The sequence below is a fragment of the Mustela putorius genome, unplaced genomic scaffold (assembly GCF_011764305.1).
Source record: "Mustela putorius furo isolate JIRA1106 unplaced genomic scaffold, ASM1176430v1.1 tig00000421_pilon_pilon_pilon, whole genome shotgun sequence".
NCBI classification, from domain to species: domain Eukaryota; kingdom Metazoa; phylum Chordata; class Mammalia; order Carnivora; family Mustelidae; genus Mustela; species Mustela putorius.
The window spans coordinates 15,258,466-15,330,554 of record NW_025421375.1 but is presented as its reverse complement, the minus strand read 5'-3'; the positions used below and the strand labels follow the sequence as shown (position 1 = coordinate 15,330,554).

Sequence of the window (72,089 nt, the reverse complement as noted above, 5' to 3'; positions counted from 1 at the left end):
TGCTTGAGATCCCTAAGTTCCAGCCCTAGGGTTCAGTACATCTGGGGCAGGATACAGGAAAGCTGTTTCTCAAAATTCCCCCAGGTAATCTGAGATCATCTAGTTTGGGAACTATTACTTTGCCCTCAATTTTAGCAGCTGCCTCTTATATTTTATAACAAATATAAAATTTTCTTCTGATATGAATCACAAGTACATTCTGAGAAAATTTGTATCTACAGAGAACCAGATGTAGCAATCTTTTGCAAGAAAATTTTAAAACACTATATAAACAGAAGAACTAAGACAATGCAAGTTGATGCTGAAAAGTGAGTGGTTGTACCCTCATGAAGCAATTGTTTTCATGGTATTTGTAGTCATTCACTGGTAAACTGGTAATGGTCTCATTCACTGGTCTCAGGGTAAACAGAGACTAGCTGATAACAGCTGTCATCACTAAATAAAATATGGAAGATCTTCAAGTAACAAAAAAGTGCCTGAGTACTTAATCAGCATTATTGAGAAAATGTTTCTTTTTTTTTTTTTTTTTTTAATGGAATAGGACCGCGGTTCTATTTTGTTGGTTTTCGGAACTGAGGCCATGATTAAGAGGGACGGCCGGGGGCATTCGTATTGCGCCACTAGAGGTGAAATTCTTGGACCGGCGCAAGACGGACCAGAGGGAAAGCATTTGCCAAGAATGTTTTCATTAATCAAGAACGAAAGTCGGAGGTTCGAAGACGATCAGATACCGTCGTAGTTCCGACCATAAACGATGCCGACTGGCGATGCGGCGGCGTTATTCCCATGACCCGCCGGGCAGCTCCCTCGGCCCCGGGATTCGGCGAGCGCTGCTCCGAGAAAATGTTTCTAATAGACCTCAACGAAAAGCATAAAATAAGCTACTGTTTCCCGCAGAAATTCAAAGATTTCTTTGCCTCTGGAGTTTATATTAATAGAATAAAAAAACTGAAAAGCACTACTGTTGAAAACTAAGTGTAAAAAATTAAAATTAGGTGTAAAAATGTAAGAGTAGAAGTTATCACTGTCTTTTAAGGATGTCTGAAGCACAGATAGATTTTATAGTCTATCCTTACTCACAGTAACTATTAAAATGAGATATAAAATGTTTGTTGCCAAGAATGAACACCTTCCAAACTTAATACAAAAACCACATTTGTTTTTTTGTTTTTGTTTTTTTTTAAATGTCCTAGATATCTGTATTCACTACAGTATATTTTTTTTAATTTTTTATTTTTTATAAACATATATTTTTATCCCCAGGGGTACAGGTCTGTGAATCACCAGGTTTACACACTTCACAGCATACACCAAATCACATACCCTCCCCAATGTCCATAATCCCTCCCCCTTCTCCCAAACCCCCTCCCCCCGGCAACCCTCAGTTTGTTTTGTGAGATTAAGAGTCACTTATGGTTTGTCTCCCTCCCAATCCCATCTTGTTTCATTTATTCTTCTTCTACCCACTTAAGCCTCCATGTTGCATCACCACTTCCTCATATCAGGGAGATCATATGATAGTTGTCTTTCTCTGCTTGACTTATTTCGCTAATACTACAGTATATTTTTGATGTGTTTTGGCTGCTTTCTTGGCCCACCCTTATCAAGAGCCTCAAGGTTAGTGTTCCCATGCTTCAGGAAGCTGGGTTATACACTGGTAAGTCTTATATAGGTGAATAAAGCTGTCCCATAACATTCTAGAAGATACAGCTTTGGTTCTCCTTGAAATAGTGTACAAGATATTATATAGGCAATCTATAAACCAAATCAGCCAGAGTGCTTTTCCAGATATCACCACTGGAGGCCAGGGTGTGGTTAAATACCTGTAGTTGTAGATTCAATTTTCCTTGGAGGAACACCATTTCCACAATCGCTCATGGGTGTCATGACATGAACTTGAAAGGAAGGGTAAACTATCTGTGTCCGTATGGACTTTCATGCATTCTTGAAAAGTTCAGACCCCCTGTGACAGATGGAGAATACATAAACCTTTTGTATTGGGCATTCTGGTGATCTTACATTTGGCTCAAATTCTATTTCAGGAGAGGTAAGGTAATAGTTTTAAAATCACTTCAATAATTTCATCTATCCAGCAATTTGTATTAAAACCTCTCTATTTTGAAGAGCTGGAATTATTTTGCTTTTGCTATCAGACAATAAAGAGGCTAATCGAGTAATACTCTGAATGAAATCAAACAGATATCCAAAAAGTACTGAACATTCTGACTTGTTGCAAGGGTCTTCCTGAAGCTCTCCTTGTATTGAATCACACTCTGAGCTAGGGTGATTTTCTTGTGTCTCTTCTAGATCCTTATCACCTTGACTACAAAAAACATGTACAATGTTTCTATCTCCACATCTTCATCTTTAAAAGCAAGAAATTCCTGGGGCACCTCATTGGATCCATTGGTTAAATTCGGACTCTTGATTTCAACTCAGGTCATGGTCTCAGGGTCATGAGATCGAGCCCCAGGCTGGGCTCTGCACTCTTTGGTGTGTCTGCTTGAGAGTCTTTCTCTCTCTCTGCCTCTCTCCCCACCTACCTGCCCCTCCCCAAGCATGTGTTCTCTCTTTCTCTCTCAAATAAATAAGTCTATATTTAAAAACAAAATAAACAACCCGAGCAATTCTTGACAGTTTAATAAGCTAGCTCTATCAAATTAAGCTGACGGTGTTCTCAGGTGCTCTGGGCAACTGGTTTATGACTGGGCTTAACCATGTGGGGTATAATCAGAAACAGTTTTATTTTTCTACCACCATTGCCTGCAAACACACCCTGTACTACCTAGTTTACTGACTTCTGGGAGGCATCTCCATTGGATCTCCTGCTATTGTGTTACCAAATCCAGGACACTATCTAAAATTCCACCTAGAATTGGACTGTGCTCTTCCCTAGCCACTTTGCTCAGGCCTCCCTGAGAGTTTACAGACTTGCCTGGGGGAAAGAGAGGCATAAATTTGATTTTCTTTTTTATTCAACTAACTTCTCTACTCCATCCTCCGCTCCTCTTCTGCCTCTGACAGGTTCAGTGTTAGGGGCATGGGAGGAAGAACTTGCAGGAAGAAGGGTAAAGTGCTCTGTGCATCGAGTGGTTTCATTTGTTTGTTTGTGAGGCTTTTTTAATTTTTTAATTTCAGTATATTAGTAATTTCAGTTATATTAGTTTCAGGTGTACAGTGTAGTGATTTAACAATTCTATATATTATTCAGTCCCCATCACCTATTTCACCCATCTCCGACCCACCTCCTCTCTGGTAACCACCAGATTGTTCTCTATATTTAAGAGTCTGGCAGGGTAGTCTCTTTATTCCCTTATTCATTGGTTTCTTGAGTTCTGAGAAGTGCAAATCAAAACAACCATGTGATATCACCTCACACCTGCTGGAATGCCTAAACTTAAAAACACAAGAAACAAGTGTTGGCAAGGATGTGGAGAAAAAGGAAAGCTTGTTCACTGTTCATGGGAATACAGAATGGTGCAGCTACTCTGAAAAACTGTATACAGATTGTTAGCTTCTTTGTAAGGCGATTCTTGGCACCCTCCATCATGGACACCATCTAAAAGTTGACTTTCTATTTCAAAGCCCATTTGTGTATTCTTTAGAATGTCCTCCTTCTCTGCTCTTCTGCAGGGACCATCACACTGTCCTCTTTTGATGGAACCCTTCTTCATTTCTTGTCTTTAGTAGAACACCTCTAGCATCTTTCTGCTAAAGCTCTCACCTCATTGGCCAGTCATCTTGGATGAGTTACTGTTAAGATTTCTGGGGCTCCAGATAATACTTAGTCCTTGCTAACTTGTCTTTCCTTATTCTGCCAAAATCAGACAACCCTGCCTTCAAAATTATGGCATGCAAGAGATAGCCACCAACTTCTTGGATGGCTTAAAACTCGAATTGTTGGGGGTTAAGAACTCCCTTGCATTAATCTGCAATAGCAGCATGGTAAGGACTGAGATTTGCTGCCAACAGGCCTTCAGTCCAGAAATAGAATGCCTACCCTCTTCTTGCAGGCAGCCTGAGTTTGTGAAGTAATTCTCTTGGGTTGCCTCCACTCAGCTTTAGATGGGGGAAGAGAGAGGAGTTTTTCCCTCCCCTACCCGGAAGGAAGGGAAAAATCCCACAACTTCTTACTCTTAGGAGTTTCCTCCATAGAAATTTTCCTGTGACTCTTCAGTCTACTCTGAATTTTGTTTGAAGTACTGATAGTGCCTAAACTGGTTGTAACAGGCTTCAGAATGCAGATGTGCAGGCTGCATCTGGGTCTTGATTTCAGCTCAGGTGATGATCTCAGGGTCATGAGATTGAGCCCTATATCAGGCTCTGCACTAGTATGGACTCTGCCTGCCCATCTCCTTCTGTTCCTCCTCGTCTGTCTGTCTGTCTCTGTCTCTCCCTCTCTTAAATAAATAAATCGTTTTATAAAAATGCAGACATTCATGTTACACTAAGTATCATTTAACTACATGAATTACAGTAAGAACTCCAGGCTAAATGCTGAAACAACAGAACTTAAAGACATAAAAGTGGAATTAGCAACCCTTTTTTCCGATTCGTTCTGTTGCTCACTTAATAGTATAGCAGCCAAGCCGACAGCTTAATATTCTTTTTTTCTATTATGCCCACTTTTCTACTGGCAGAGAAAAAATACGGATAGAGGAGAGAGAAGGACTAAAAGGAATTGGGTACTAAATATGTAACTGTTTCTATTATCCTACCTCCTGAGATCCAGGACTCCCAGCTTATGAAAGGTTAACAACGCTCTATGATGGCAACATAGAGCATGCGTGAGTTCCTTTTATCTAAAAATAGGGCTTTCTGAAGAATATAGAATTACATTCTTATTTTAATATTTAAGCCTATACTCAGTGAGATTCTAAAAGCCTGAAGACTTTTTCATCACAGGAAATAAATCAAGAGCCTATATTTAATACCACACAAAGCAGAAATAATTCTACACACACACGCACACACACACACACACACACACACACGAAAAGAAAGGAGAAAAAGCACTCCTACAGATTTAGTACATTGAACAGATACCCATGGCTTTTATCTTTAATGAGAGCCATTGAAAAGGTGGGAACCATGATTTGATAAGCTTTGTTTTAAATCCACGTCAGATAGAAGACATTGAAAGCAAATGCATACTCTTATCAAATACAGCAACTGAATTTGAGCTTATCCACTCAGTACTAGAGGCACTGAAACTCACAGATTATATATAATTCCATTTTGATTATATGCACAGGTAAAACCAATTCTAAATTGTTTTCCATTTCTACACATAAAATAGACTTTCTTTTAAGTGGGACTCATTCCAATGTTGAAATAATGTAAAAAAAAAAAAAAAAAAAACGAAAGAAAGAAAAAGAAAAAAGAAAAGAAAGAAAGAAAAAAAGAAAACAGACCAAAATATATAAAGCAGTATTTTGTCTGAATAGAGGAACTAAAGGCAATTTAACAAATTATTACTAATAAGAAACTGAAATTAAAATAGAAATTTATTTTTTAAACCAGATGTGCTTTTTAGATACTAGCTGCTTTTAAAAATAGTATGTGTCTCCTGGGAATATTGCATTCAGAGATTTCAATATTCAATTATTTTTTAAGATCACTGACTTACGACAAGAAAAACAATATGATTAATACTACAATGTTTAAGAAAATTAAAAATACAGTGGTTGCTGGAAAACATGATTTCTTTTTTTTTATTTAATTTAATTTTTTTTTTCAGCGTAACAGTACTGTTTTTGCACCGCACACAGTGCCCCATGCAATCCGTGCCCTCTCTAATACCCACCACCTGGTTCCCCCAACATGATTTCTTTTTATAGAGAAATTCATTATTCCCCAATGCATCTGAAAAGCAAATAAAAAAAGCAACACAGCTTTTTATTTTTAATTAATTAAATCGAAGTTTGGAATTACTTCACTTGCCCAGTGTGTAGAATTAAATGTCCCCAGAAATAGAAAAAAAGAGTTGAATTATCAGATAATCATAAAAACAAGCTCCAAAAGGAGATTGTACAGTTAATAGCCTAATCATTTTGACAAAGAACACTCTTAATTCTTAACTACCTTTCTATAGTGATGACAACTAATAGAAAAGCAATTACAGTGTTAGAATTATTCTTATACCTGCTGAGTCTGACCCTTTATGTTTCCATAGGGAATCCAATAGGGTTCGTGATGAATTGAGGTGGGATATTACACTAACTTTCTCTGAAGCTAATTGTGTTGCCACATTTACCAGCATCTAGCACAATAATTATCTGACCAAGCATTCTTTGTTATGAACAATATGTACAAAATGTGGGCAATCAATAATAACTAGAAAATTGAGCTGGCAAAAAGAAATCATTATACATGAGTTGGACTTATACTCAATTGTATAATAAAGGATTACTCTACAAGAAGACTTGTATTAGCATAAAACTCTACACAAAATGTGAAGTACTCTAGTGATATTTCAGAACATCAGAAGAAAATATATCCCTCTTGGTTAATGTTAAATAATAAAGCAACCCTCCACATGTAACAATATGAGTCCTCCAACACATGTGGAATCAATTTCTCCTTAACATTTTATAGTACTCTTCTTGAATAGTAACTGTTCCTGAAGATGTCCTCATAAGACAGAAAGTCAAAAATGAAATGATCATATACATGGAAGAAAAAAAACACTCCCTCATTTGCTCTCTCCTTTTCCTGCATTTGCGGGGGATACGCATGGGATAGGAGTACCTGCCTATGACGCTTGAAAATGAAGACGACTTTTTCCATAATCTAGGTCCACCCATGTTATAATAAAAGGTGCAAGTTTTTGTAATAAATTAAAAATAGGTAATAAAGAGTGATATTTTTTAGCATAAGAATGCATAAACAATGCCAACAAATGCCATCAAACAACATGAAACTCTCACTGGTTGGGGGATATTTGACCCTATAATTAAACTGGTCTTTTATCAACTCCCTCTGTTCATGGAGATTCTAAACTCTACTGAGAAACATTCAAAAATAAGAAATTAAACAAAACAAGCACCTAATATTACACAAATAATCGACAGTCTCAAAATCCTTAAAAGGTAGGGGGCAGATACCATACCAAGTTAGCTAGGGCAGTCTGGGAAGAAAGAAGGAATTGGCAAGTGGGTAATTTGAGGGGTGGCCCCAACCATGGTGAATGTAAATCTGTCAGGTCCAGTAAGGAACAACTGATTTGAGAAGTAACACAGATTTTCCATATTTTCTACCCAAACTGGACTCCTCTTAAACTGCACAAAGCAATTTCAAACTGAAATAGTGAATAGTCAATGAATACTGAATAATAAAATAGGATAATGTATTTTTCTAGAATCCATGTGTGACAGATACATTAAGAATGCTCACATTAAAAGATTACTTATGATTGGAAACAGAATTTATTCTTTCTCTTTCTGTCCCTACAAAAGCAGCTCAACTTCGCTCTTGCTGGGACTTAGGACCAATACGTGGTGCATGCACATGTGCATGCATACGTGCATGTGTGTGTGTGTGTGTATGTGTGTGTCTGTGTGTCTGTGTGTGTGAAGAGGGACAGGATGCCATCAACTGTTGTTAATTCGGTTCACATGAATTATGCATATCCATTCTCTCCTAAATCCACTGGCCTAAGACTTTGCATAGCCTTTATTTTCAACCCTAAATATGTGATGGAAGTCACACTGTGTATTCCTCAGGAAAGTCTTCCTCCAGCATCTAAACCAAAACCTAGTGAAGCATCTGGGGATTGAGATAGTGGATAAACCTCTCATCTTCTAGTTGAGAATATTTTCAATGATTCTGTTTGGCCAGCTCCAAATGGCACATCAAATTCTATACTTTCGTTCTTACTTTACCTTAGAATCATTTTTTGCCCATTACTAGTCCATCATCTCCTCGTGAAATTGTTGGATTAATGCTCTGATGACTTCACATATAGTCCACTGACACTCTCTGAATGGAGAAGGGAAAAAACCCTACTTGACAAAGGTTATAACATTTTTTGTTTGGGGAGCGTATAATTAACTTTCACATTGCAGAAGCAAACTATCACCATTCTTGAGTTAAAGAAGTGTTTTTTGTTTGTTTTGGAGTCTCATTCTTTCAACAAGATTTTTAAAACTCTCAACAGGAATTCATAATGCATAATCAATCTATCATGAACGAGCACTGGAACAGTCTCAGAGGATAAGACACAGCTAGCTCTGTCTGCTGAAGAATCAGTCACATGTTGTTACTTCAAGTACTCTAAGTACTTTGGAGTCAAGTAAACCTGAATTGAGAGGAAAGCTCTACCATTAACTTAAAGTATAATGTTGGGTAAATGCTAAACTTTATTTTTTTCAGTTCTAAAATGGGAATGCAACATAAAATTCTTAAGGATGGTGTAAAGATAAAATAAAGTCTTGCAATTAACTACTCGGATAACACTCGCAAGGTCAGCTGATTTCATCATTCCTAACACTTAGCTCAAAACATTGTAAACAGGGATGCCTGGATGGCTCAGTTGGTTAAGCAGCTGCCTTCGGCTCAGGTCATGATCCCGGCATCCTGGGATCGAGTCCCGCATTGGGCTCCTTGCTCGGCAGGGAGCCTGCTTCTCCCTCTGCCTCTGTCTGCCTGTGCTTGCTCTCTCTCTCTAATAAATAAATAAAATCTTAAAAAAAAAAAAAACATTGTAAATAATAAATGCTCTCTACATGAGTCTATGAAGGGAAAGAAATTTAGTGACTGAACTTGAGAAGCTGGTGCTTGAATTTCCATATCTCTTTGTGGTATTAGAACTTTGAATGATTTTTCATTAAAAGAGTTTCATTTCCATTACATTTTAAATAATTTCCTTAGAATTCCTAATCCACACTTGGCATTCTTTCTAGTCCTTACCATTTCTATAGATTTATTCCTTTGCCTTTATCTTCCTTAATTTTTGTGGAAATTTAGAGTGAAAGAGGGAGATATTACTCTATCATGGTGACCTAAAAGTCTCAATGTATATTCCTTTTTTATTATTTTTTATTTTTTCAAATCTTGTTAAATTCTAGTTAGTTCAGGGCCCCTGGGTGGCTCAGTTGGTTGGGTCTCTGACACTTGATTTTGGCTCAGGTCATGATCTCAGGGTCACAGGTTTAAGCCCCACATTGGACTCTGTGCTCAACATGGAGTCTTCTGGTCCCTCTCCCTCTGCTCCTCTCTATTCTCATGCACTCTTTCTCTTTCTTTCTCTCTAAATAAATTAATACAGTCTTTTAAATAAATTCTAGTTAGTTGACATATAGTGTAATATTCATTTTGGAATAGAATTTAGTGATACATCACTTGCATATGGCACCCAGTATATTCTAATTTAGATTATATGTATCTGTCGGTTTCTTGGTTGGGGATTATCATTGTCATTTCAATTTTTCTCAGCCCTTGGAAGAGAAGTCTTTCAGAGTTGGCAAACAAAATGACAATGCTTCACAGAAAAGACCCTTTGTGGTAGATTTCTAAGTTTTATGAAATTTACCCATCCTGCCAGAGATAACCTGTGGGATTTTTTTTTCAAAAACAGAATGTATGCATAAGGATATACTTTTGCAGTTAAATTTCCAAAAGATAAAATATGGATATGTGATAACTGAGTTGAATGATGCACATGGACACCAAGGAGGATTTACCAAGCGAAGAACAGTTCTTCAACAACTTTTTTTTTAAGTACTAAAATACTATCCTTTCAAATTCTGGTAAATAATCAAATAATAACAGTCCCAATTAGTTTGAATTTACATAAACCTATTTAATGCTATATATGTCCAAGGCATTGTGTTAGACAATATGAAGAACAGAAAGAAAGAAGGAAATAGCTTTTGTGTGTATGAGTTTACAGTCAGAGTCAGAGAACTGAATATACAAATAAATATATTTTTTTAAAAAGAGGAATTAATATATATTAAAAGTATATTTATTTCCAAAGCTAAGGTTCTCTGTCTACTTTATTGAAGCAAATATAGAAGAAGTCAACGATTCATGGAAAATGATCCAAATGCAATGGGCAGAGATGCAAGATACAGAGGTGGGTAGAGAAATAGATTGAGTGGGGATAAATCAAGGTAGGTATCTGAAGAACATTACAGAAAGGAGGGACACCTGTTAGTAAACAGGTTAGGGCAATCAGGTTAATCTTTTGGCTGTTGCTATCTTATAACTTCCTTCCCCATGAAAGAGAATGTACACAATTTAGAAGATTAAATGTTACACCTTGCGTATACATATATGTAACATTTGAGCACTAGGAATAATACCCTAGTGTGCCATTTTATGCTGTTAGAGCAATAAATGTTTTGAACGAGACTCAGAGGTAAAAAGGCTCTCCAGAGAAGCTTTTAAATGTTCAAATTCAGGACATGGTTTTTCTATCTCCAGAAGTGAATAAAATCCCAAGGAAGAGAAACCAAAATAAATAAATCAATAGGAGGGTGGTGAAAAATAGTGGACCAGCTACTAGGAAGGTGTTAGGAAGTTGGCAATTTGATAAATTCAGTTTGCTGAGCACACACAATACAGAGTAGGAACAAATGAGCAGGTCAAGGAGACCAAACTGCAACAGCTCATACACAAAAGGTATCAGCAGAGAAGTGTTTATTATAAAGCTAAAGGAGCTTAACTTTGTTTTATTTACTTATTTTTTAAAGATTTTACTTTATATAAGAGAGAGAGAGCATAAGCAGAGGGAGCAGCAAGCAGAGCAAGAGGGGAAAACAGGCTCCCCACCGAGCAAGGACCCCTCCCACTCCCCCGCAGTGTAGGACATGATCCCAGGATCCTCCATGAACTGAGCCGAAGGCAGATGCTTAACTGACTGAGCCACCCAGGCACCCCTAAAATTAATGGAGCTTAATTTTAAAGGTGCTTCATTTCTACTGTCCCATTCCAGGGCTCTCGAATGGGCTTTAACACTATGTCCATAGAAGTTTGTATCTTGAAAAAATTGCAAAATTAAGTCATTTTAACCAAAGTTAGTTAATATCACTGCCTCTTTCCTCTCTAACTTTCACTGTCACAGAGTTCCTTTCTGTCAAGTGATCAGCTTTGGAGTAGCCCTCATTATTGGGACCTAGCTAGAGGGAGGTTGAGCTGCAGATGTTTTATTTTAGGATAGTATCCATGATTCTCAGTCACTTCTTTGTAATTAGTTAATTTATTTATAGTCATCATGGTGCAGCAATTTAAAAAAATCCAATTACAGCCAGTATATTCAACCACCTATTGTACCAACTCAGTTTTGTGTCCAATTTTGCTTAATGAGGATCCTCAGAATTGTATAAACTTCATGACCCACAAAACTCTGGATGAAACATAAGTTCCAAAATGGAGAAGTTGGTAACCCACCCAGAAGGAAAGAACTGATCCCAAGAAATCAATGTGGTATAAAAACCAATACGATATGAGAGTATTAATATCTCTGGGCTGGGAATGAGGAGACCTAACTTTTTGTCTCAGAAGTTTAGGCATAATAATTTAATATAATAGACATAACTTTATCTCTTCAGGCTTCAGTTACGTTATCTGTACAAATGAAAAAGTTAATCCAACTTAAAATTGCCAAACACTGGTCTTTGAACTGATCTTCATAAAGTTTTTAAGGACAATTCATTCATTCACACATGCTTGGAATGTTCACTGAATATCTACCACATGTCTGAGGCCACGAGGTATTAGGGATACAAGGACTCTGATTTCCTGCCTCTGAGAGCTTAGTGTTTTGGGGACTGGGATGGAGGCAGAAACACTAAATGAATCATCATAGAAACGCATACAAAATTACATACTGTGTGTAAGTACTATGAAGATAAAGCAGAAAGAGCCACAAGAGAGTATAATAATTAACTTTTCTGAAGGCCATCAGATAAAGCTTCTGTAAAAAAGTGTCTTTAAGCTGAGATATGGATGAACAGGAGGTAATGATAATGAGAGACAAAAGGAGGCTGAAAGCCTTTTAGGCAAGTGGCAAAGCATACATCGGGAAATGGCAGGGAGCATAGCTTATGGTCTCCCAATTTAGTTTGATTATGTACAATAAGCGGCTAAAAAATTTGACCACACTACTAATGTTTGTTTCTTTATCCATGAGCAGGGTACACATACCACTGTATTTGTATGATATGTATAATATAAAAATAACAAAAAATACAAATATTTCAATATTATATGAAGGGGACAGAAACCTTTCCATTCTAACAGCAACAACAACAACAAAAGAACACTGTGGCAAATAGATTCTACATTTTTGTTTTTTAAAATCTTGGTTTAGTACTTTGTGATACAGTGATTAAAAGTCTTTCTATGGTCTGTTTATTTTGGCTACTAATTTTAATGGCCATTATAGCTTCAAAACATAATAGTCCATAAAGGAGCATATCTAAAAAGGAAAATTACATGATTAGCTAGACTTACAAAATTATGACTTCAATTTTACATCTACTTGCCCAGTAAGCACAAGTTTTTATTAAGAATTGCCTAGCAATTTGTGATTTCCTGGCATCAGTCAGTTGTCTAGAAAACTGATCAGAGCGTGTTGAATATTCAATTTTTAACAAATGAATCTAAAATCCACAGAAATTCTGCATTTAAAAAATTCTCAGAGATTAGAAAACTTTGCCTGCAAAGAGGACATTTATAGGTGGTGCAATCATATAACTTCTGGCATCTATGTAATAATGATGGAAACATTTCCAAACATCTGTCTTCAAAAGAGCTCTATCCATAACAAGAGTTTCCTTAAAAGAGAGTATTATTAGCCGTTTCACTCACTGAAACATCAAAGTTCCTTCAAATAGGCTAGGCAACTTTGGTTGTAAAAACTGATTAGTAGATTTGAAACTGAAGAGAACAATTTGACAGAAATGAGCACATTTTTTTGAAAAGGAAAACTTAGAAATTTGTCTTTATGTAGAACAACCCTTCAAAGAATTTCACCCTGTGTTAACTGGCAATCTTTGGACATCACAGAAGATTTTGAGTGTCACTGCCCATCTTATTTCCAAAGATCTATAAATACTCCATTATAAAAAGCAATGTTTTGAAAAACGAACCTCATGGGGCACCTGGGTGGCTCAGTGGGTTAACTCTCTGCCTTTGGGTCAGATGGTGATCTCAGGGTCCTGGGATCAAGCCCCACATTTGGCTTTCTACTCAGCAGGGAGCCTGCTTCCCTCTGTCTCTGCCTGCCTCTCTGCCTACTTGTAATCTCTGTGTCAAATAAATAAATAAAATCTAAGTAAATAAATAAATAAATATCAACCTCAGTAAAACCTTACCAAAGGGTAAACCCATTTTTTTTTTAAAGAAAGCTTGTTTTGCACGAACTGCAGTGTTTTAAAATATTCTGGAAATGGACAGAAGAGTAAGAGTGAAGCCATCTATCAGTGCAGGTTTACAAGCATCCTCTCCTCCCCAGAGAACTCCTCCACTCTGTGACAGGGCACCCTCTGACCAAGATATCAAGGCAGTAATCCTTACCAAAAATGTCAGTGAAGTCTACTTTAACAGTTTTGTAGACAAATATCAAAATAAATCCTAATATTTTCACCATCACTTCAATGTACTATCATCTTGTGACCTCCAGTGTCTTTCTTTATCTCATTTTGTACGCCACTGCTCTGGAGGAACCAAAAGAAAGTCTGGGAAGTTGGAGGGCAAAAGGTAAGGGGACTGAGAAATGTGGCTGGCTGAGAAGGCAAGGAGAGAGTGTGTCCTGGTAGGACATGTTAATGATTACCTTACGAACAATAGGAATGACAACTGACTACTCCGCTTCATAAAATTTTTAGAAAATGAAAATATATCTATCAGGTTGTCCTTTATTCTGTCTGTATTATTATTAATATTAATATTGGGGGTTAAGTCTTTTGAAAACATTATAATAACTGTAGCTTCTTTTAAACTTTATTTTATTGTAGTCTGAACACGAGATCCACCTCTAAACCAATGTACATGTGTCCAGTACATTATTGTCAACTGTAAATATAAAGTTGTACAGCAGATCTCTAGAGCCTATCCATCTTCCTTAACTGAAACCCAATGCTCACTGATGAGTAACTCCTCATTTCCCACTTCCTTAGCCCCTGGCAAGCACTACTGCACTCTTTGATTCTACTAACTTGACCATTTTAGACACCTCACACAAGTGGAATCATACAGTATTTGCATTCCTGTTACTGACTTATTTCACTTAGCATAGCATCCTCAAAGTTAATGCATCTTGGCACAACTTGGCACAACTGCAGGATATTTTTGCCCTCTTAAGGGATAAATAGTATTCCATTACATGTATATGCCACATTTTCTTTATTCATTAATCTGTTTAAAGTGTTAGATTCCATAAAAAATGAAGCAGTCTTTGTTCTCTTCCACCTCAATGTTTTTTAAATTTTTAATCTTTGTAACACAAATGTCTGAGAATCACTAGTCCACATAAAATCTAGGATCCATTTTAGTCTTTAAAATTTGGGGTTTAGGGGCATGTGGGTGGCTTAGTTGTTAGCTGTCTACCTTCAGCTCAGGTCGTGATCCCAGAATCGTGTCCCACATTGACTCCCTGCTCAAGCAGCGGACAGTCAGCTTCTCACTCTAACCCTCACCCTGCTCATGCCTTGTGTGCTCTCTCACTCTCTCTCTCAAATAAATAAATAAAATCTTAAATAAATAAATAACAAATAAAATTCTGGGTTTATATGCTTGGAAAAAAAGATTGAAGTCCATGTGGAATGGGCCACTGCGTTTTTGTTGTGGTTTAAGAATAGAAATAAACTGCCCTTGTATAAAATGGTTACCTATCATTAAAGATGCCACATAAAGTTTTGTGTGAGTCCCAAGGGTTTGGACAACCAACAGATTACACCACTCTTTCTCGTCAGCTTTATAGCAGCTATTATGCTGGATATATTCTTAAATATCCTTCATCAAGTGTGCTGAAAATTACTTGAGGCTTTAAGAAAAGCAGAGTGTACCAATATAAAATATTCCAGAAAAAAAAAAAAACCTGAAATATGTACATACATTTTTCAGGTTTCCAAAAACTGATTATTCTATGAGTAAAAGTCTTGGGAATTGGATGAAAGCCAGATTTCACTTTTTGCATGTTTACTGTCATATGGCAATGACTCTGTCAAGTATAGATATATTTATGGAACTTATTCTCTGGCATTATCTAGGAGAATAAAAAGCCCAAACATGCATAAACTTGTTTTTATAGTAACTGATAGTTGTCAAGTTGTCAACAAAAGCAAAAAAAAGAAGAAGAAAAAAACTGGGGGCACGTGGGTGGCTCAGTGGGTTGGGTCTCTGCCTTTAGCTCAGGTCATGATCTCAGTGTTGTGGGATCAAGCCCCTCATCGGGCTCTCTGCTCAGTGGGGAGCCTGCTTTCCCCCTCTCTCTCTGCCTACTTGTGATCACTCTCTCTCTGTCAAATAAATAAATAAAATCTTTAAAAAAAGAAACAACTGAACTATAATGTTTGACTGGGTTTTGTTTTAATAAGTCCATAAATAGATACTTCTTACAATAAACTTAGATATTAACATTAGCATTCATATTTGATGTTAAATTTTTCAGAGAGGTTATAGCAGTGTAGTAATATAATAATCCCTGTAGGAAGATTTCATTTACACATAGCTAGAATGAGGTCTCATGCAACCAAGACCTCATTATTTTTACCAAGTTATTTGTAACATGTACTTATATAAATGATATCAGAGATAATTAAAAGTAAACCTCACTTGCCAAAAAAAGGTATTTAGAGTATAGTGTGCTTGATATCATTTTTATTTTATAAGAACAAATATAGGAACCACTATGAATTGTCTGTATTTTTTGTAGGTGCTTATGTTAATCTTAAATTGTGGCTCTCACCAAGCTTTCACAGTTCCTGTCAAAGATTTTCCACAAACTGTGCAATGACTAAAATACAAACACTCAAATTTTTAAAAGGAGCACAAATTTGTGGTACAAAGAAATTTTTAAAAGGATAAACTCAGCCATTATTATTAGGTACAGTAATAAGGTATGATAGGCCATATCTGGGCACATAGTTAAAAACCTACAGTAAGCTGTAAGCCCTCATAATGTACTCCATTTCAAATTTCATTTTTCTAAAAAGCTACAAAAGAAAAAAAAATTTTTACCTTCTATATAATTGTGGACTCAAAAGACATTGCTTGTTAGCTTGTAGTAATAAAATACTTTAAACATATTAAAATATTAAGCATTGTAGAAGTAATATGTGTTTTAATTATTATAGTCTATTCTCCAAAACATTCAACTGGAAATCTTAAATTCTGTTAAGAAGCCTTTGAATGCTCTAATTTTTCTAATGGATAAGTAAACATAATAAAGTATAAGCAGTAGTTTTTAGCGGAAAATGAATAAAGTTTATTCATAACTTCATTAATTCAACTAAATATATAATTACCCAGTTCATGCACTATACTCACTATTATATGTTCCATTTCCCAGGGAGATGAACTATAAGTCTACTAACTCAATAGTTCTGAATAGTACAGAACATACTAGTTCTTTTTACTTGTTTCCCTTTTAAATGGAATATTTCAACATATTATAAATATAGGGGTAAGTACGTGGATATGAATAAGTATATCTATGAAAAATTATCTTATAAGCAAATCCCAAATTCTTCAGCATTTAAATTGTTAGAGCTTTCTAAACTTCAGATCCACAACAGCAAAGGTTCATACCAGGTGAGGTTAGGACCAGCCCTAATGAGGATATGGAAAGTAACAAGCAGAGTATCTTCTACCAAGGAGAAGAGGCATTTAAATGCTGAGTTTTTAAATGTTCTTCTATAGTCTTAATATAAAATTGATCTTGCCCTTGGATCATTATATTTTTCTCAAACTTTCAGATACATTCTCCATCTAGTTCTAAACGATACAAAAATTGTCCTTCCATTTAATCAAATTGATTTTTGTCTCTTCTGACCACAGTATTTTGAAGTACAATTGAGGGAACAATGCTGCTTGAGGACTAGAAGATTGCTGAGTGGTAAAGTAAGTCTTTTTCAAAGTCAAGGAAATTTTAGCCATAAATAGGTTAAACTTCCAGTCTTGATGATGCAGGCCTCTGAACCAGCCAACTTTGATGCCTGTAAATATAGAATATCACCAGTAATTATAAATTAAAGTGAGCATGTAGGCTGTATAATTTATAATATAATCTTGGAATTCAATCCCCATAGAGAAATATTTAGGGCACTTAACACCAGATACATGCACAACCCTAACCCCTGGTACTGAGAACAGAGGAGTTTCTTAAGTTTTGTCCATGTTTTAAAAAATGAATGTCATCGCTCAAATATAACTGCCTTCTCTGAATTTTCTGTTCTGTTCCATTGATCTACGTGTCTGTTTTTGTACCAGTACCATACTGTTTTCATTACTACAGCTTTGTAATATAACTTGAACTCTGGAATTGCTCTTTTTGTTCTGTTCTTTCAAGACTGCTTTGTAGGGGCACCTGGGTGGCTCAGTAGGTTAAAGCCTCTGCCTTTGGCTCAGATCATGGTCCCAGGGTCCCGGGATCAAGCCCTGCATCAGACTCTCTGCTCAGCGAGGAGCCTGCTTCCCCCTCTCTCTCTGCCTGCCTTTCTGTCTACTTGTGATCTCTGTCAAATAAATAAATAAATAAAGTCTTAAAAAAAAAAAGACTGCTCTGTAGCAGCATTATTTACAATGGCCAAATTATGGAACAGCCAAATTGTCCACTTTCACATGAATGGATACAGAATATGTGGTGTAGAGGCACTTGGGTGGCTCAGTTGATTAAGCAGCTGACTATTAATTTCAGCTCAGGTCATGATCTCAGGGGCGTGGGACTGAGCCTCCCTGTTGGGCTTCATGCTCAGCAGTGAGTCTGCTGGAGATTCTCTCTCTCCCTCTCCATGTGCTGCTCCCCCCGGGTTGTGCTCTCTTTCTCTCTCTCTAAAATAAACAAATTAATTTTTAAAATGTGTATAGATACAATAGAATATTACTCAACCATCAAAAAGAATGAAATCCTACCATTTGGAGCAACATGGGTAGAGATAGAGAGTATTATGCTAAGTAAAATAATTCAGTCAGAGAAAGACAAACACTGTATGATTTCACTCATATGTGGAATTTTAGTAACAAAACAAATAAGCAAAGGAAAAAGAGAGAGAGGAAAACCAAGAAACAGACTTTTAACTATAGAGAACAAACTGATGGTGGAGGGATGGGTGAAATAGGTGATGGGGATTAGGAAGTGCACTTGTCAGGATGGGCATTAGGTGATGTATGGAAATGTCGAATCACTGTATTATACACTTGAACTAATATAACAATGGATGTTAACTAACTGAAATTAAAATAAAAATTAATTAATGTTTTAAAAGTAACTGCCTTCTCAAAATTGGGAACAATATTTTGGTGGCTAAATCTAGTTACTTCTTCTTGGAGTTACTTTCTTAGCCTCTGTGAAGGCTCTGGGACTGCTGATTACCCCTTCTTTCTGTAAACTCTCTTGGCTTCCAGGATGTTACTCTCTTCTGGTCCTTTCTCTTCTTTGAACAGTCTTTCTCACTTTCCTCTATTGCTATCTTTTTCTCAATAACCCTATTGAATTATATTTTATCTATTTTTCTGCTTTAGGCCTTCAGTAATAAATGCTGACAACTTTAAATTACCGGTACACATTTTTTAGACTATACTACCTGAATATATACTACCTGAATTACAATAGAACCCAAACTTGCCACATTATTCATCCTTCTCAACAGCCCTTCTTTCTGAGAATTGTATAAAGACATTATCAAGCATCTAGTAGATTTCCTTTTCTCTTTTTCTAGTTCATTACCAAAATAATTTTGGTAATAATGTATCTCTAATCCTCTGAGACCTGCAACCTGAGGGATTTTTCTAGAATACAAATCTAACTTTGTCACAGATCTGCTTAAAATATTTCAATTTTCCATCAAAATATAAAGACAATTTCTGAAATCTTTAGTATGGAATTCAATACTTTTAATAATGAAGCTCTCCTTTTCCTTCTCTCGATTGTATCCATTCACTCATTTATTCACCAATTCACCAATTTGTTTATCTATGTCAAACTATTAGGCACCAAGATTATAAGGTTAGAAATAATAAACACAGTACTTTCCCCCATAGATCTTTTAAAGTTACCCACTTCCACTGTACCCACATGGACCATTCTACCTCTAACAATGTCTTGATCTTTCAGGCATCGTGCCTTTGCCTCTGAAATTTTCCCTTACTTGATTGCCCTTGCATTCTCTGGCCATCTTATGGTGTTCCACTCATTCTTGGAGTAACTGAAATTGCAGCCTCTTTCTTCAAATTTTAAGTAATTTCTCCTACTTAAGTTGTAGTAGAATGTTCTCCAAACTGCCTGTTAATTATTTAATATTATACCGAAACTAATACGTAATATTGCATTGACATATAGTAACTATGTACTATAGGGACAAAAGGAAGGTCTTTGGAGTTAGTAAAATTCACTCTCAAGTCCTGACTCTGTCATCTATTATCTGTGTGATTCATTCTAGGAAAATTACTTAAGCTGTCTGTGTTCCTCTTTCTCGGTATATGAAAAAGTTTTAATGGGTCTAGTTATATATCTTAATCTAGATACCTAAATTTATGTCTCTATCTCTGCAAACCCATTTACTGCTGTCATATATCTTTGATCAATGTATTTTACTTAAGGGCAAAGATTCTGATATGTAGAGAATATATAGAGAGGTGATTCAAGGTATCTTATAAAATACATACCAGTACTCATATATGATTATACCCATGTCCCTGTCCTCAACAGTGTCCACTTTTCTTCATTAAGGTGCAGACATTAATAAGATTAGTTGGGTTAAATAACCAGCAGTGTTTATAACTAAATAGAACGTATGCTTGTGTGGCATTTTAAGCAATACCTATAAGACATTAGGCAGGTCATTTAGCTATTCTGAACTTCAGTGTCCTAATTTATAGAATGAGAAAGTAGAGTTCTTTCCTGTTCTAAATTCTCATTCTGATATTTAATTCTATAATTTATAGGACTCTGGTTATATAAGTAGTACGATAATAACAATACCAGAAACTCTGATAGTGCTTCATTGATTTTAAAAATTTTATATGCTTTATCTATTTTACTCTAATGACTTTGTGAGATGAGTACATTGTTACTATTATCTTTTAAGATGAGAAAACTAATGATAATACCCAAATGATGCAGGCATATTAGATAGTTTTAACTAGCTTCTGTTTTCTTTCTGCTATGCTAGTAGTTTCCGACCAATGTGCTTAGGACCCTGTGGAGGTCTCAGGACTCTAAATTTTACATTTTATAATCCTTAGTAGGAGCAATCTTTGCAGTTGTGAGTATGGGAATTATTTAACACTTTTTTTAAAAAATCATTTAAAAAAAATCTACCTATTCACCTATGTATCTACCCCCTGACATTTGCTTTATAATTTTATGATAGGTGACACAAAGTAGTTTGAAAGAAAACAGACCAAGCATCCAGGAAATTTAAATTCCCATCTCTGCTCTTCCTCCTGTTTACATAGTCTGCCTTTTATCTACATCAAATTTTCCATGTGTGGAACACAAAAATAGCAGCCATTCCATGAATTCTCCATGATGATACATACATATATAAAGAAAATTAGAGCAAACCCAAAGTCCTATTTGACCACTCATTTCAATCCTCTACTTTTTTTTCAAGTCTTTTCTTAAGCTGCTTAAAGCAGTGAAGTTGCTAATTTATTATGTAAATTAAGGTTCTTACGTTTTTTGAAAGTGCGCAACCAGATAAAGAAATAGAAAAGTCATGGCTGGAAACAGAGCAGCCATGGATTTTCAAACTGCAGAATGTGATTATGCCGCCAGCACATCTGGTGGAAACATGGATGTCCTCATAAATAAGACATTTCTGAGCGGTTTTCCACTAGACCATAATTTCCTTGAGTAAGCATACTTTCATTTAATTTAATTCATCTTTATGTCCACAGTATTCCATTACAGGACACAGAGTGGGTATATAATTAATATATTTTGGAAAAGTAGAAAGAATATGGAATCCCAGTTCTGCTGTTTACATGGATGAAATTGGGCAAAATACTTAAATGTATCTGTTGTAACATGGTACTAATGATAGTTACTTCACAGGATTATTTTAAGTCTTAAATATGCATGGCATTTGTTTAATGCTCAGTAAATGTTAATTTCCCTTCCATTAATCCTGAATGATGTAAAGAATATTTGTTATTTTAGGTAGGATTTTTTTTTTTTTTTTTTGAGTAAAGACCCTAATCCATTAGTATGCATAGAACATCCTGGAAATAGCAAAAATGTTTGTGGTTATGATTCAAAATAATTTAAAAGGGTCTTGATATAGGAAAATAGTCTGAGGATGATACTACATGAATAAATGAAGTCATCCTGTTAAAGACTTCAAATGCCATACTCAATAATTTTAACCTTTCCTTCTAAGAAATGGGAAAGTATTATAGTGGACCAGTGCAAAACTTACATTTATGATTTAGAAACAGTCCATGAGCAAGTTTAAAGTTAGACTTTGAGGGTGCCTAGCCTCATAGAGGACCAAGACAAGACATGATGAGGGTTCTGGATGGAGGCACTGGCATTGGGAATGGAATAGAGTAGATGGAGGAGAAGCCAATCTAGGGGCTATCTTGGTAGGACTTGACAAGAGATTAGATGTAAGGAATGCAACAGCAGAAGGATATGAGGATAACTCCAATGTTTCTAATTTTAAAACTAGGTGAATGACTGCTGTTGATATTCACTATTTATATGACCATATAACTAGAGGAAGGTTTATTGGATAACAATGATAATAATTCAGTGATAAAATATAACTACCATTTATTAAGTACCTAAACTGTCACCTGTTTGATCTTATTTAACCTTCAGACTACTTCTTTGAGATGGATATTATTTTTTTCCATGTTACATGTAAGAAAAATGAGGCTCAGACATACGGATTGTACAAATTTACTGAACTGAGTGAGAATTTGAGTACATGTCTGATTCTAAAGAGAATATCTATAAATGATATGCTATATTATGTGTCATTTAAGATTTGGAAAAAGAGTTTAATGAGGAAAAATCAAAATATTTGGCATTATTTAGCCCAGAGAAGTAAACGCATATTAAGCATGAAGCTTTTTTATATGAAAATTGGAAAATTGCTTTTGTTATAGAAGGCCAAAAAAATCAATATTTTGGAGCCAGACTGAAGTCAAAACAGATAAGTTATTAAAAAGAACTCATTAGGGGTGCCTGGGTGGCTCAGTGGGTTAAAGCCTCTGCCTTCGGCTCAGGTCATGATCTCAGAGTCCTGGGATCGAGCCCTACATCGGGCTCTCTGCTCAGCAGGGAGCCTGCTTCCTCCTCTCTCTCTGCCTGTCTCTCTGCCTACTTGTAATCTCTGTCTGTCAAATAAATAAATAAAATCTTTATAAAAAAAAAAAAGAACTCATTAAGTCAAAGAAATGTAAGACATTAAAATTGAAATGAGAATTTAAAAGGTTGAAAACACATCTTTACGGAATGGTGTATAAAAGTGTATAAAAAATGTCCTGCTAGATTCACATTCTAAGAATAGTACTCCGGAAAATGTAGGAGGAAATGTATGGCTGTTTTTGTTTTGGAAATTGTTTAATGTCATACACATTTTGCCTAAAAGCATGCAAGAGGTTGTTGTCCTATTAGACAGGAAAGAAGCAGCTCTTATACCAATCAGTAAGTAAATTAAAAATTGCAGCAGTAAAATAGGCCAAAAAAGTTCCATGACCAAGCAAGGCACGAAAGAAAGAATACAAATGACCAATACACATACAGTAAACACCCTACCTATCGAAATCAAAGAAAGGAAAATTAAAACAATAATATAGCATTATTTATTAAATTTGCAAATATTATTTGTGATAATATTGTCATCTAGGGTAAGGGAAAATAGCTTTTGATGGAAATATTAATTAGAAATAATCACAACAATAATAATACTAAACATTTCTATGAGTTTCCTCTCTGGCAGGTACTCTAGTGATTATTTTGCCTATTTTATCTATTAAATCTTCATAGTCATCACATGGAGTAGTTCTAGGAATCCCATTGTACAAATAAGGAAACTCATCCACATGGAATCAGCCTGTGGTCACATAATCAGACTGAATCCAGAGCCTGCATTCTACTTTCCCGAAAATTCCATTCTAACTGAAGGGTACCTACATAATTAGTGAAATGTGCAAACCCCTTACCTCAGCAATTCAAGAATTTCTCTCAAAGAAATGATTAAAGCTTTGATGAAAATTGATGTATGAGAGTAGACAGCATCCCATTTTATATAATAGTATGAAATCAGAAACAAGCCAGGGTCCAGCAATTGAGAATATTTAATAGCTATAAATCAATACTGTGGATGCAATCTGCATTATAATACTTAGAGGATTATTTAATTTCATGGGGGATGATTATATTATGCTTAATTAGTAAGGAAATTGCAGAATAGTCTATATAGCATAATTATAATCTCTATGAACACAAGCCTATATAAACACACACACACACACTTGAAATATTGGGGGTTTCTTCATAGAAATGTTAACATGTTCATCACTGAGTACTTAGGATATTGGTGAAATTTAACTGCATGTCTGGATGTTCTAATTTTTCCACAGTGACTATGTTAAAACAAACTATCTCTTTGTCACAGTCACAAGCTCCACACAGGTGACTCTTCATGATACATAAGAACTGAACAAATCCAATGAAACATGAAGGTCAAAAAAAGCATAACTCAGTCAACGGGATGAAAATCTGCACATTTTAACAAACATCTGGAATGTTACTCAAGGACAAAGAAGACTTCCTCTGAGTTGTACTGACAGGAGTAAACAATGCAAAAGCTACTGTCTTCATTTCCCACTAATGTTTCTGCTAATACATACTTTTAATGGTTCTGGGAGTCTGTCTAATCCCTGGGTGTCCTAAATGATGGCACTCACACAGCTTCCTGTGGTAGATAGATTATTCTAAAAACTCATGGTTTTTATAGCCAGAGGACTCTTTTCTGAGAATCCATTCTAAAGGTTCTCCTTCAATTTCTTCCTGCTCTGTCTTCCTTGCATCTTAGTAATTATTGATTTTTTCTAACTTCTGCAGCCTGACTCATCCGGTAGGTATTTATGGCAGCAACCTGTAGTCTCAGGGATTTCCTCTGTCATAGAACTCTTTCATACCCTCATCAGCTTAGTGTGACTTCTCTGTATGTCCTCCAATTGGGTTCAAGTGTATGTGGTTTTCCATCATGCTTAAAGCTCCCATTCATGGGGAAGATAATTTTAAAAATCTTTAAAAAAAAAAAAAGTTAATAGCTAGTCAGACTATGATTTACACACTAGTAACTTTTTGGCCCTGAGAAAATGTACCCAAAATATGAACATAACGAGTTAGCCTTCACTTTGTTTAATCAGCAGAAATATGAGCAATTTATTTTCCGTGGATGATTAGAATGCTCTACTGCAAAGTTTATTGACCTTTTAAGCTGACGTTCTGCCAGATAGTGTGACATTCTGCCCAAGCCTGTGATCCATGAGGTTTCCCCCATAGGTTGCTGTTAGAAGGAGGAGGAAGGATAATGTGGTGATGGCACCCAGGGATTGTTTTGTCTGTGTTTGCAAGACTGTGTGCAATCTGCCTTTTTAGGAAATACGGCACAGACTTTGGAACCAGACAAGCCTGCCATTAAAGCCACGCCTGCCACCCAGCAGCCATTGACCACAGGTATGTTGGGTGAAGTCTGTTTCTTTGTTTGTAAGAGGAGGATACTAATATCTACCATATAGTATTTTCTGTGAATATTAATTAAAGTAATAAAGTATTTTTTATTCAGAATTTCTTCCATGAAAATTTTTTGAATGAATTAAGGAAGTAATTAACTTTTGCACTTCATACTCTTCTCAATGGTATAATCATGGCCCTTAGACACAGATGCAGATCTTACTCATAAGTGCTACAATGATACTCAGTTTCTTTCTACACTTTTCATGGCTTTAAATGTTCATTTCAATCCAAATGAATGTTATTTTTCAAAAAGAAATGATACTAACTTATTTCATTTGCTATTAGCATTGATCATGACAACTGCCATTCAACAAACCTTATTTAGAAAATGATCCCTTATAAACAAAAACAGAAGTATAACCAGCTATCCATCTTAATTAGTAGGCACATATACTATTTAGAGACCTGCCACCTAATACTCTCCCACTGCCCTTTTATGCAGATGCATGTTAGCTTTCTAAATGCTGTCATCAATAAGGCCAAATTATATAAAATTATCCATCCTCAGAGTATTCCTTCACTTTTCCTAGACTTTCTTATTTTAGATCATAGCTGGCCATCTGGTGATATTTTGTATATTTTCTACAAGTTACAACCATGGACTTTGTGTCAGGTAGACCAGGGGTATCTATTTCTAGGATTAGCATACATATGTGCCCATAGGTAAATCACTTATCCTGTCTAGATTTACATTCTCTGACCATAAAAATAGCCTTCAAATGGTTATTCTAAGTATTTGTTTAGATAATGTTGATAAGTCATTTAGCACAAGTCTTGCCACATTCTAAGTACTCACTTTAACTCTTTTAATATCACTGAAATTTAATTTAAAAAGTGTAATGCAAGGTGATGAACACCACGGATGGTGGTCCTATTGTGAGTTCAGTGAATTGTATAAGACTGATGAATCACAGACCTGTACCCTTGAAACAAATAATACATTATATGTCAATGATAAATAAATAAATAAAAGGTATAATGCATACCTCTAATTGGGGGGCTATGACACTAAAAGCTCAGGAAATCCTGCCATTTGTGCCAGACCTGAAAGACATTATATTAAGTGAAATGAGTCAATCATAGAAAGACACCTCCTCTATGATCACACTTCTTTGTGGAATCTAAAATAGTCAAACCAAAAGAAACAGTACAATTGTGGCTCCCCAGGGCTTGGGCAAGGTGTGAAGGTGAGGGAGATAATGATCAGAAGGTACAGGGTTTCAGTAATCAGGAGAACTATTATACAGCAGAGTGTTGCATTGTATTGTATACTTAAAAGTTGCTCTACTCATGGACTTCCCTTAACAACCCACCTTAGCAATGCCAATCTAAAGTGCTAACCATAGGAGTCAGTGTTTTTGCCGATTCTATGGCATACTCAGCATTCTCAAGGACTCTCGTAGACTCCCACAGCATTATACTACCTCTTTGTCTTGTCTGCTGTTCCAGTTCCCAGGCTGGTAGCATTTCCTCTTCGATTTCCTCTCTATCTGCTGAGTTTCACTGCATAGTTGTTCGTTTTTGGTTTTTTTTTTTTTTTCTTCTTTTATTGAAAAGAAATTTTCTTCCCAAGGATCTCTGCAAGATTTTCATGAATGGCAGCAGTTCCCTCAGTTACGAGATAATATCATCCCAGGTTCTCTCTGCCTTTCTTACCAGATGTTTCTGACAAGTATCAACACATTCTCCTTGGTTGTACATTTAGTTTTCTCTATCTCAGCAAATAACCTTGACTCTATGTAACAAAAGAGACTGTAGACAGCTGATCCAGGAAACAAAACTTTTTACCCCAAGAATCTGGGATGGGCATTGAGGGGACTATATATGTATACTAATTAAAAATATATATATACATAATATATATATTATTCCCTGTCATATATACATCCATTCCTCTGTGGATGCTTTACACTATCTGGTGATTACTTTCTTCAGTTCTAGTGGATTCCATATCATTCCTCATGGAAGATCTAGTTCAGTTTCTCCTTCCTTTACAAGTCTTCAGTATCCTCAAGTCCTCTCTTGCTTACTGACTGATGGAGAATAAGACTATTTAATATGATAGTGTAATTTAATTTGCACAAATTCTGACATGTGATTCCATGTATTTTTCAGGACTTTCTCTAGCCTCAGAGGAAACATGTTTTCTTTCAATTTATATCCTCACATGAATTAGTTCTCAGCCTTAGACTGACCAAAAAAGATGATTGAGAAAACAAATAGAGAATTAACAGGATGAAGATGAAGAAGCTATTTTAAAGGATGAGCAAAAGTTAGCCAGGTTGCCTTAGTTTTATTTTATTTTTTTTTTAAGATTTATTTATTTATTTATTTGACAGACAGAGATCACAAGTAGTCAGGCAGGCAGAGAGAGAGGAGGAAGCAGGCTCCCCACTGAGCAGAGAGCCTCATGCGGGGCTTGATCCCAGGACCCCAGGATCATGACCTGAGTTGAAGGCAGAGGCTTTAACCCACTGAGCCACCCAGGCACCCCTTGCCTTAGTTTTAGACCAACCAAAAGCAGACCCTGAGACTAAGGCTTAAATGCAGGTAGTCTGTTTGAGAATTTATCCTAAGAAGCACATATAAGAACAGGAGTAAAACAAAGAAGGTGGGAAAAACCAATATAAGCATATGTTATTGGGTTGGATACCAAGACGAGTGACTGGTGCTTTATTATGTGGAAATTTCTCAGGAACTTTTTTTTTTTTAAAGATTTTATTTATTTATTTGACAGAGAGATCACAAGTAGGCAGAGAGGCAGGCAGAGAGAGAGAGGAGGAAGCAGGCTCCTTGCTGAGCAGAGAGTCCGATGCGGGACTCGATCCCGGGACTCCGAGATCATGACCTGAGCCGAAGGCAGCGGCTTAACCCACTGAGCCACCCAGGTGCCCCTCTCAGGAACTTTTTACAATATTTTCAAAACCAACTACCTAGAGGGTGAAGGAGGAAACATTTATTTATATTTCCTATTGGTCAAGAATGGTATTTACCCAAAGAACAAAAAAATGCTAATTTAAAAGAATACATATATCCCTATGTGTACAGCTGCATTATTTACAATAGCCAAGATATGGAAGCAACCCAAGCATCCAATAATTCACGAGTGGATACAAAAGATGTAGTGTGTGTGTGTGTGTGTGTGTGTGATTATATAAATAATGGAATATTATTCAGCCCTAAAGAAGAATGAAATCTTGCCATTTGCAATGACATGGACGGAGCTAGAGAGCCTAATGCTAAGCACAGTGTATCAGTCAGAAAAACAAATATGTTTCAATCATATGTGGGATTTAAGATACAAGACAAATGAGAAAAAATAGAAAGAGAGACAAAACCAAGAAACAGACTCTTAAATATAGAGAACTGATGACTACCAGAGGGGAGGATGTGAGAACATGTATTAAACAGGTGATGGGGATTAATGAGTGCACTTGTCTTGATGAGAACTGGATGATATATGGAACTGTTGAATCACTCTATTTTACAACTCAAACTAACACTGTATGTTAACTAACTGGAATTGAAATAAAAATTTTTAAAGTGGAAAAAAAAAAAGGCTCCCACATGCACTGACTTCTCCTGTACCCATTCATCCCATTCATGACTATGAGACAAATTTCCACTAGCATCTCACATGACAACATCAGAGAAATCCATGGCAGGATATGAAACATACACATACAGGCCCACACTTGTGTCAAATTCCTTGAAGCCACCACAAAACTACTGACACACAGTGTCTCAAGTCAGAAATGGGTGCTAGAGGGTTTGAAGAGACACATAAGAAATATATGATTCACAGATCAAGGGAAGAAAGGTAGCACAGACATAATAAAAAACCATACAGTGCTATAAGCCAAGAATTTTTTTTTTTTTTTTTTTTAAGCAATGCAGGAAGAATAGTCATCTAAAACCCGGTATGGTCAGACAAGAAACAGAGAAGTAGATGGGGCTTTCATGCCATGCTACAAGATTTGGAATTAATTTTATAACTAATGGGAAATAAATTGATGATTTAAAGGGATATAATCATCACAAATGTTTCCATCTGTAATAAAGCAGTTGGCAAGAATTGGGATAAAAAACAATGTTGGAAAACAATAAATGGAATGACAGGAAGAAAAAAGTATTTGACAAGTTGGGATTTTTGCTTCAACAAATGATATGTCAAGTCAGTGGTTCTAAACTAGGAGCAATTTCACCTCACAAGGGACATTTAGCAATAACTAGACATTCTTGTTTGTCACAAATGGGAGGACAGTACCATATGGGTAGAGTACAAGGAGGCTGCTGCATATTCAACACACAAAACAGCCTCCAATAACAAAGAATTATCCAGCCCCCTGAGTCAATGGTACCAAAGTGGAGAAAACATAGACTGGGTACTCTATTTTAGCTCAGCCAGAGGATGTTAAGTATGCATATACTTATACAAATACATAGCTTGATGGCATTGAAGAAATAACAAAGTAATAAGGAATTATTAGAGCAAGATCCAGGGGCAGATGGAAGACCAAAGAGAGTAAGGTTTTTATTATGATAGTGTTGATGTAAATTTGGTGAGAACATATACCTTAACAATACTGAATTTTTCACCCCATGAACATAATACAACTCCAAATTATTAACATGTTTTGAAATCTGGTAGCAATTATTTGTTGTTTTCAGAGAGAAGTCTTTCATGTCTTTTTAAAAATATCTTCCTAAGTATTTTGGGCTTTATTCTGGTCTTATATTTTTTTATTTCATCTTCCAATTGTTTGTTATTAACATGTAAATAATATTGACTTTTTGGGTTGATCTTACTAAATTTACTTATTAACTATAGAATTAAAAACCTTGTAAATTTAATTTTCTCCAGCAAATTTTTTTAATACTCTTATAACCAGATAACTGAAAGCACCCTGTCGCATCCTAAAATTACTCACAATGATTGTCCAGTTGTTTTCAGACATTTTTAGTGGCAAAAACCTTTATTCAAATGAAATTTTAACTGGGAGTCCAAACAAATACAACAAATAAATCAGAGTTTCTCTGGCTGAAGTTTGTGTGAGAGGAGGGAAGGAAAACCTGGAGTGCTTAGCCCAGCAACTTCCAATGTGTATTATGTGGGAATTTGTCAGAGCCCCCAGAGCTCCAGGGACATAGCTAGGCAACCAGAGCAGGTTCTGGGGCCCTTGCATATAGAATAAGAATTCAAACTCTAGGAAATAGTCAAATTTCTATATTTATTGAGTGAAAACTTTTTACTGAAAGACAATGTAACAAACAGAAAGAGAAGCATAATTGCATATGGGACTATTTTAAAAATGTAAGAAAACGCTTATAAGCAAAGTGAGGTAACTTTGGGCATAAGCAAAACTCAGAATGGGAATCAGAGATAGTCTGTTATCCCTGGAAAATCCAATGTCAAATTAAAAGTATGGAAAAGCAAAGAAAATAAGAAGGGAACACACACACACACACACACACACACACACACACACACACCTTCACTAGAGAGACAAAATAGCAGAAGCTTTTGAGTCCAATGGTAAAAATTTGAATCCTTGCTCAACTTGATTATTACTGTGTGACCTTGGCCAACCTCTTTCAACTCTCCAACCCTGAACTCTCCAACCCTGAAGTGCTATAAAATTAGCACTTCTGAAGTTATGGAAGTAAAGTACTTCCCATCAATAAGAGCTTAATTATGGGTTTCTTAAAAAGTCTCCACCCCCACCCACCCAGTTAAGCACCCTTCTCTATGAGGCTAGCTCTCCCAAAATTGTGCATGCATAAACTAAACAGTAACAGTGACCTTGTGCACATTTGATTCTTAGAAATTATAGCATAATAGCAAAAGCATTCATGCCATATTAAAAAATCAATTCCAGGTAAATTAAAAACCTAAATGTGAAAGGCAAAACCATAAAGCTTTTAGAATATGGAAGAATATATTAATATCTTTGGTATCTTAAAACACAAAAAGCAGTAGCCATGAAGAAAAAGATTAATAAGGTCAACTACATTAAACTTATGATCATAATTTTGTCTTCTTCAAAAGATACCCTTTTTAAAAAGCAAAGAACCATGGAATGGAAAAAGGTATCTGCAACACATAGCTGACAAAGGGATTTTTATCCAGATTATTTATGATAAAAAAGAAAACTCTAAAAAGTCAGACAACCAGAGAGTAAAACAGGTAAAAGACTTAAAAGAACACTTCATAAAAGAGGAAATCAAATTACTAATAGACATACACTAAAGGCACTAAACTTCTGAAGTCAGGAAAATGCAAAATAATATTTTACTTCATACTAATACATATTAACAAGCATATAGAGCTACTAGATTTCTACACGGCTGGAAGGACTATAAATTGGTACCTCTTTGATAAAGCTCTTTGTTTACCTCTTTGGTAAACAATATATCATAATCTAGAAAGGTGGAAGAGGTAATCCCTTTAATTCAGAAATTTCACCCCTGTGTATAGTCTACAGAGATAAACGTGCTTATTTGCAACAGGTACAAGAATGTTGAAAGCACAGTTGTTCGTAATTGTCAAACATTGGAAGCAATCCAAATGCACACAACTTTAGAATGGAAAACACACTGTGGATACATAAATAAAGCAGACCATGGGCACAGCCACATTAGTGTCTTTAAAAAACATCATTTTGAACAAAAGAGAGCAAGTAACAAAAGTTTATAGACATTGTGTTACCATAAAGTTCTAAAAAAAAGAAAAAATGAAACTATGTTTAAAAAATGTGATGAAACCCAACACCCAGCCCTTCACACCAAGAGAAAGGAAACTCCCCACTTCACCAGACTTCAGCTGAACTCACAAGTGGGGGTCTTTACAGGTTAGGAGCTGGAGCTCCCTGGGCAGACAGCTTCCTTGCTTCCACCCAGTCCCACACCTGCGTGCACACGCACACATTCGCACACATGTGTGCACAGTTAAAACACACTCATAGTACTCTTACCTCCACAGTCATGATACAGGCGCACCCCTAAGTGTGAAGAACAGGCATGCTCAGCTGCCCTCTGGTCCTGCAGGCGTCCACTCGTATGTAATACGTGTAATACTCATATGTAATATGGTCGGCCACTGCCAGCATTGCACACCCCCCCCCACCAACCTGCACTGGCAGGGAATTTTTCAAACTTGTTCACCATTAAAAAAAAAAAAAAAAAAAAAAAAAAAAAGTATACATGAGTAGGAAACTTATAAAGGAGCTCCAGCAAATCATTTCAAATGAGTTAGGAGAGTAGCTGCTTCTGGGTGGAAATGAGGGAATCTGTGATTTGTGAGACTTACCCGTCAGGATCCCAAACAACTGTAACAGAGGAGAAATGAGGGGCCCCCGGGGTGGGCTCAGGCGTTAAGCGTCTGTCTTCGGCTCATGAACCAAGGATGCTGGGATCGAGCCCCGCACTGGGCTCCTTGCTTGGAGGGAGGCCTGCTTCTCCCTCTCCCACTCCCCCTGCTTGTGTTCCCTGCCCCGCCGTGTCTGTCAGATAAATAAATAAAATCTTTTTTAAAAAAGGGGGAGGGGATTATAAACCTGTAAGTACAATTCTGAAAAACCCCTTACGGCTGAGGGAGGTACACACGGAAGCACCAACGTGGGAGGGGTGTCCTTCCTCCAGACTGGGGTTCACGCCTTGTTAAGCAAGGGTGGCAGCGGTAGCCCACAGCACGGCGAAGGTCACGGCTTTATCGAGGCGGAAGTGATTCACCGTCACGGGGACGCCGGAACCATCCCTCTGGGGTCCAGACGGGTCAAGGTGCTGTGGTAGACACAGAGGGAGCTGCGACGTCACCCGGTTGGGAATCCTGTGTCGGCCACGGGGCCCAGGCCTAGAGGCCACACGGGCCAAAGACTGCACGCCCCGGAAGGGAAACCCCTTCCTCTTTCAAAGCCCCTCTAGCTCCCTCTACCGATGACGCTTAATATCACACGGGCACCAAAGGCGGCGGGAATCGGGGGTGGGGTGGAGGGGATGCTTAAAGCTCTGTTGTTGCGGAAGAGATTTGGGGGTGGGGGGTTTCAAGGCGAGAAGCAATCAGCTGATAACTGGCACAGAGGAGAGAGAGGGCCTTCTGTGATGCCCGTAATGTTCTAATACTTCACGGCTGTGATCATTACACAGGTGTTCTCATTACAGCTATTGTTAAACTAAGTATTATGTATGTTTCTGTATGTTATATTTCATAATAAGATGTTGATTTTAAAAATAAAATAAGCATATATATGATTAACATTTAGCTGACTTAAATTGTATTACATCTCCTGCTGTTAACTAACCACAAATTCTTTGTTAAGCTACCTAAGTATTCCTCATCTTGACTTCATTGTCCTTAGAATGGGGGTGGTAATACCTGTCCAGTGGTATGAAGCAATTCATATTTTCTAACAAAAGGAAAAGGGAAAAAACAAGGTAATATGTACGAAAGTGTTTTGAAGGTCATGTGAACATGTATAGTCAGAAGTAAGAATTATTAATTCGTCAATAATTTTGAAAACTCCAGTTTTTGCAAAGAAAAGTATATTACTCAGCGTTCTCTAGAAAAACAGAACCCATGAGATATATATGTAAAATAAGTGATTGACTCACATGATTATGGAGGCTGGGGATTCCCACAGTCTTCTTCAAGCTAGATACCCATGAAAGCCAGTGGGGTAATTCTAGTCCAAGTCTGAAGGCCTGAGAACCAGTAGAACCAATGGTGTTAAGTCCCAGTTCAAGGGCAGGAAAAGATCAATGTGTCCCCTCAACAGTCAGGCAAAAAGAATTCTCCCTTCCTCCACCTCTCTGTTCTCTTCATTCCCTCAACAGATTAGATGATGCCCATTTACATTGGTGAGGACAATCTACTTCACTCTGTTCACAAATTCAAGTGCTAATCACTTTCAAAAATACCATCGCAGACACATCTAGAAATATTTATCCAAATATCTGAGCACCTCATAAAATTAACCATCATAAGAAACACATACTCATTTTAACAGTGATATCACTACCAAAAAGGCCAAAAACTAAAAAGTATAATGCTGGTCTTCTCCTGGAGAATAAAGAGCATGTTTACAATTACTTACACAAAAAGTAAAATGTTTCTTCTCTTATTGTTGGAAAAACATGTTTTCCAAGCTGAAAGTGACCTAGAAATTATCTAGTCCAATCCTTCGTTTGTAAATATGAAAATATTGATGCCCCAAATGCTTGTGTTTTCAGTTGATGAATTCCAGAGCTGGAATTAGAATCCAATCTCCTAACATACAATTTATGTTCATCCCAGAATATTACACTGAGGATCTTAACAAATCCCCTAAAGTTGCAGAAAATCTGTGAGTATGAAAAGAAGCAGCAGCTATGGTCTACTTCCTTCTCTACTCGTTAGATTTCTCCCCTTTTGAGTAGATGTGATGCTGATATTTATTACCTATCAGTAGCCTCTACCCGAATGCGGGGAAGATGAACTTGCCATAATGGAATAAAAAATGAAAAGTGCGATAAGATGTAATGGAATGCAATAGAATCTCTGCTCGGTGCCCAAAGAAACCCAAAGTCACTGTTTGGGGGCCTCAGCCAGCTGGGCTGTGCTCAGGTGGGCACACGTGAGATCAGGGCTGTATCGAGTGAACATGCTGTCATGTCAGTCTCTGAAATCCCACACATCTACGAGTTGATGTGAAGACTGATATGACAACACGATGTTATTGTGATACCTAATCTTGGTTAAAATCCACTTCAAGGAAGAAAGTTGAAGCAAAGTTTGGCTCTGCCTTCTAATGACTTAGATATTTGAACTATAAGTTAGGAATCAATTCTACCCCAAAGTTCATTAATAGGTTACAAAGCACACTCACAGACAATAATCACTACAGTCTCCTTGCAGAGTGGGTGAAGGCTATTTGAGGAACTGGGGCAGAGAAGTGCTCCTCGCCTAAAATCAGAAACCCTGAGTCTTTGTGAAGTTTTGACCTGTGTAAGAGTTGAAACAGCTCTGACATCCTCCATTACCTGTGGAATGTAAAATACGGCCATTCTGCAGCTGGATGACAGTGATAAAGTGCAGACTAATGGTTTTCACCCTCTGCACAGACCCTGATGTTCCTGGCCTTTTCAAAACAGGGAGGCTAATGTCTAACAAGTCATGTAAAAGTCATAGTGAATGAACCCTAAAGTAAATGCAACATAACATCCCTTTGCATTTCGGTTTTCCTTGAAATATCATCACTTTAAGTTTAGAGTCGAAGCCAAAAGGCAACGATTCTGGGTGAGTTTTGAAATGTGTGTTAACTTAACCAGAAAACAATCCAGCAAAAAGAAGGTTGAATCACTTGCCGTCACTTGACAGTTTTAGCACTCGCTTTTCGCTTTGGCAATCAAGGTACTGGAATTGGATTCAAGACACTTTCCCTGAAATTAGGATTCAATCATTTTTAGTCAAAAGCTAAAATGGCAATTTATGAAAATATAAATTAGTTTCATCATAGAAAATACTGGAAATGGAGGCTTTTTGAATACCTACCATATAGAGATGTTTTTGCATATATTATATGCAAAATGACTACATATAACCTGCTGAGTAGATATCTTCTATTTTTTCTCATTTTACTGACATAACAACTCAAGTTCAGAAACGTGAAAGAATTGTTCAAAATCATGAATTCAGTAGGTGGCAGATTATAATAAAACTGAAGCCTTGTTCATAGTTTTTTTATTTGTTTTCAATATATGACACACCATTAAACCCTGTTAATCTCTACATTTAGAGCAGAACAAACTGCATCGTATATATGTTTGGTTGGTTAGTTTAACCTGTATGCATGTCCTTCTGTAATAGAAATCTGGGTTTCTATCACACTTCTAAGACGGGGGCAGAGAGGGTTTGGTATGGAGCCAGGATATCACAGAGGAGATATGAGAGAAGAGTGATTGAAAAATGGTAGACAAGATTAGTGAACCAGAATTTAGGTGATCTGGCTTCTGACGCACATTGCTGTAAGAGAATAAAATTAAGAGAAAAAGATTAGGACTTGAGAAAGAAAATAAAATGGTTCCTCAGCTCTGACCTAATCAGCTGAAGGGTTTTATAGTTGTGATTTGTGTCTCTCCACTTCCGCCTTTTAGAGATGTCTTAAATATTTAAAGACTTTGTGCATTCTCCTTTAAACAGAAACTTCCGTAGAGAAATGGCTATAGCTTTTTCCTTTTTCCTTTTTCCTATATCCTTCCATAATTGTGAGTTTCCAACTTTTTTGAGATAAGATTGACAAATAAAAATCATACATATTGAAGGTGAACAATGTGACATGTTAATATATGTGTACATTGAGAAATAATTACCACAATCAAGCTTATTAACATATTCATCACCCTGCTTTGTTACCTCTGTGTGTGTGTGTGTGTGTGTGTGTGTGTGTGTGGTAAGAACACTTAAAGATCTAGAAAGAGAAGATCTAAAAAGATCTAAGAAGAAGGATAAACCTTGAGGCTTCTACTCCTGACTGGCAATGAGATTCAACTAATTAAACAAAGAAGTAGAAGTGAAAACAAGACCTCAGAAGGTAATTGGTGTAATCTACACTTATGTACCAGCAGTGACCAACTCGTGATCAAATAGAGATCATACAGATTCAGAATGTAGCCTCCAATTTAATTTCAGGATGAGAGCTTTATGTATGTATGTATGTATGTATGTATGTATGTATGTATTGAGAGAAATGCAAGCAGGAGCACTAGGGGCAGAGGGAGACTGTGAGAGAGAATCTTAAGCAGGCTTAGCACAGAGCCCAAGGAGGGGCTTGACCTTACCACCCTGAGATCATGACCTGAGCCAAAATCAAGAGTTAGACACTTAACACACTGAACCACTAAGTCACCCCAGGATAAGAGCTTTCTAGAAAGCTACCTTTATCTTGCTACTTCTCTGAGATATAAAGCAAAATTATCTTCTCATTGGAATGATTTTTTACGATAAATAGGCAGTCTAATTTGTATAAATATACCCTGTTCCCTTGGGATTCAGTAAAGTAAAATAGGATGAATGTGTTTTGTTACCTGTTAAATAACACACTTTGCTTGATGTTAGTCATATTTTATTTTATTTTATTTTACTATTTGATTGTTTTAAAATAACCATTTATCATCTTTTTAAAGATACATATTTTTTAAACTTGTTACTAAAGGTCAAAAAGTTAAACGTCACTAACTATATTTTTTTTCCATAAATTGGTTCTCATACCAAAAAAAAAATGTTAACTAAGTTGATAAATGACTTAGTGGGTCATTTAGAAGGGTAGGACAATCCAAATCTGGCTAATAAATTATTCCAGTTTAGTGATGATAATAATTAACATTTCCTGGAAAGTTCCTACATCTTTGTAACATTTTTATAATGTTTCCTAACTTTTGGTCAATGCTATTCTTCTTTAGAATTATAAATACTGGTATGGAGGAAAAGCTTCTTGTTCTATCATGATACAAAATATATATATTCCAAGGTGGTTTTGTTTCACAGAGGAATGTTTGCATTGTTATTTTTAGTTAGTTTAGTTTACTTTTGTTTGTTTCCAACTGAAGAGAAGGAAAATATATAGATGTTGTTCAAAAAAAGCACAGGAAGGGAAAAAAACCCAGAGAGATGGTAAGAAGAGCCTGTCAGTGGAGGGATGAGATGTCAGTGGAGGGATGAGATGAGATCACCAGCCACAGACACAGCCTAGCAGATTTTCTTGGGCTTTGACAGGAATAGACAGAGTATTAGTGAAAAGGATCAGTTACACTCAGGGTTGTTGATACCTCTTCAAGAGATAAAAATCAACTTGTTCTTTCTTTCCTCAGTTAATCATTTTCAGTTTGATGTATAGGTTTCCCAACACAAGTCCACTGAGAACCTGTTTCTACAGGTTATTTTCTAGGGTGAGAAGGATTTTGAATCCATCCCTCTCAGGTAGAAAATTCGTCTTCCAAAGCACAGGACAAAACTATATCACAAAATGTCATGATAGAAACACTTAATTGGAAAAAAATTATCTCTCAATAGACTCTTTATAATTCTCCTATTGTTAAGTCCTTACTCTGTGGTAAGTGCCTTGTTTTTATTATTTCATTTAATATTGTAAACATACTAAAACATTTAAAATATGTACTGTTATTATCATTATCTTCGAATTATAGAAGAGGAAGCCAATATATAGAAAATTTAGGTTACTTGTTCAACACGAAATAGCTACTAAGTGTAACTTTTTTTTTATCTTTTGTTAAGATCTTCAGTGTCATATTCTGAGATGAACATAAATTGTATGTTAGGAGATTAGATTCCAATTCCAGCTCTGGAATTCATTAACTGAAAACATGAACATTTGAAGCATCAATACTTTCATATTTACAAACGAAGGATTGGATTAGATAATTTCTAGGTCACTTTCAGTTTGGAAAACGTGGGTTTCAGACAATAAGAGAAGAAACATTTTGCTTTTTGTGTAAATAATTGTAAACATGCTCTTGATTCTCAATGAGAAGACCAGCATTAGACTAATTTTAGTTCTTGGCCCTTTTGGTAGTAATATCACTGTTAAAATGAGTATGTGTTTCTTGTGATGGTTTATTTTATGTGTCAATTTGGCTGGATTTTGAGGTGCTCAGATATTTGGATAAACATTTCTAGATGTCTGTGATGGTATTTCTGGAAGTGATTAGCACTTGAATTTGTGAACACAGTGAAGTAGATTGTCCTCACCAATGTAGATGGGCATCATCTAATCTGTTGAGGGAATGAAGAGAACAGAGAGATAGAACGTGAACCCCAGCCTACCTGATTCCTACAATTACACCCTTTCTACTACTGCTCAAGCAATGGATTTCAGTACAAGAAAATAGTCTGGACAATATCTGACAGTTAGTTCATGTATTAGAGCCGTAGTACAGGTATCTTTATTAATCAGTTCTATCAAAGAAATTATAGTGATTACTATGTGGCATTCTTAGGAAATGATGTCTATATAATTGTATAAAGTTCAGTCATTTTCAGAGAAGCAAGTGATTTTTTTTTTTAAGATTCTATTTTTAAGCAATCTCTACAGAAATATCTGTTCCTTCCCTGCATGTCTCTTCCTCCATCCCTGAGTCTGCCTTAGACCGTTATGGAAGGAGCACCTGGGTGGCTCAGTGGGTTAAAGTCTCTGCCTTTGGCTCAGGTCATGATCCCAGGGTCCTGGGATCGAGTCCTACATTGGGCTCTCTGCTCAGCAGGCAGCCTGTCTCCTCCTCTCTCCCTGCCTGCCTCTCTGCCTACTTGTGATCTCTGTCTGTCAAATAAATAAATAAAATCTTAAAAAAAAAAAGTAAAGATCCCCAGGGTACTAGAATCAGACATTACCCATATCTGCAAACATCCCACGGACATCCTGAAAATTTCAGATTATCTGTTATTTTCTCAGTATGTATTAACAATAAATAGCAGATGAAGAATCATGTAAATCTCTATTTCTGATCAACTTTCAAATATCAGGGAAATAATAAATATGTGTCTTTATTGAAAATATTGCAAACATATACCGGTATTAAGACATGCCAATTAATCTTTATTTAGATTTTTCTAAGTGGCCTAGATAAATAGTATGGGCAGACATGTTACTTTTGAAATTTTAAATGATTTTAAAGGGCTCAGACTTAAATAGTGCATCATCCAACTGTTCCAGCTGTGGCCTTCTATTGTGTATTATCTAAATTTATGTGACTGGATTGTATGTTCAATGTAATAGATTTGTGGATACACCACCAAAAGGAAAACCCTATTTTTTTAAATTTTTGTCAATTGTATTGAGGTATAATTTATAGGAAATAAAGCATATCCATTCCAAACATACAATTCAATGAATTTTGACAAATATCTGGTCTTGGGTAACTACCTCCACAATCTAGAAATGGAACACAAACACAATCCTGAGAAGTTCTTAGAGCTCCTCCGCAAGTTAGTATATTGCCCTCACCTCCAGCCCGGGATCCTACTTCTCTGCTTCTCTCATTGTAGCTTAGGACTGTCATGTAAATGGAATCATACAGTATGTACTTTTTTCACCCCAATTTTTTAAAGAGACAATCACACTGATGCGGAGATCAGTGGTTTCAGATTTCACACACCCACTCCCACCCTCGTTGCAATGTATAAGGTATAGAAGGTTCCCACACTGGGTGCAATCAGACGTTCTAAAAGTTCTGTCAGTTTTGCTTTACATTGCCCTGACAATGAGGTCAGTCATCTTCTAATGTATTTGCTAGCCATTTGTACGTGTTCTGTTGTGAAATGCTTTTTCATGTGCTTTGCCCCTTGTTTTCTCTTAGTTGCTGATGCTTTACACACTAATTTTACAAGAGTTTGTTAACTCGTCTTGATAAAATTTCCTTTTGACTCTGTTTGTTGCTGATGACGTTTTCCCAGTTGTAACTCGTGTTTTCACTTAGGATTATTTTTTGACGAACTAAGTTTTTAAATTTTTATATTGTCAAATATTGTTAACGTTTTTGTGCCTGAAAATATGTTCACCAATATGTTCTACTGAGACATTCACAGGTTTTTTAAATATTAAAATCCTTAATCTATCTGATGATGATTTTATTTTTCTGGGTAACCAATCATCCAGTTTCATTTACTGAATTCTCTCACCTTTCCTTACTGTTGAGAGAGGCCACCTCTGATGTACCTAAATTCCAGTGGATGCCTGAGTCTAGTTCTTAGCTCTCTGTTCCATCCCATTGGCCAATTTTCTACCCCTGTGCCAGTTACATACTGTCTTTATTATTATGACTTATAAAAAGTCCCATAATTAATATGCCCAAGCATATGATAAATTATTTATTTTCAAAATCAAATATGAAGCAACAGTCAAAATGAATGAATTTTAGCTAAATATAATAATAAGTAAGAACATTAACAATATATTATTCTATAGGAGGAAGAGCCCTAAATTATTACATGTAGCATCATATACTTTTTAATAAAGTTAAAAACTGAAAAATATGCCTTTTTATGGGAAAATAAGACAATTAAAAGAAATTTACAAAAAGAAAATGTGTAAGACTGCTCTTCTTCAGGCTTATATTAGAAAATCTGCAAATACAATTCACCACATTATGGTATTAAAAGAGAAAAACAACATGACTCTTTCAAATAGGTTTAGGAAAAACATTAGATAAAATTCAAACTAAATTCCTAATTTAAAAAAACAACTCTTGGACTCCTGGGTGGCTCAGTGGGTTGGGCCTCTGCCTTCTGCTAGGGTCATGATCCCGGGGTCCTGGGATCAAGTTCCTCATCGGGCTCTATGCTCAGCAGAGAGCCTGCTTCCTCCTCTCTCTCTGCCTGCCTCTCTGCCTACTTGTGATTTCTCTCTCTCTCTCTGTCAAATAAATAAATAAATAATCTTTTAAAATAAAAAATAACTCTTAGTAATTCAGAAATAGATGAGGACACCATTAATCTGATAAAATATCTTTTGAAAACAAAAAGGCAGAAATTCCTGAGACCTATCGTCTTCTACCAACGACTTCAGACACAAAAAGGGAAAGTTAAGCTGGAACAGAAGCAAAACTGACCAAGCAGGCTAAACAATATGAAGACATGGCAGTCTGCATCCTGTCCGTAACCAAATAAGGAGCTGAATTATCTCCAATGAGGAAAGCATCTTTTTCTCAGTTACTTGTGAAAAATGTTGTAAAAAGCCATAGGTCATTTTAAAGAGTTATCTCAAGTACCAAGCTAAAGATAGGAGATGCTAAAGTGGTGGGGGGGAGGATTATTCATGATTACAGAGAGAAAACTGTGACAAAGCTTAGAGTACATCTACAATGATATACTATCACTTCTGGAGAAGTTCTTGATCACGCTGCTCCACAAGCAGAGAGCAAAATCTTCTATTTGTAAGTGAAAGATGAGTCTTACTGTTACGTGTCTGGGTTGCTTCTGGTGCTGAGAGGAAAGGGATTGTGGATCAGTCACCACAAGCATACCATCAAGTTGTGGGGTTTTTTTTTTTTCTGTTTTTTTTTTTTTAGATTTTATTTATTTATTTGTCAGAGAGAGAGAGAGCGCACAAGGAGGCAGAGCGGCAGGCAGAGGCAGAGAGAGAAGCAGGCTCCCCACTGAGCAAGGAGCCCGATGTGGGACTCGATCCCAGGACTCTGGGATCATGACCTGAGCTGAAGGCAGTGGCTTAACCAACTGAACCACCCAGGCGTCCCCATACCAACAAGTTTGAAGTCAGCAGAAACGAAGAGCCAATGGACACATCCTATCAGATTGGGTCTCATCCTCAACTTTTCTGTACTCTACTATGAGGTCTGAACTCCTCTGAGCAAGCCTGCCATCTTGCATAGACAGCTTTTGAGGGGACCATTGCTGAACTTGATACACTGAGTGAAGAGACATACAAGGACAGCAGGCTAATAATGCAGCAACTGAGAGGCAACTTGACCTTGGAGCAAAGAAACAAAGCTGAAGGAGGGAAAAGAGGGGAAAATTCACTAGCCTTTCAAATTTTGTCTGCCTTATTCTAAAAATTTACAGAGAGTAGACCGTTTGGTCTGACCAAACTAACCCAAATAGGTTTTTGTTTGTGATTGTGATAGGTTTTTGTTACTTCTGTTTGAATTTTTATCTTCCTTTTGTGACTTTTATGTTTAATATTAGAGGAGTAAAGCTAATTAACATGTAGAGAGTTGTCTTTCTTTTTTGACGTACCTACATTTATTTATTTATTTATTTGTTGTTAATTAAGTTTTTATTTTAGTTCCATTATAGTTAACAGAGTGTTATATTAGTTTCAGGTGTACCATCTACCGATTCAACACTTCCATACATCATCCTGTGCTCAACAGAACAAGAGCACTCCTTGGGATCTGTCTGCTTTTGAGGAGCTCCATATAGGAATATGGAACTTTTATACAACTTATGTTTGACACAGTACTGTGGGTACAGGTACACTGTGACTATATCTCAGTGGCTATCACATGTTAAGTGAAGTGTATTTGTGGAATACACAATCTCAGTGTGCACACTTTGAGTATAGCTGATGCGCAATATTACATCTGTGTCAGGTAGACGACATACTGATTGGACAACTCTAGACGTTATTTTGTGTTCACCACAACTGGATCTTCTATCTGTCACCATACAACTCTATCACAATACCACTGACTATATTCCCCCTGCTGTACCTTTTTTCAATGGCCACACTTTTCACTACAGCTACAGAAATGTTTTCTTTACAGAAAATTGTGACCCATTTGGCTCTAGGAAAGGGCAGAAATGGTTCATATTTTACACTTTGTAAAGTTACCTGTTGTGTACTTCGATTATTTTTGCTGTGGTTTTTTGTATCTAAATGTCTTGGGCAACCTGAGAACAAATCTACAAGAAAAGGTGCTGTAAAATCAAATTTCCTAATATCTATTATTTCATATACATCAATCACTAGTAAAACAAAAAAAATGTGTTTAACTTATTTTAGGGTTTTTCATTTTTGAGCTGTACATGCATGACTGTAAAGATAGTTAACAGAGAAATAATTTAAGATGATGGACAGTTTTGTTTAATTTTTCATGAAACTTTCAATGACAACTCAAGCATAATTGTGAGGAACATGTAGATTAAGATGATGCAAGTGGAATAAAAGTTTTATGACTGGACTCTAAAACGGGAAAGGATGGCATACTGTCATCCCTTTATTCACTTTTACTTTATATAGGAGTCTGTGTAATATAAATGAATAATTAGAGATGGGGAGAAGAAAGGAGAATACCATTCTGTTTCTTTACAGATGGTGTTACTGTTACACAGAAAACTCAAAATAATCTACAATTATTAGAAGGCAGGAAAGTTTTGTCAAGATAAGTTGATGATGTACAAGCCAATTGCATTTCCATATACCTTTACCAAATAAGTGGGATATATAATTAAGGCTTTTTACAATAGTATTAAAAAATATCTAATACCTTAGAGATATTTTTAGAAAAGCCAGGCAGCCATTTTACTGTGAAAAATATACAGATTTGTTAAGAAATATCAAAGAAGAGTTTACAAAAATCAAAAGTTATACCATATTCACTATAGAAAGACAAATCTGTAAGATTCAGTGCAACTTCAATAAAAATTTGTTTGGTTGTTTGGTTGTTTTTTGTTTTTTGTTTTCAGAGAACTTGATAATATTTATTCCAACATTTAGTTTGGAAAAGCAATGTGCCAAGCATAACCTGAGCACTCATGTTCCCCAGGGAGAGGTACCACTTTGTAAGGAAAAAATGATCTGGCTAGCAGGGCCAGATCCTAGTGTGTATAAAGCCTTATGAATAAGTTCAAGGGATCTCAGAGATGGATGCACCCTAGGCTGAAGATGCTGAAACAACAGAGTCCCCACAAAAAAAAATTTCAGTTCGAGGCTTTACCCTCACTACCCAGGAGAAGCAGCCTTAGGAAGAATTATTCTTAGGTTGTAATTCACCAGCCATGGGGATTTAGTTGGGGGGAAATGGGAAAGGAACTTTCTGATGCTAATTAATCTCTACCTATTTTTCTCAGCTCTTTGTTTACTCCTCCAGATGTCTAAACCAGCCAATGTGTCACCAGGTGAGGGAGTGGGCATTGATTGTCTCAAGACAACTAATGGGAGAAGCACCAGCAGAATTCTAAGGACCCTTTCCTTATTTTATCTTACCCATGTTTCCTTCCCTCCCCAGAATTTGAAAGACAAATGGGCTACAGCTGAAGGACATTTAAGAGATTCCTAATGCAGGAGGAATTAAGATTTTTCACTATGTCTCTAATGGCAAATGACACAGAGTGTAATACAGAAAACTGTGGGGACTTTCTGGAGTAGGAACAATTCCCAATAAATTGTTTGCAACTTTCCTATTTCTCCTCAATCAAGGCTTATCAGAATACAAGAAAAAGAAAGTTTGGGAGGGATGGATTTTTTCTAAGATTTTATTTATTTGAGAGAGTGAGAGAGAGAGTACAAGTGGGAGAAGGTAGGGCAGAGGGAGAGGGAGAAGCAGACTCCGCACTGAGCTGGGAAACAGACATAGGGTTCGATCCCAGGACGCTGGGATCATGACCCGAGCTGAAGGCAGTTGCCCAACCAACTGAGCCACCCAGGCACCCCAAAAATAAAGTTTTTAAAGAGATAATCTTGACCCAACTGTATTCCTAAAAAGTAAGTCACACGCAAACTCAGTTGTTTAATTATTTTTAGTGTGATCAGGTCATAGTTTACACACAAAAATTCGGACATCAGAAAAATTGTTTATCTTCACTACCTGTTTCATCTTTAGTCTGGAGCTCCCATTCGCATTTGGTAGTGAAGAAGAAAACTTAAATTTCCATTCAAGGTAACTTAACTTCTTCCAGTTTGAAACACATCACAGTTGTATTTAAACATGTTTTCACTTTAATCCACTCACAGTGAGAAATACTTTTTTTTTCTTATTATGCTACAGTACAACAGAAGTGTGACTATGTGTGTGGGTGCGTGTATAGATAGATATAGATGCAGATATAATATAGATATATATAGATATAGATGTATTCAGAGATAGAGACATTTAGCTATTGATAATAAAATTGAACCTAGATTTCACCAAAAAACACCTACCACTATGGGGGATAGACTTCCATTTTTCTATTTTACACTATTTTAACCACAAACTGATTTCAAGATACACTGATACATTATGACCAGCGTTTAAAAGACACGGATATAAAAACCCTGATCTATAGCAACTTGTTTTAGTGTAAATTAACTCTGGATTTCTATCTCCCTTTTTCTCATCTTTTTTTTTCCTCCTGAAATAAATTCAGACTTTCAAGATGTAGGAACAGGGACAGGTTGAGTGTTGAGTCTTGGTACAGTGTTACCAGGCTATACCTGAGAAGCAAGATATTACTCCCAAACTTATAAGGTTATTTCTACCCTTCTTCCTCAAAATTTAACTTCAAAGAAGGGTAAGAGATCAATTAGCTAAAATATTTAGTCTAACCACTTGACTCTCTCTCTCTCATTCTCTCCTCCAATTTCTTCTCCCAACACAAAAAGAGCATTCTATTTCCCCTTTTTATCCAGCAGAAATTACCCTTAAGTCTAATCCTTTCCTATCTTAGTAGTATTTGGTCTTCCCAATGCTGAGGCAAGTCCTAAGATTCAAAGACCAGTCATTGTGGCAGAGAAAAAATATTGTTGAGGGAAAATCTTATACTATTTCAAAAATTTATCCCACTATCAAGGAAGTACATTTCTTATGATACATTTCATAGCAGCTTATGATATGCTCTGCACAGAAAACTCATTAAAATCATGAAAATCCAACACCTTCATTTTCTTATGAGTTAATTAGGAGCCTCAGAGGGAGTGATTTTCCTAAGATTGCTTCATTGATTCTGTATTGTCTATCCACCCCTTTATTGAATTCCAAATTACTAAGAGGAGTATCCAGATATGTCCCTGGGACAGAGACAAAACAATAAGACACAGATAAAAGAAAATATAAATACAAACCGTCTCCCCTCTCCATAAGCTCCTGTCTCTTTTGCTTTTCCCTCTCTACAAGTGACCTTTGGCCCTCAACCTCTGACAACACTTCCCATCAGATTGCCTTCAAGGGCTTCACATATTGTTAATTTTGTCTTGTAATATCATTTCCTTAAACTAGAATACTTTTGTCACACGCTGTATTCTAAAATTTCACATTAATATCCAGGCCCTGCTCAAAATTAAAAGCAGTGCAAAAGTATTTACTGAAGCAGAGATTTTTGCATTTGTTTTCTAATTGTACTCACTTTTCTAACATGATACATTACCACAACAGATTCAGCATAGCCAATTCAAATAAAATGGGAAGTTTCATTATATATTTAATCATATTAATTAAATTGATACTGCCCCGATTAAAATAATATGAGAAATTTCTTGAAATATGAGAAATTTCATTTAGAAAACAAATATATCTGATTTTGAGATCACAGAAAGTACTCCAAATGCTTATAAATTGTTTTTTTAATTAATATATCTATAAACAAGAAATTAAGTGGATCTGATTTTACAACAATTACACTAATGAACAAAGCATCTCTACCCTCTTAAACATCCACATGTTTAGGAAATAATTGTTTTGTGAAGGGCTGTGTAGTAATGAAAGATTAAAGAGCACATTAAACATGGTGCCTTATAAGCATACATTTTAATTTCTCTTTTTTTCACTTTGCCACGTTAATATGATAATCACCAGGAGCAGTCACATAAAAAAGCACAGTCTGATAACCAAAGTCAAATCAGGCTAAATCAATCAAATATATCCATAATTTGTTTTTTAAAAAAAAACCTGATTTATGCTGTCTCATATTTAAAAACATCAGTTAAAAACACCTGCCCAGTTCTTTTTCACCTTTTGCCCTTCTCTTTCCATCATTAGAAATCAAGACCAGTCACCATAATTTTGTGATTGCTCTTCTGAAAGTTGCAGGGGATAAAAGCATTTGACCTACATTTTCCTTTAGGCTCTTCCTTCTGTAACCTGAAAGAAAAAAATCAGAGTTCACAGTGAGAACAATAATCTTTCCTGCACCACCTACATCTTTATTCTCAGGTTCCTGTAATCAACTGTGACAGCATTTGAAGACACTAATCAGTCAGACTCAGATTATGGATCCCAGAAAAAGAGTGCATGAATGACTTCCTTCCCATATCTTCATATCTGTGGGTAGCTCCAAATAGAAAACTCAGTAACATCAATGACTCAAAACCTCCTACGAATCGATGTGCTAAGTCATAATACATAAAAAAATAAAAGATATAATGGATTTGTGTGATACTATTAACATTTATGTTTGGTTTTGAGAGAGGTTCTGGTTCAAAGGATACTGTGTGTACCTGCTCTTTCAAGGAGATCGGGGGGATTTGACTACAAACACTCCCATGTCCTCTTCTGATCACATCCTTTAATATGTCATAGCTTGAGCCTTAGGAGAACCAGTCTTTACAAAGACAATAGGAAATCATGTTTGATTAAGTACACCAAGATTATGCACCCAGATCAGTATAGGATATAAAGAATTTAGATAATGAGGTTTTGTTGCTTCCATATAAGGGTCCTAATGAGAGTCTCATTTACACCCTCTTGATGCTAAAAGCCCAGTTTAACTTCAAACATCACATTCCCATGAGCAATTAACAACGTGTTATCCTCATGTCTTACCTATCTGTGTAACCCCAGCTGCCAATATAATGCTTGCCACACAGAAATGACATTAAAATACAGGCTGAACTGAACAAAATAGAGGTTGTCTCACATGCTATTGAATTTTGTAGAGTTAAAAATCACAAATACTTTTGTTTTACAAAATTCCATCCAGTCAATGAAATTGTATTTATAAAACTCAATGTAAAAATTTCTTAACTCCTATATCCTCCATAAGGACAGAATGGGTTGGGACTGTTAAGATACTAATACACAGTATCTGAGACTAAAGTCTAAAATAGAAAGATAGGAAACCACATGGAAATTCATAAGGTCCACCATTTTAAATCAATTTATTTTTGGTTCTTTGACATTTTCTCTGCAAAAACTATGTTCCATTTGGTAGGACTGTTAACTATCTTTAGGTCAGAAACTTCATGGTGTTTTTAAAAGAAAGATTATCTGTAAGCATTCCCAGGGCTTGGCTTGCCAAGATGGTTGACCTAATAAAGTTTTGTGAATTATACTCATAGTGTATTCAGCCATATAACTCTGCATCATCAGGGAGGAAAAATAAGTGTTTTCAGAATGGCTTCTTTTAAAAAGTTGGTCTCTTCTGCCTAGCATAGTTTTAGCCAGCACATTTTTGAAATAAAAAGGAGGTTTTAGAATTTCCTTTATTAAGGTCCCTTGGAATTAAGATAGTTTCTCATCTGTCTGGCTTTACATAAATATCAAAGAATAAAGGTAGTATTTCCTTAAAAGTTTTTTCTACCACTATGGTAGACATGAAATTGCACCACCTAGATCCCCTTTCAAGGTCATGTTACCTAGACACAAAGCACAGTTAGCAGATGGCTTCCAACTCTCAGCTCCTTCAGGATCTACTTCAGCTTGATGTGGAATAAGGTAGGCTCTACCCACTCCAAAGCTCCCCACTGGGTTAGCCAAGCCTTGGTGGGCACACTCATCACGATTCCTCCCTCTGTCCAACACACTTCTTACCTCCTTCCTTTCATAAACATTAATCAGCAATAAACTTACACCTTGCATTGTCTTAGAATCCACCTCAGAGGAATTTAAACTTGGGCAGTACAAATCAAGACTGTGGCAATAAAATGGACTCGTGGGTTATTTACTACCCTTTTATGTGAGGACTCCATCACTGTTGGGGGGTCAGGGTGGCGGGGAGGGCAGGAGGACACAAATTGCCCTTGACACCAGGTGGAAGTCCAGTTGTTAGTATGAAGTAGGATGGGGCACCTGGGTGGCTCAGTGGGTTAAGCCTCTGCCTTTGGCTCAGGTCATGATCCCAGCGTCTGAAGATCGAGTCCCATATCGAGCTCTCTGCTCAGCAGGGAGCCTGCTTCCCCCCTCTCTCTCTGTCTGTCTCTCTGCCTACTTGTGATCTCTCTCTCTGTCAAGTAAATAAATCAAATCTTTAAAAAAAATGAAGTAGGATGGTACACTGGTTGAAGGGGACACAATAATGAGTTTGAGTATTGGATGATTATTTCTAAAGGTCACTGATGCATTACAGAAGTATAAAGAAGAGCTGAAGATGAGTAACAGGCAATTGAAAAATAAGTGTATAAGCCAGATGATTTACCTGGTTTCATTCAAAAGTTCTCATCTTGGGCATCTGGGTGGCTCAGTTGGTCTAGTGACTGCCTTTGGCTTGGATCATGATCCTGGAGTCCTGGGATCGAGTCCTGCATTGAGCTCCCTGCTTGGCAGGGAGTCTGCTTCTCCCTCTGACCCTCCCTCTTCTCATGCTCGTTCTCTCTCTCTCAAATATATAAATAAAATAAAATTTTCTTCAAAAGCTCTCATCTTCTATAGCAGAAGGGCAGAGGAAGTTGAGGAGCAGGCCCATGATTTAATTGTCTGAGTGACTTAACTGCAAAGAGAATTAAATGCCAGCTCAAAGCCAGTCTCTTATGCCAGACTCAGGGCCTTAGCCAGGAAAATTTGAGACTCTGCCATCTAACTAGGTGCCCCAGATGGGAAGGTGATATTTGCCATCCTGCTCTCAAACTTCTGAGCCTGAAGAAGTATCCTGTCTCATTGTACATGACCCTCCATAGACAGAGACACACAAAAACAATATCTCCTACTCCCATGATGGAAGAAAATGCTGAGGCTTCTATCTTACAGGTAATAGGTCACCTTAGAATTTGTTCTCACCTCTTGTCCTTGCCACTATGCCAATAACTGGGATTAAGTTATAATGTAATCTTCCTAGAGCATTGCTAGCTCTGATATGAAGAATGGAGATAATATCTTAAGGTAGTTGTAAGACCGAGCTAGCACATAATGGCAGGAGCCAAGAGAGTAAAGACTTGGCCAGATTCTGAAGGTGCTTGATAAAAGTAACTAGAATATATAATTGGATAAGAAATAATTTGAGAGTGCCCTCACATGGCACCAGACTTAACTCGCAAAGAGTAGGTGCTGTAAACTTGCTACTGGGATGATACTTAGAAACTTATAAACAGTGGTACCTGCATTGTAGGAAGAAGAAAGGATAGAATTGTCATGGTAAATGGTGACGGAAGGAATAAAAGGTTTAGGGAAGTGGGCATTGGGGAATGAGTGCCCTAAACATCCTTCAGATGATTATATTCCACAGCAAAGCCCAGAAGGACACACCACCTACTCAGGCCATAAGGAATGCAATGGTGAGTGGAGTGGAAGCATCACTATAAACTTTAGTGGGGTTTCTTCTCTGGGCCAGTTGGTGGTGGTGGAAGAGGCTATTAGAGAGTTTGTCTCACTGATACCAATGAAAATTCCAGAACCCTGAAAAAGTAGAGGCCAAATCGTGTTGTGTAAGCACCAGAAGGCCACTGGTAAAGTCCCACACTGATACTCTAAAGAGTGGATAATAATCCTATAAAGAGTGAAAAGCCCAACAGTATCTACACAACTTTTAAAGACCTGGTAGTCAGATACATACTGGATTATCATTACACTTTTCATATCCTACCATTGAAAAAAAGGAACAGTTCATTTTTGCAGATTCTGGTAGCAGCATATTCCACACCTAATACTTCTCAGGCCCATTTACTAACTACAGTGAAAAGCTTCCAGCTTTGAAAGGATTGCAGAACAGTAGAGGGCTCTGTAGCCGATCCAAGTTACAGTGTAAGAAAGCCTCAAGCCCCACGATTTTGCAGACTGTGTAGTGTTGAAGAGATCATGGTTAGGAGAAATGCAGTGTGCTATTTGTGGCAAACCCCAGTGGGAAAATCACAACTCAGGAGCCTGTGTTTCTGGAGCAAGGCCATGTCATTCACCAGAGAAAAATCGTATAATTTCTGAAAAACCCCAAGCGTTCTGGAGCAAGATCATGGTAAATAAAGCAGAAACAGTTATACACATTAAAAAACAAACAAACAAACAAAACCTTGTGGAATTCCTGTGATCTAATAGAGACAGAACACTCAGCCATGGACATTAAGTTACCATGTATCTGGAACTGCCCATTCAGAGCTAGATCTGTCAGCCAACAAAACACAAGTTTAGGTAGGCCCAGCAACAATTTAATGTATCTCAAATTGACCATAAGAAGGACCACAGGGCAAAAGAAAGCTGCTTAGATAGGAAACCCAGACCACAGTGGTACGCATTGCTATTGCACTAGAGTCTACCCCTAAGCTTAGAACTATGGTCATATCAGGTTTCCCATACGACCTGCTAAAGGAGAACAACAAAGCTCAAACTTCGATTATGAGTATGTTGGCCAGTATATGAGTCCAAACCCAAGCTGAATATTAGCTGCATTATAACCTCACTTAGGGATGGCCTTGCAAGACTGCAATGAGGAAAAAGCCTTCCAATGGGCAAAGTTTTGGGCAGTGCCACTGGTCTCTTCTTTGTGTTGAAAATAAATGACCCGAATTAGAATATATAAGGACTATGGGATAATAGTAAATACCTGGACAGCTGATTAGCATCCAGAAAGGGGGAAAATGCAAGATTAAGGATGGATGGATTTTGTGTAGATGAATGCAATTGAATACAGGGGACTGGGCATGAAGCATGAAGATCTTTGTATCACTTACCGACACCACCAGAAAATATTCACCATTGAAAACCTAAGCACTTGACATGGTCAGTGATTTCTGTCAACAGCAACCTCAAAGTATATATGATGGGCATATAAATGAAGCAGCCATGGTGGCACATATAGAAATTCCATTCAGGCCATTATAACTAAATACTGTAGGTTGGGTGATTACAAATAGAAATTTATTGCTCACTGCTCTAGAGCCTGGAAGTCTGAGATCAGGGTGCCGACACAGACAACTGAGAGCTCTCTTTTACGTCACAGAGTTCTCATTGTGTTTTCACAGGGCAAGCTAACTTTCTGGAGCCTTTTTTATAAGGGCACTAATCCTATTCATGAGATCTCCACCCTCATTATATAACCATCTTCAAAAGACTCCATCTCCTAATACTCTCACATTGGGTTTTAAATTTTTAACATATGGATTTTGAAGGGACATAAACATTCCAAAGGTATGCACAGAGTCAAAAATATGGGCTTCCATTTATCAAGGCTTATCTAGCTATTGTCACACCCTAATGGTCAACATACTGGAAATGCAAAACAACTCTCAGCTTCCACTATGTCACTATTTTTCAAGGACACCTACTGGGCTCTTTCTATACTAGAAGATCCAGACATTTGCTCCCAAAGGATTAGACACATATTGGATTTTACTTATTTGTCCCAGAACTTAGTATAACTGTGTAAGGTCTTACAAAGTGCTTGTGTATTGACATGGAATCCCACAGTATCTCATCAGATCAAGGAAACATATTACATCAAACAAGGTATGAAAGTAGGCTCACAACCCAATGATCCATGGATGTATCACTTACTCCACTACCCAGAAGCTACTGGCCTGACAGAGCATTGGAATAGCTGTGAAGGTACACATGCTATACCAGCTTAGAGATACTAGTCTGTAAGGACAGAATACCTTCCTCCACATGCACTGAAAGAAAGAACTATGTAGGAGCACTTGGGTGGCTCAGTGGGTTAAAGACTCTGCCTTTGGCTCAGGTCATGATCTTAGGGTCCTGGGATCGAGCCCTGCATCAGGCTCTCTGCTCAACAGGGAGCCTGCTTCACTCTCTCTCTGCCTGTCTCTCTGCCTCTTGTGATCTCTCTCTCTGTCAAATAAATAAATAAAATCTTAAAAAACAAAACAAACAAAAAAAACCTATGTATGGCACAGTGTCACCAAACAGAGTAAATATGTAAATCCAGAAGGGGCGTCTGGGTGGCTCAGTGGATTACAGCCTCTGCCTTTGGCTCAGGTCATGATCTTGTTGGGATCCTGGGATTGAGCCCCGTATCAGGCTGTCTGCTGAGCAGGGAGCCTGCTTCCTCCCCTCTCTCTGCCTTCCTCTCTGCCTGCTTGTGATCTCTGTCTGTCAAATAAATAAATTAAAACTTTAAAATATATATATATATAGTCCAGAAATCAAGTGATAGAGGTAAGAGTGGTCTCACTTACCTTGTCTCCTAATAACTCCCTGGTGGATTTCATGCTCTCTTTAACTGGAATTTGCACTCTGAAGTGTTAAAGATCCTGCACTGCAAAGGGGAGTACACTTTCACCAGCAAATACAGCAAGAGCCCCATTGATTATAAACCAGGTGCTTTGATTCTGTCAATACATGTTTCTATCCCAGTGTGAAAATGAGCGTACATATTGAACTCTGTTTCCAAGGAGTATGGCAGATACAGGGATGAACTACCCAAACTCCTTTTGTTTTCTGCACCCCCACCCCTCAAATTTCCTTTCAAGGAAAGGCTTGCTGTCCAACTGTAGGGAGGCAGTCAGTAGACAGACTCCAGCTCTTATCTCCTATAAGGTCTGTCTCTACTACACAGGAGCCATTTGAGGTCACACTATTTTCATGAGTGGCCCTTTGGTGAGTAAGCTAGGTGAATATATAAAGACCCAGAAGTTCTGACTCAGTGTAGGACAACTCTGACACACTGCTCAGATCTCTCCACCAGTTTGGCCAGGGCTTTGTCAGGCCTGGTTCACAATTCAACTGCTCCCTTTGTCCATTTTTTCTTTCTCCCCTTTCTGCCACAGGCAATGATAACCTAATACATACCTGGCACCCTAAACTATCTCAGCTTCTGCTTACCAAGATTCAGTCTTCAAAATTCTCAACCCAAATCCCCCATTTCTGATTATTAATATTTTCATTCTTTCATTTCTTAACTCAGCATTTCCTAAAATATCTTCCTAGGAAACAACATCTTGTCAAGATATTAACTTTTATTCTATTATAGTAAAAATCCATGATCAAATGCCGGGGAATGCTAAATTAAATGTTTTCTTACTGCTTGACCAGACTGTTTAACCTACAAAGGAACTTGCCACAAAAAAATATTTTCTATCTTATGAATCCTAAAGACATCAATCTCCTACCCATTGTCAGCAATAAAATCTCTGGAAAATAAGTAGTCATGTGGTGACCTTTTTCATATATTTTTCCAGGAGCAGAAATAAGACTTTATAAGTACCATAAATCATCAAACTTAAAATTAAAAACCCCATTTGTAACAAGAGTTATAAGGCTACTTTATGGCAGCTGTGATTCTTACCTTTTGGAAATGAACAGAGAATCAATGAGCAAAAAGGATGCTTGAAGGATACTTAAATGTTTAGTTTTTAATGATTTTTAATCTCATCTATCTTCATTAATATTGTTAGATAATTTCTTTTAAAAAATGTTTGAGATATTCAATCAAATCTAATTTAATCAAAGCTTTTAAAATCATATCTTATTTGAGAATATGAGTAACAATAATTTTTTAGTGGAAGATTACCACTTTGCATACACCCTTTAAAAATTATGGAGAATAGATAATTCATGTATATTATTTTTTTGCTTAAGTGAAACTCATCTTTCCTTTAGCTTTGAAAGAACTTATGGGTAAAAATTTTAGCTTAATAAAACGTGGCTCTTTATATACACTTTTCTACCAAAAGTCTTTGGTTGACTAAATGGTTAGTCTAAACCAATCACATTCACCTTACCACTCTGCATTTAGAAAATTACATGCAGCCAAATGCGGGATGATGAGATGTGAGAGAAGTTTTCTGTGAAACTTCTTTTTTTTTTTTTTTAAAGATTTTATTTACTTATTTGACAGATTATTTACTTATTAGGCAGAGAGTCAGACAGAGACACAAAGAAGGGGAAGCAGACTCCCTGCTGAGCAGAGAGCCCAATGTGGGGCTGGATCCCGAAGGCAAAGCCTTAACCCTCTGAACCATCCAGACAATCTTCTGTAAACCTTCTGTGAAATAGGTTCTTGCTGCTTAGCAGTCACAAGAAAAGATGACCACTTTCTTCCAGTGGACAGTTCCAACTCCATATACAATCCCTGGAAGTTCTAGAATTGTCTTTCTACTAACTAGCATGAGTATAAAGTCAAGACATGGTGGATAGAGTCAAAAGAAGCTGAGGCAGTCCCCACATATCATTTCTTGAATTCCATCTTGCCTCTAGACTTCCTCTTATGTGAGAGAAAACTTAAGATTGTTTTCATGTTTACAGGAAGTGTACAGCATCCTTACTTATAAGAGGTTTCTAATTCCTCTACAAAAAAATTTTAATAACCAAAAACCAGTTAATTTCCATTATAAAAATGATATATTCTGTTATAAAGGATAGAATTACTGAACTATGAAATAAACATGCTACATAAATTAATGGTTAAAAAGTACAGCTTTCGCAAGATGTAACCAACTTGAAAAAGTGAACTTTTGTTTTCTTCCCCTTACCAAAAAAAGAGATGATAGATGACAGATGAAGAAAATAAATTTAGGATATTTATAATTTTAAGAAGTCCTTGGTAAGATCCTAAAGTGTGTTATTGTTTTGTAGTATATATATGCTTTGTTTTGTTTTGTTTTTTTTAGGAGTTAAGGTATGACTGGCCCAGCTTCTGGGCTGTTTTCTTGACGAATTGTAGATGATTGGAACCTGGTGATCGTTTGTAAATTACATAATTTACATGTATGTGAATTATGTAATTTACATGTGTATGATTTACAATGTAAATTATATATTTAAGTATATATAATACAATTCTCCAAATGTAAGAATGTGGCTTAACATAGCCCTAAAATTCATTTAAGCTAGCCTCTTTATAGTGGATCTGAACAAAGAGTGTGGATGTCGAAGTCTTCAATTAGTAGATGACTATATCTTCTTTGAGTAGTGAAATGTCAGATTGACTGGTGAAAGTTCTCAACAGACTTTATGGGTAGCCAGAAGCATTAGAGCCAAAATAGTTCAAGGTAATGCATTAATATAGGGTAATCCAAATTTTACTGAGGAGAAAATAGCTTTGATTTATCCCCACTAAAAATACAGGACATAGATTCTATTGTTATGATTTGGCAATGCTCCTTGAAGAGTGGGTAGACTGCAGAACCACAAAAATCCCTGAGTCTGATATGAATCTAAAAGCCTACAGCCTACAGGGAGGGGGAAAAAAAATACTGCAATCACTTCAGCAGTCCTACAACTGCAATTAGTTTTGTAAAGGAGCCAATGAGACCTTCAAAATAACCATCTCCCAAATCATCATGATGTCCACAGGTGCCTTGGAGATAATTCAACACACCCAGCTGTTGTGGTAAGACAAGAATGTTCTCTGTGAGTCTGTATGCTTCAAACACACTTGGAGGTGGGCCTGTGGCATCTCTAGGCTATCAGAACATGCTGTGTTACCATTAATAAAGAAGACTTTGTAGCTAAATCAACAGATCCATTCAATAAGCAATTCTTTGAGGGGCTCCTGTTCTAAACCCATGCTCTCCAATAAGTTTTAGTTGCATCCCACCGAGAGGGATGTGTGTGCGTGTGTATATGTGTGTGTTCATGTGTAACCACATGAATGGTAACCACATTCAAAGCCAAGAAAGATCCAGCAGAAAGTGTGCAGAGCCATAATGGAGAAATTCTCCATGCCTTCATCAGCCAGTACTTATTGGCCACCCATGTGCAAGACTACACTGTGCAAAAGTAGAGCAGGGCACACTACCATATTTCTTACCTGGTATATACCATCTAAAATGGGGTCCCTTAAAAGTAAACACCCTCGGGCGCCTGAGTGGCTCAGTGGGTTAAAGCCTCTGCCTTCGGCTCAGGTCATGATCCCAGGGTCCTGGGATAGAGCCGCACATCAGGCTCTCTGCCTGGCGGGGAGCCTGCTTCCTCCTCTCCCTCTCTGCCTGCCTCTCTGCCTACGTGTGATCTCTGTCTGTCAAATAAATAAATAAAATATTTAAAAAAAAAAAAGTAAACACCCTCAACTTTGTATCCCTTGTCCCTAGCATGCAGAGGTACTTTACAGATGCATAACTTAATGAGGGGTTTCCTTTGTTTTCTGTGGGATACAGATCATTTGAGAAGGAAATATATATATATATTATAAGGTTATTATATGTCCAGTATATGTCTAGCCATCCACTTACTAATAAATATCCTTATTGTTCTCCTGCATTGATGTAATTTCATATTCTTTCCTCACTCTTCATTTCTGAGTATGGTGACAGACACACAGAGCAAGTATGCTGCAAAATTTCAAAGGCAGACTGGGTTAGTGAGACACAGAAATAGCTGACCTAGGCCCTGAAGGAAAGGTAGTATCTTGACAGAGGATGTGGGGGCAGATGCCATTAGGTCTCTGTGAAGGTGTCAGCTGATATGGTAGTGGAGAATTCTGGAAAATTCATGGAGAACCAGCTGTAGACTTTAGCAGAAATTATTAGACCTGAAGAAACATCTGGGTGAAGATTTCTGTCACTGGACATTTCTGCACTAATTTGTTATTCATTTTTGTGAACAACCTAATAAAATACATATTCATATTCCAGCTTAAAAGAGTACAGGGAATAAAAATATATATTCTATTTTTCTCCAAATTAGAATTCCCTTGCACTTAAAATACCATATTAAATTCAGATAATTAAATCTCTGAAGTGACTGACACTTATTATTAGAGTATTTTTTGCCATATTAAGTAAAATCTTATCTACTAACAACTGTCAGCCACTACTTCTTGTTCTGTCCTCTGAATGTACATTGAAAAAACCTTGGCAATTTTCTACATGACAACTCTTCAACTTTTTGAAAATATTTTTCACATTTATCCTTGATCTATTTCTAAGCCTAAACATACACAATAACTTTATTATCTTATTTGCTTTTTTTGGACAAATTTTATTTTCATAGGATTATTCTTAAACTATAAAGAGAATTAAAGGTAATATGGAGAATTTTTCAGGTTGATAATTATTATTTCTTTTTTTTAAGCTTTTATTTATTTATTTGACAGACAGAGATCATAAGTAGGCAGAGAGGCAGGTGGAGAGAGAGGAGGAAGCAGGCTTCCTGCTGAGCAGAGAGCCCGATGGAGGGCTCGATCCCAGGACACTGGGATCATAACCTGAGCTCAAGGCAGAGGCTTTAACACACTGAGCCACCCAGGCACCCCAGATAATTATTATTTCTAATAATTAAAGAGGTTATTATCTCTCAGTATCAGAACAGTATATTTTTAATTCTGTTTTAAATTGTGGCATTGCTGGTTATATACTTATGTGGAAAGCATTTGGAAAGGATTTGGAAATGTTATGGTCTACAATACATATTTGGTTAGAACAAAAATATACAAATTCACTTAACACATAAATGTAGTACTAAACTGCAAGGTGATTAAATATATTTACAACAATATGATCATCAAAAGAAGATTAGACCATGCAATGCAGGTCTGACTGTGAAAGAGAGAGGCCAAATAAATAGGAAAATCTTTTAATGGTTGTGTAGTTCTAAGAAAGTTTTGTCCAGGTAAATGAAGAATCTGTCAGAGGAGTTCTTCATCTAATGGGACTTGCCCTAGTAGCCATCACACTGTTTCAGTGACTCCTCAGAGTGGACTGGTTTATACAAGGTAATGGAATCACTGTTGCAGCTATGGTCATCAGTCAATTACAATCCCCTAAATAGGAGATCTGAAAGGGATATTTTCATGGTCACCATGCCAAGTCATGTGGACTTTGAGTATGTATGTGATGTTTGCTTTACAATTTAAATAAATATATTGGCATTTTTGGTGAATATTTTATTTATTTATTTGAGATAGAGGTGGAGAGAGCACACACACTGGGCTGAGAGGAGAGGGAGAAGCAGGCTCCCCACAAGCAGGCATCCTGACATGGGGCTTGATCCCAGGGTCATGGGATCAAGACCGAGACAAGGGCAGATGTTTAACCTAGTGAGTCACCCGAGTGTCCCAAACTGTATTCTTTTAAAAGATCCATCCTAGCTATAGAGGGAGAGGCAAGATGGTGGAGGAGTACCAGACTATAATGATATCAGATCCCAGGAGTTCAGCTAGATAGGTATCAAACCATTCTGAACACCTACAAACTCAACAGGAGATAGAAGAGAAGAGCAGCAATACTAGAAACAAAAAATTGACCACTTTCTGAAAGGAAGGACATGTGGAGAAGTGAATCCAAAGCGACAAGAAGATAGACCACAGGGGGAGGGGCTGGCACCCCGCAAGCAGGCAGAGCAGTGGAGCACAAAATCAGAACTTTTAGACTGCTCTACTGAGGGACATGGCTCCAGAGGCTAAGTGGGGGTGGAGCCCTCATGGGGAAAGTGTGGTCTCAGGTCCCTTGGGCACACAGAAAGATTGGGGGTGTCTGAGTGTGGCAGAGCTGCCAGGTATCAGAGCAGGGAAGTCGACTACAGAGACAGAGCCGAGGAGTGAGCTTTCAGATCAGGGTTACCTTAAAGTGTAATCCAAGGCACAGTCGTCCTACTGCTCTTCAAGCAGGGACCCAACAAGTGGCAGATCCAGGGAGACTCACCTTCCTTCTCTGGGAGGAGCAGCATATCAGGAATCTACTGGTTTGGAGACTCCAGATGCGGCTGTGTGCCAGAGATAGAAATGCTTGGTCACAGTCTGGGTGAGCTCTGAGTGCCACTGGAGACCAGGGAGATGGGAGGGATTGAAATCTTATCTCTGAGGGCAGACTGAGGAGTGGGGCCCCAAGCTCTTGCCTCCTCCAGGCTGGAGATTGGGAGGCTGCCATTTTCATTCCTGTCTTCCAAAGCAGTACAGAAAGTGTTCAGGGAACAAAAGCTACTGAGAGTGAACCTGAGCAGATTACTTTGCCTGGTCCCTGGCAAGGGTGGTGCAATCCCACCTTGGGCAAAAACATTTGAGAATCACTGCAACGGGCCCCTCCCACAGAAGATTAGCAAGAACATTCATCCAAGACCAAGCTCGCCAATCAAGGAGAACAGCAGAACTCCAGAACTAGGGGAAAACAACCCATAGAATTCATGGCTTTCCCCCCATGATCCTTTAGTTTTGCAAAGTTAAATTTTTTTAATTTTATCTTTTTTCTTATTCTAGTTTTTAAATTTTTCCTGTTTCTGCTTTTAACGTTTTTAAACTAGTTTATCTTTACAATACCTTTCTTTAAAAAAAAAAGCTTCATTTTTTTTTTTAGTCATATTTTATCCCTTCATTGTATTTAACCTATTTTTGTATATATTTTTTTTTCCAAAAAAATTCTGGCATACAATTTCTTCTAATAGATCAAAGTGTACCCTAATCTAGCACATGGTTTTGCCTGAACACATTCCCTCCTCCTTTTTTTTTCTTTTTCTAAACAACTTATCATTCTTTTTTTTTTTAGAATTTTTTTTTTAATTTTGATCACTACAGTCATATTCCATCCCTTAATCGTGTTTACCCTTATTTTTGTATATATATAAGTTTTTCTTTCTTTAAAATTTTGGGAGATAGTTTCTTCTAAGTGAATAAAATACTCCCAAAATCAAGTGGGTGGCTCTGTTCTATTCACCAGTCTAATATGTATGTGTGTGTGTGTATATATACACACACACACATACACACATATATTTTTTTCTTTTTTACCCCTTTCTTCCACCCCCAGTTTTGGATCTCTTCTGATTTGATTAGCATACATTTTTCTGGGGTCTTTCCCATCCATTTAGTATTTCATTCTCTCGTTCATATATTTTTATCTGGATAAAATGGCAATGCAGAAAAACTCATGACAATAAGGAGAACAAGAGGCAGTACCAATGGCTAGGGACCTAATCAATATGGACATTGGTAATATGCCAGAACTAGAGTTCAAAACGACAATTCTCAAGGTGTTAGCTGGGCTCGAAAAAGACATGGAAGATATTAGAGAACCCTTTTCTGGAGAAACAAAATACCTTTCTGGAGAAATAAAAGAACTAAAATCTAACCAAGTTGAAATAAAAAAAGAAAAACTATTAATGAGGTGCAGGTTAAAAATGGAGACTCTAACTGCTAGGATAAATGAGGCAGAAGAGAGAATTAGTGATATAGAAGGGTAAATGATGGAGAATAAAGCAGCTGAGCAAAAGAAAGACAAACAACTACAGGACCATGAGGGGAGAGTTCAAGAGATAAGCGATACCATAAGATGAAATGATATTAGAATAATTGGCATTCCAGAAGAAAAAGAAAGAGAGAGAAGGGCAGTAGATATATTGGAGTAAATTATAGTACAGAATTTCTCTAATATGGCAAAGGAAACAAGCATCAAAATCCAGGAGGCACAGAGAACCCCTCTCAAAATCATTAAAATCATTAAAAAAATCATTAAAAGGTCCACATCATCTAATAGTAAAACTTACATCATCATCATCATCAAAACTTAAATCTGTCATCTAACAGTAAAACTTACAAATCGCAGTGACAAAGAGAAAATCCTGAAAGCAGCCCAGAACAAGAAGTCTGTAACATACAATGGTAGATATATTAGACTGGCAGCAGACTTATCCACAGAGACCTGGCAGGGCAGAAAGAACTGGCATGATATATTCAGAGCACTAAATGAGAAAAATATGCAGCCAAGAATACTATATCCAGCTAAATAGAAGGAAAGATAAAAAGCTTCCAGGACAAACAAAAATTAAAAGAATTTGCAAACACCAAACCAGCCCTACAGGAAATATTGAAAGGGGTCCTCTAAGCAAAGAGAGAGCGTAAAAGTAGTAGACCAGAAAGGAACAGAGACAATATACAGTAGACAATATACAGTCACCTTGCAGGCAATATAAGGGCACTAAATTCATATGTTCAATAGTTACCCTGAATGTAAATGGCCTAAATCCCCCAATCAAAAGACACAGGATATCAGAAGGAATAAAAAACCAAAACCCATCAATATGCTGTCTACAAGAAACTCATTTTAGATCCAAAGCCCCTCCAGATTAAAAGTGAGAGAATGGAAAACAATTTACCATGCTAATAATGGACATCAAAAGAAAGCTAGGGTGGCAATTCCTACATCAGATCTATTAGATTTTAAGCCAAAGACTATAATAAGAGATGAGGAAGGACACGATGCCATACTCAAAGGGTCTGTCCAACAAGAAGATCTAACAATTTTAAATATCTATGCCCCTAACATGGGAGCAGACAAATATACAAAACAATTAATAACAAAATCAAAGAAACATATCAATTATAATACAATAATAGTAGAGGACTTTAACACCCCCCTCACTGAAATGGACAGATTATCCAAGCAAAAGATCAACAAGGAAATAAAGGCCTTAAATGACACGCTGGACAAGATGGACATCACAGATATATTCAGAATGGTCCATCTCAAAGCAAGAGAATACACATTCTTCTCTAGTGCACATGGAACATTCTCCAGAATAGATCACATCCTGGGTCATAAATAAGGTCTCAACCAGTACGAAAATATTGGGATCATTCCCTGCATATTTTCAGACCACAATGCTCTGAAGCTAGAACTCAATCATAAGAGGAAAGTTGGAAAGAACTCAAATACATGGAGGCTAAAGAGTGTGCTACTAAAGAATGAATGGATCAATCAGGAAATTAAAGAAGAATTGAAAAAAAATCATGGAAACAAATGAAAATGAAAACACAACTGTTCAAAATCTGTGGGACACAGCAAAGGTGGTCCTGAGAGGAAAGTATATAGTGATACAAGCCTTTCTCAAGAAGCAAGAAAGGCCTCAAGTACACAACCTAACCCTACACCTAAAGGAGCTGGAGAAAGAACAGCAAAGAAAGCCAAAGTCAAGCAGGAGAAGAGAAATCCATAAAGAGCAGAGCAGAAATCAATGAACTAGAAACCAAAAGAACAATAGAACAGATCAACGAATCTAGGAACTGGTTCTTTGAAAGAATTAATAAGATTGATAAACCCCTGGCCAAATTTATCAAAAAGGAAAAAGAAAGAACCCAAATAAATAAAATCATGAATGAAAGAGGAGAAATCACAACCAACACCAAAGAAATACAAACAATTCTAAGAACATATTATGAGCAACTATACAACAGCAAATTCGACAACCTGGAAGAAATGGATGCATTCCTAGAGATGTTTAAACTACCAAAATTGAACCAGGAAGAACTAGAAAACCCAAACCGACCCAAAACCAGTAAGGAGATTGAAGCAGTCATCAAAAATCTCCCCAAAACAAGAGTCCATGACCAGTGGGCTTCCCAGGGGAATTGCATCAAACATTTAACAAAGTATCTACCCCAGGAATGCATCCATCTCATCTAGGTTGTTTAGCTTATTGGCATATAACTGTTGATAATAACTTCTGATGATTGTTTCTACTTCCTTGATGTTCGTTGTGATCTCTCCCTTTTCGTTCATAATTTTATGAATTTGGGCTTTCTCTCTTTTCTTTTGGATTAGTGTGGCCAGTGGTTTATCGATCTTATTGATTCTTTCAAAAAACCAGCTTCTAGTTTCATTGATACGTTCTACTGTATCTCTGGTTTCTACCTCATTGATCTCAGGTAATCTTGATGATTTCCCTTCTTATGTGTGGAGTTGGTTTGATTTGTTGTTGATTCTCCAGTTCTTTAAGGTGTAGAGACAGCTGCTGTGTTCTGGATTTTTCTATTTTTTTGAGGGAGGCTTGGATGGCTATGTATTTCCCACTTAGGACCGCCTTTGCTGTATCCCATAGGTTTTGGACCGAAGTGTCTTCATTCTCATTGGTTTCCATGAATTGTTTCAGTTCTTCTTTGATCTCCTGGAAGAAATTGACAACTTGAATAGACCCATATCTAGTAATGAGATTGAAGCTGTGATCAAAAACCTCCCAAAAAACAAGAGCCCAGGACCTGATGGATTCCCTGGGGAATTCTACCAAACTTTCAAAGAAGAAATAACACCTATTCTCCTGAAACTGTTTCAAAAAATAGAAGCAGAAGGAAAACTTCCTGACTCTTTCTATGAAGCCAGCATTACCCTGATCCCCAAACCAGGCAAAGACCCTACCAAAAAGGAGAATTTCAGACCAACATCACTGATGAATATGGATGTTAAGATCCTCAACAAGATCCTAGCAAAGAGGATCCAACAGCACATTAAAAAGATTATCCACCATGACCAGGTGGGATTCATCCCTGGGCTACAAAGATGGTTCAACATTTGCAAATCAATCAATGTGATAGAACAAATTAATATGAGAAGAGAGAAGAACCACATGGTCCTCTCAATCGATGCAGAAAAAGCATTTGACAAAATCCAGCATCGGTTCCTGATTAAAACCCTTCAAAGTATAGGGATAGAGGGAACATTCCTGAAATTCATCAAATCTATCTATGAAAGACCCACAGCAAATATCATCCTCAATGGGAAAAAGCTTGCAGCCTTTCCATTGAGATCAGGAACACGACAAGGATGACCACTCTCACTACTCTTGTTCAACATAGTATTACAAGTCCTAGCAACAGCAATCAGACAACAAAGAGAAATAAAAGGTATCCACATTGGCAATGAAGAAGTCAAACTCTCTCTCTTCGCAGATGACATGATTCTTTATATGGAAAACCCAAAAGACTCCACCCCCAAACTACTAGAACTCATACAGCAATTCAGCAATGTGGCAGGATACAAAGTCAATGTACAGAAATCAGTGGCTTTCTTATACACTAACAATGAAAATACAGAAAGGGAAATTAGAGAATCGATTCCATTTACTATAGCACCACGAACCATAAGATACCTGGGAATAAACCTAACCAAAGAGGTAAAGGATCTGTATTCGAGGAACTACAGAATACTCATGAAAGAAATTGAAGAAGACACAAAAAGATGGAAGACCATTCCATGCTCTTGGATCGGAAGAATAAACATTGTTAAAATGTCTCTACTGCCTAGAGCAATCTATACTTTTAATGCCATTCTGATCAAAATTCCACTGGTATTCTTCAAAGAGCTGGAGCAAATAATCCAAATATTTGTATGGAACCAGAAGAGACCTCGAATCACTAAGGAAATGTGGAAAAACAAACATAATGCTACCTGATTTCAAGCTTTATTACAAAGCTGTGATCACCAAGACAGCATGGTACTGGCATAAAAACAGACACATAGACCAGTGGAACAGAGTAGAGAGCTTAGATATGGACCCTCAACTCTATAGGCAAATAGTCTTCGACAAAGCAGGAAAAAATACAGAGTGGAAAAAGGACAGTCTCTTCAATAAGTGATGCTGGGAAAACTGGGCAGCTACATGTAGAAGAATGAAACTCAACCATTCTCTTACACCGTACACAAAGATAAACTCAAAATGGATAAGACCTCAACGTGAGAAAAGAATCCATCAGAATCCTAGAGGAGAACAGAGGCAGTAATCTCTTCAATATCAGCCACAGCAACTTCTTTCAAGATATGTCTCCAAAGGCAAAGGAAACAAAATCGAAAATGAACTTTTGGGACTTCATCAAAATCAAAACCTTCTGCACAGCAAAGGAAACAGTCAAAAAAACAAAGAGGCAACCCACAGAATGGGAGAAGATATTTGCAAATGACAGTACAGACAAAAGGTTGATATCCAGGATCTATAATGAACTCCTCAAACTCAACACACACGAAACAGGCAAACATATCAAAAAATGGGCAGAAGATATGGACAGACACTTCTCCAATGAAGACATACAAATGGCTATCAGACACATGAAAAAATGTTCATCATCACTAGCCATCAGGGAGATTCAAATTAAAACCACATTGAGATATCACCTTACACCAGTTAGAATGGCCAAAATTAACAAGACAGGAAACAACATGTGTTGGAGGGGATGTGGAGAAAGGGGAACCCTCTTCCACTGTTGGTGGGTGCAAGTTGTTGCAGCCTCTTTGGAGAACAGTGTGGAGATTCCTCAAAAAATAAAAAATAGAACTTCCCTAGGACCCTGCCATTGCACTACTGGGTATTTACCCTAAAGATACAGATGTAGTTAAAAGAAGGGCCATCTGTACCCCAATGTTTATAGCAGCAATAGCCACGGTCGCCAAACTGTGGAAAGAACCAAGATGTCCTTCAATGGATGAATGGATAAGGAAGATGTGGTCCATATACACTATGGAGTATTATGCCTCCATCAGAAAAGACGAATACCCAACTTTTGTAGCAACATGGACGGGACTGGAAGAGATTATGCCGAGTGAAATAAGTCAAGCAGAAAGAGCCAATTATCATATGGTTTCACTTATTTGTGGAGCATAACAAATAACATGGAGGACATGGAGAGATGGAGAGGAGAAGGGAGTTGAGGGAAATTGGAAGGGGAGGTGAACCATGAGAGACTATGGGCACTGAAAAACAACCTGAGGATTTTGAAGGAGCGGGGTTTGGGAGGTTGGAGGACCAGGTGGTGGGTATGGGGAGGGCACATATTGCATGGAGCACTGGATGTGATGAAAAAAAAAAAAAAAGATGAATACTTGTTACGCTGAAAAGAAATTTTAAAAAATAGAAGGATATGGAAGTACTATAGGAGAACTCAGGAAGTAAACTCTGACATTAGCTATAGCAAGTTCTTTCTAGATATGTCTACTGAGGCAAGGGAAACAAGTTAAAATAAAGCAATGATACTTCACACACACACCAAAAAAAAATATTTAAAGAATTAATTCCTATTCTCCTGAAACTGTTCCAAAAAATAGAAATGGAAGGAAAACTTCCAAACTCATTTTATGAGGCCAGCATTACCTTGATTCCAAAACCAAAGACCCCACGAAAAAGAAGAATTACAGACCAACATCCTTGATGAACACCGATGCGAAAATTCTCACCAAAATACTAGCCAATAGGATCCAACAATCCATTAAAAGGATTATTCACCACGACCAAGTGGGATTTATTCCAGGGCTGCAAGATTGGTTCAACATCCACAATTAATCAATATGATACAACACATTAATAAAAGAAAGAACAAGAACTATATGATACTCTCAATAGATGCTGAAAAAGCATTTGACAAAGTACAGCATCCCTTCCTGATCAAAACTCTTCAAAGTATAGGGATAGAAGGCGTATACCTCAATATTATCAAAGCAATCTATGAAAAACCCACCACAAATATCATTCTCAATGGAGAAAAACTGAAGGCTTTTCCACTAAGGTCAGGAACATGGCAGGGTTGTCCATTATCACCAGTGCTATTCAACATAGTACTAGAAGTCCTAGCCTCAGCAAAAAGAAATTAAAGGCATCCAAATCGGCAAAGAAGAAGTCAAACTATGAGTCTTTGCAGATGATATGATACTATATGTGGAAAACCCAAAAGCCTCCACTCCAAATCTGCTAGAACTTGTACAGGAATTCGGTCAAGTGTCAGGATATAAAATCAATGCACAGAAATCGGTTGCATTTCTTTACACCAACAGCAAGATAGAAGAAAGAGAAATTAAAGAGTCAATCTCATTTACAATTGCACCCCAAACCATAAGATTCCTAGGAATAATCCTCACCAAAGAGGCAAAGAATCTATACTCAGAAAAACTAGAAAGTACTCATGAAAGAAATTGAGGAAGACACAAAGAAATGGAAAAATGTTCCATGCTCCTGGATTGGAAGAACAAATATTGTGAAAATGTCTATGCTACCTAAAGCAATCTACATGTTTAATGCAATCCCTATCAAAATCCCATCCATTTTTTTCAAAGAAATGGAACAAATAATCCTAAAATTTATATGGAACCAGAAAAGACTTCGAATAGCCAAAGGAATATTGAAAAAGAAAGCCAAAGATGGTAGCATCACAATTCCAGACTTGAAGCTCTATTACAAAGCTATAATCATCAAGACAGTATGGTAATGGCACAAAAACAGACACATAGCTCAACAGAATAGAGAGCCCACAAATAGACCCTTAACTCTGTGGTCAACTAATCTGACCATAGAATCAATGTATTAACTTCAAAAAAAGCCAAAGATCTCATTGACCCTGGCCTTCTAGTTGTAAGGGAAACACCCAGAGAGACTTAACCAGTGGGTTAGGAAATAGAAGTGTCACTGAAACTCATAACTCCTATTTCCTGGTCTAATACTCTTTCTGGTATGGACTTTATGGTAATTCCTTTATCATTTTAGTTATCTTTCTCAAGTTTATGGGTTTTGGATACTGTTGCCTCACCACTCTTATAACTTTTAATTCTTCAGTGATGTATTCATTTAACAAGATTTCTAATAGGCAGTTACCTGTGAAACACCTTTACAGCCTATGGCAGCCACTAGCAACAAATGACTTTTATTTTCTCCAAATGTGGCTAATTCAAATTAAGATGAACCCTAAGTGTAAAATGTTAAGCATGAAGACTTAGCACCAAAAAGTGTCAAATATCTTACTAAAAATTTTATATTGATTACTCAAATGATAATATTTGGCTATATCAGATTAAATAAAATGGATTATTAAGTTTACCTGTGCCTTTTTGATATTTAATGTGACTACTCAAAAATTTAAAAATAAATATGTGACTCAAACTTTATTTTTATTGAGCAGAGCTGTTATAGAAAACTGCCATGGGTCATCTATTCATCAATTCAATGAATATTCAGTAAAGTCCCACATGTTTTTAGGTGTTGTGCATACATAAAATGTATTCTTTTACTTTTTTTTAAAGATTTTATTTGTTTAACAGAGATCACAAGTAGGCAGAGAGAGAGAGATGGAAGCAGGCTCCCTGCTCAGCAGAGAGCCTGATGCGGGGCGCGATCCCAGGATCCTGAGATTATGACCTATGCTGAAAGCAGAGGCTTAACCCACTGAGCCACCCAGGTGTCCCAAATGTCTTCTTTTGTTTAAAGAGGGTGTTTTGTTGTTATCATTTTAGGTGGGATGCTTTAAGATATTTTAGAATTGGAAAATTATTCCTATTATCATTAGTTTTTCTTAATTTAATTAAGGTTGGAATCTGAAGGCATGCTGTCATTCCTCTTGGAGCTAAAGTTATCTGAGGAATATACACAATACCATTGAACTTCTTTTCTTGAACAAAGTATGGGTTGACCTGGTTTACAAAAGCCTGACCTTTAATTTGCGGTCTAAAAGCAGCTTCATTGCTTCTCTGATACCAAGTCAAGCTATGAGTGCTTTTTGGTTTATCATCTTGTTTGTGCCTTCTATGTCACTTCTTCTAATTCTTCCCTTCCTTTTCAGTTGAGGTTTCCCCTCTCAAGGGATATCACTTTCAGGAAGCAGAAACAGGGCTGAAGTAAGGACAACTAAGATAAGATAATAGAAAACTGATACACTACTGTGTATCAGGTTAGAACAAAACCATACAAATACACTTAACACATATATGTAGTACTAAACTGAAAGGTGATTAAATATATTTATTTACATACTTTTTGTCACCTGAATTCTTCCATAATATTTTTATGATGGAGTATATGAAATCATAGACATATAGTTATCCTTAGGTGCACATCAGACTAAATTTTAATTAAGAACTGTAAAGCCAAGGAAATGCCTGTTGTAGAAATTCATAATAAACTATGAATTATTGAAATTTAGCACCTTGCAAAGGGAGAGAATGTTGAGGGAAAAATATTAAGGATTTAACGGCATTCTCTCCATAAAATTAAGGGATCATCTATTACATTTTGAAACTGAATTAAAGACACTGCCACTTCCCCTGCCACTGCCCCTATGTAGAAACTCTTCTCATCCTTTTTGAATGTATGACAAGGAGCTTATAAAAAGCCTCCAGATGACATGACAAAATACTTATTTCTTTCAAATAGAAATGGTGTTAGAAGAATAATCCAGAAATTTTATGCTCATAAATGTGGTAAATTAGAAGAATAAATCTGACCACCCAGAAATGAATATTAAAGAAATGATAGAGTGCTTTATTTGGCTACTTAGTGAACTGATAGTTGTAAGGCTCATCTCTATGACATTGAAGAGGTGGTCTTACTTTTGAAACAATGGGTTAATTGAGTTTATTTCTTCTATGAGAACTTTATAATTCAAGCAGCTCACTATGACAGAGAAAACCAAAAGTCCTATCTCTTAAGATAAATTTCTGGGCTCTTCCATTTATTATGTACCTTAAGGGGTAAGAAATATTTCTCTGTGATAGTTTTACATTTTCAAACAAAAAGGAGGAAAAATGGAAAGGGATGCTGGCAGTTTTGTGATCGTAGTAATATAAATCATACAAAGTTTTTTGATTTCCCCTTTCTCCTTTGGAAAGTTATCCACAGTGCTATTTTACACGTGGGCTAGTTGGCCTTATGCTAGAAAATTGTCTTGCAAAAGTCAAAATAGTTAGCTCATTCACTGCACATGTTATTGAAGGTATGTTCTGAAGTGTCTGATAATTAAAACAGTCTCATCTTAACACTGTTAAGAACGAAGCATTGGAATGAGCCACCATCATCTGAGAGGCTGCCACCTAGTGCATGGAATCTGAACTGAGGAAGGTCCCATTTCTTCAACAAATGGTGCTACAAAAACTGGATACTGACACGGAAAAAAAGAAAAAGAAAAAAAAAGAATCTAGGAACAGACCTTAAACTTTTCCCAAAATTAACTTAAAATGGGTCATGGATCTAAATATAAACTGCAGAGCCACCCGGGTAGCTCAGTTGGTTCATCATCCAACTCTTGATTTCTGTTCAGGTCATGATCTCAGGGTCCTGGGATAGAGCGCCCCACCTTGGGCTCCATACTCAGCAGGGAGTCTTCTTCTCCTGCTTCCTCTCTTTGTGCCTCTCCCCTACTCACGTCACACTCTCTCACTCTCCAGGATAAATAAATAAATCTTAAAAATATATATAAAATGCATAACTATAATCTCTAGAAGATAATAATGGGGAGCAGAATATACCATCCCAAAATATGCCATTTTGGTATATTGATTATTTTATTTTATTTTTTTTAAAGATTTTATTTATTTATTTGACAGAGAGAGAGATCACAAATAGGAAGAGAGGCAGACAGAGAGAGAGATGAGGAGAAGCAGGCTCCCTGCTGAGCAGAGAGCCTGATGCGGGACTCGATCCCAGGCCCCTGGGATCATGACCTGAGCCGAAGGCAGAGGCTTAACCCACTGAGCCACCCAGGCGCCCCGGTATATTGATTATTTTAATTTAAAGTTACCTGAGAAACAGCTGGTGCAAGAAAGACACTCTGACCCTTCTTGGTTCCCCTGAAATCAGTAAATAAATCTGTCGTGTGAAATGTACAGCTTGTACCAGGAGGGTAAAGGGCATTCTTATCACTAGAGATAGGGTATTCAAGGTCAGGAAGGCTATATAAACAAACCTTGTTTCTTCTTCATTGATTTGCCACCCCAAACCCAAACCCCTTTGTTTTGTCAATGCTTCATAAGTTAATTGTTTCTTTGTCTAAAAAGTTTATGAACTTCCTGCTTTGGTCACTTGTTTGAGGCTTGTATTTGGGGGGCTTCTATATAGAAAATTAATTTTTTTCTTATTAATCTGTCTTACATCAACTTAATAGACCACTCAAAGCACACAAAAGAGAAGAAGG

At 36.9% G+C, this 72,089-nt stretch overlaps 1 pseudogene; it reads left to right on the top strand.

Annotated features, from left to right (window-relative positions):
* Window positions 1-22,770: 22,770 nt before the first annotated feature.
* Window positions 22,771-42,484, top strand: LOC101673416 (annotated as a pseudogene).
* Window positions 42,485-72,089: the final 29,605 nt, after the last annotated feature.